General features: G+C 41.6%; 2 protein-coding genes across 2 annotated transcripts; both read right to left on the reverse strand.

Annotated features, from left to right (window-relative positions):
• Positions 1–16,374: 16,374 nt before the first annotated feature.
• On the reverse strand, positions 16,375–20,758 carry PHLDA1 (pleckstrin homology like domain family A member 1). The gene is made up of 2 exons (XM_084206194.1): positions 20,102–20,758; positions 16,375–19,992 (listed from the first exon to the last, which is right to left on the reverse strand). Exon 1 carries the CDS (start codon positions 20,566–20,568, stop codon positions 20,107–20,109), a length of 462 nt encoding a protein of 153 aa, XP_084062320.1. The 5' UTR covers positions 20,569–20,758; the 3' UTR covers positions 16,375–19,992; positions 20,102–20,106.
• Positions 20,759–25,408: 4,650 nt separating this feature from the next.
• On the reverse strand, positions 25,409–53,896 carry NAP1L1 (nucleosome assembly protein 1 like 1). Its single transcript, XM_084206193.1, has 15 exons — positions 53,773–53,896; positions 40,056–40,090; positions 39,270–39,358; positions 38,040–38,142; positions 36,842–36,983; positions 36,301–36,381; positions 35,941–36,069; positions 35,371–35,442; positions 34,612–34,751; positions 32,854–32,999; positions 32,749–32,768; positions 31,476–31,598; positions 30,565–30,597; positions 30,083–30,133; positions 25,409–28,342 (listed from the first exon to the last, which is right to left on the reverse strand). Exons 2-15 carry the CDS (start codon positions 40,070–40,072, stop codon positions 28,307–28,309), a joined length of 1,182 nt encoding a protein of 393 aa, XP_084062319.1. The 5' UTR covers positions 40,073–40,090; positions 53,773–53,896; the 3' UTR covers positions 25,409–28,306.
• Positions 53,897–72,089: the final 18,193 nt, after the last annotated feature.

Here is a 72,089-nt window from a genome sequence, read left to right on the forward strand (position 1 = left end):
CCAAGCCACCACAGCCAGGGGTTGAGCACCCTCCTTCAGGGGAATAACTCACACAGAATGGGGCTGACTTGGTGGCCCTACTCCTGTCACCAGGCAGTAGAATTTGTGCTGGAGAGGAGGAATTGCATAGAAAAAAAATCGTGCCCCAAGATTTGCAAAGCTCTGCTGATGAAGGCAGCAGTCCTTACATTCCTTCCTTGTGCCAGGGACTTGTTGCTGAGCCAACAAGACTAAGGATCTTGAATAACAAGTTAGAAGAATTTGGCACCGTGCAAGGAAGCCCCTCAAATTTTGTCAGTATTCCTCAGCAATGTCTCTGCTTGTTAAATATTTTCTGGGTGCAATGAGAGGGATAGGTTAATTACCACGTACATTTTTATGTGGACCAGCTGTCTACTCTGTCTGCTGTCAGAAATGAAAACTCCTCTGGGAATCCCTCTGAGAAAACACATTTTGTCTTCTAGGAATAGATGACAAAAATTACTTACTTTTAATATCCTCTTCAACTGTAACTCATTTAGCTTATAAATCTTGACAACAGATTCTGGCCACTGATGTACTGTTTTCTTATTTTGAGCCCTTTTTTCCTCTCCTTCCTCCTTGGATACCTTATATTCTGTGTTTAATGTGAAACACAGCTGTCTCTGCCAGCAGAAGTTCACATTCTGAAAATCACCGAGATTTATGCAACAGGTGTTCTACAAACCCACTGTAATAACATTTTCTTCTTGCAATGAAACAATACACTGGGATGGGATAAAAAAATAAATCAAAATAAGAGAAGAAAAGATTTGCTGGCTGGAAATAAGATTTGGCACAGCTTCAGCTTAAGAGCTGAGTTTTTCTTTCTGTCTTACAGGAAACCTAAACAGCTTCCAAATAAGTGGATGGGTGAAAATAGGCAGGTAGAATACAAGGATTGACAACCATGGGACAAGACTTAGTAGCAGGAGGATAATTGGGAAGAATCTTCTTTTAAATATATGCATCAGTTGCCCCAATGCCTTTTCTTTGAGTAGTCCAGGTACACTTACTAAGAAATTAAACAAGGTCACAGACCAATGCATTTCAACCTCTTGCAGCTGTCAGTCCCATAATATTTTTCCAGTCCATGATATATAGAGCACTGTTGTCTTGTAGTCCCATTTTCAAGATCCTTCAGCTACACACAGACCACAAGTTTAAAACCATTGCCTGAGTCCAACCTCATGGAGGATAGAAGCTCCTCGCATCCCCAAAAAGCTGAAAACAGCTACTAATGGTTTTAAAATTTATTCTGTGTGTGTATATGTATATATATGTAGAATGTCATTATATTTAGATATGTGATACACAATATTACAGCAGAAATGCCCCTGCCACCAGGCAGTTACAGAGAGAGGAGCACTTTAAATGCTTTATTCGGTGCACTGTAAAAAAGCATTCAAATTTCATTCAGAACGTATATAAGAGACAGAATGACACTTGGTACTCAAGCTTTCGAATGGGTCAGATTAACTGTCCCTCAGGAGACAGAGTTATGAGCTCAGGAAATACCTGAGCACTTATCTCTGGGCTCTCTTCTGACAGTGTGTTGGGAGGCAGAACGTGGGGACAGCAAGAAAAGCAACCATTTCACAGGGGAAATGCACACATAAGTGGGCACTTCATACAGTACAGAAAACGGCACTCGAGTTCTGGGACTAAGATCCTGCTCTTCACACCTAAAAGAAAGACAGAGTTAATAGCTCAGAACCCTTTGACTTTCAGGCTGGGCACATCTACCTATCTCCTGCCTCTCCCCAAGGCCAATGCCAAGTGTTTGAATGGCCTTAATTCACACTCAGCAGTAAGACCACATACCCCTGGGAGCTGTGTGGTTCTAAAAACAGGTGGAGCATTTCACCCTGCCTTCCCTAAATAGGTTTATGACAGGAAACTCCAAGAAAGAAAGACAATAAGCCAAAAAAGAAAGTTGAAAATCACCCTCTCATTGGCTTACACACACATGGGTGAGACAAACAGAGATGATACAGAACAGATAAGACAGGGCTGATCATGACCACACACGTCTCCTCAATGCTAGTAACATATTTGAAGTACCAAGTCTTGAATATTTTGTTTAAATCAGAGGATTGAATATCAAGGCATGTAAAGAAAAATGTGCCAAATAGCTGTGACTAGGGCAACAATGAAAGATTTTTGAAGTCCAGGCACTTCATGCTACTGTCTTGTGGATACCCAGTGGAAGACTGTAGTGCCAAGAAACTGAGCAGAGTCCAACCTGGAAAAGCTCTGTGCAACTTCAAAATTATCTCATATCCTTTCCTCGATTACAGCTGATCAGTCAGTAAGACAAACCTGCTGCCTTTCAGTAGGCACAAAGGAAGCAAAAACCTCCAAGGCTTACTGTGTACCTGAACAACAGTATCAATAAGCTCCTGAGGGAAATAAAAAGAGCCAGCCAAATGTTGACTGTGAGGATTTAAAACTCTGCTGGAACATGTGTTTCTCATTCAGGCCTTTCCTGTGAATTAGCTAGCTGTCCTGAAGGTACTGAAGATACTTGAGAAAGACTTCAAGTACTAAACTGAATGGAGGGATTATATTTGTTAATTCTGTTCCACAGTGCCCTGAATCCCTGAGGATGAACAATATACCTGCTTGCCTATGTGACAATTACTGTTGTGATTTGGGATTGACAATTGACAGTTACTGTGGCCCTTTGCTAATCATGGTGCAGCCATCAGCACTAAAAGCATTCACCATTGCTCTTGTTATTCATCCACTTGCAAACACTGCAGTTCTTATTTTTTTAATTTGTTTTACATAACTGAATTAAGCTTTGACCTAAGAGTCATTTTACCATGTGGAACGTACATCAATGAGTAGCAGACCTTCCAGAAGAAGCAATCTTCTGCATATTGGAGGGAAAACAATATAAGTCATTAAATATGTATATGTCCTTAAATATACATGTAAATACTAAAAAAAAATGTGCTGATAATGGTATTTGATAACCATCACCCCTAACAACCTCTCCCCCACTCCAACAAAAAACCCTTTTACTGAAAACCCTTTAAAAACAGAACAGAACCCCACAACAAAGAAAATTGAACCTTTGGGATGAGTTTACCCCCCTACAGATAAATCACAGGTGGTACTGTTAATTGGGTTGGAGGCAGGAAGTATACAAATACAGTTAACATTTTACAAGAACCAAGGAGAGTTTTTTGCTGTTGAAGATTGTCAGTAAATATCTTGAGGACAAATTGCCAATGTTAGAATCTTTCTCACTGTCATCTCTACTTTCTTACAAAGACAGCTAATTTAATGCTTGATTTTAAGATTGTCTTTGGTTTCTAATGTATCTGTGAGGTGTTTTCTGTGACTGACCCAGCCAATGCTATCTTGGAGAGCAAAGTAATCCATTTATTTGTTTCATTGCACTATTAAGACAACTATTGTGTTTCTGTGGTGATCAGAGGTGGCTATGGACTGCTTTCAGAGAAAATTACTACAGTGGCATTACTTGCAGGAGGCTAGAGGTGGGTACCTCATTTGTGCTTTCCATTCTTAAATAAAGCCTCCTTTCCCACTGTGTGGGCAGACTCTCTGGAGGCTGCCACAGGCAGGGTTGCAGTGCCAACAGCCCATCACCCAGCTGAGACTGCCAGCAGCCACGCTCCTCCTGTGGCCATGCTGTGTCCGTGGGCACTGTCCCTGCACAGGGATGTGCTGCAGGAGATGCCCAGCCAAGCCCTGCTGCAGTGGGAATGCCATAACGCACAGCACAACAGTTTCTTGGCAGCCTCCTGCCCCACCAGCTGACAAGGCAGGCAGGATCCCTAGGGAGGTCCAGCTCATGCCATCCCATCAGTAGCAGCACAGACCCTGAGCTGCCAGGGTCCTTCCCCTGCCTGAGAGCCCTCAAGACCACGGTAAATGGGAGCTCTTTGGCCAAAGATAAGTTATTCCTGCAAGGAATGCATTCCTACACAGTGCAAGGGCAGCCAGAGGTGCCAGAGGTTTCCCCTACGCTCAGTGCAGCAAGCACCATGCTTGGAAGCAGCTTGGCAGGAGGTCTGAGCCTCCCAGCCCTTGCACAGCTCAGCCCGAGCCCTCCCCTCGCCTGCCTTCTCTGCCTTCGGAGAGGGAGCACGCCATATGTTATCTCCTTGTAGCTCATCTCCCTTTTAATTAGATTTCCTGTCTTCAGCTAACAATTATTGCTGTAGGGCCATGGCCTTATGGTGGCAGTGAGAAAGGCCGAGCAGAAAGTCCTGTGTGGCTCCAGGATGATGTTCAGATGGATGCCCTGTCAGGGAAATGGCTGGGAATATGTTCACCCAGCTGACATGCTCCCCTTCTACTTTTAGCCCATCAAACCTCTGACCTCTGACTGGACAAGCAGGAAGATATTGACTCCAGCTTCTGCAGGAGCACTCCCACACCAGGGTGGGGATGGGATGGACATGCTTCCCTCTCAGGTGTCTGACAGCCAAGAGGGACCAGGCATCTGCAGCGGGGACAGTTCTAGGACTGGCCAGGCTCCGTTCCACCAAACGTGTCTGGACCCCGACGAACACTGGAGAAAACTCAGCCCTGCTCTCTGCACCTGTCCTGGCACTGCCAGCCCCCATGTGCCAAGACAAAAGGGCATGCTGGAAACCCCTAAAGGAGCTGATGAAGAAGGAGCCTGACTCACCACTGCAGCTCCAAATAGTCCTAATGGCAGCAATAGAGAGCATGGGGAAAACAGGGCAGTGAAAATAAATAGCTCTGCTCTGGAGGAAGTTCTGAACATTTCAGAGCTTGCAGCTGGGCAGCTCTCTGGAAAATATTTTAATACAAGGAACTAAATGTTTTCCCTGGAAGTCTGCACTAAAACTGGATCTCTTGAGTGAGAAGATGCATCCTTTGGCCAGTAATTTGCAGATGCTATTTAAAAAGTGTTGAGGTGGATCATGTACAACTTCTCTCAGCATCTCAGCCATTCTCGTTTTTATACTCTGCGTTGTGGGGATGGGCTTGTTCCAAGTTTTTGCAGCTCATAACACAGCAGTACTACACTGGCTTCTCAATGCTAATACAAAGATAAAACCCTGCAGCAAAATCACTTCTGCACTAACATGGAAATTTCCTTCCAAGTAGTAATCAATCCAGCCTCAACCACTCTGTTTCATCAGGTCACTTCCCTTTGGGAAACCTCTCCCTCTCCATAACAAAGGCATCTGAAACACAAGTCCACCTTTATAACAGAGGAATGCGTGATAGGCTTCCCTCTGTGTTTTTGCCATGTGATAATCAATTAGCCATCGGGCAGTCATATATTTCAGTCCTTGCAATACTTCTGGAAGAAGCAAAATTTCTCACAGACATGGTAGATGACAATTACAGAGCATTTTAAGTAACTAAAGGTATCTGTGACTGGGGATGTGAAATGAGGATGGTAACTTGGCTGCAATGTTCAAGGGTCACTAAGGAGCTGAAGGTCTTTTGCTTGGAGATCGTTGCCTCTCCAGGCTGCTCTTCCATGACTCACTCCACAAACCAACCTCATTGCCACAGCCAGGAGGAAATGATTCATAAATACTGACCTTTCCCCTTGCCACCCCTGCAAAATGAGGTCTGTGTATAAGCACTCGCAGAGCTGGAGCCATGGGAATTACAACTAGATAAACCATCCACTGACGGCAACATCACGCAACCACTTCCTTGCCTGTGCTAATGGTGGAGATGTTTGCTGTGAGCCAGGCACACTCACAGGAGAGCATAACTGGTGCAAAACAGACAAATTGGGCAAGGAGAAGGTGACTCAGAACAGGGGAGTTTGAAAAAGAAGGGTCTGAGGTGGATGAAATCCTTCAGTCTCCTCTTTGCAGATATGGGAAGTCAATGTCTCGTAGAAAAACAGACATACTCAATAAAAGTGATATCCTTCATGCCACACCCAGTCTATGGGATTCACTGTGCCAGGTCAGCAGTCATTAAAGAATAATATTGCTTTGTTATTATTTGCAACTTCCTCAGGACACAGGATGCCCAGCCTGGGGTGCAGCCTATCATCAACCTGCTGCACAATCATGAAGTGATGAGGGGTTGGGACCCAAAGCACTCTAAGCTCAAGCTCCTGTCTCAGGAGTGTGTGCAGCAGATGGGAGGCAAATGCAAAAGGGAAGGATGGATACCTCTTTGTCTCCCTTGTGGACCATTCTCATGACCTAGGAGCTCCTCCCACTTCTAGGCGGACCTCCCATTGAAACTTCCCGGTTTAAGCATCCCAGAATTTATTTCAGTCCAAATACAAAGACAGGCAAAAGGATCAAGACTTTGCATTTCTTTATCACACCATTCTGGGCTTCAACTCTGTTCAGCAGGGCATTATTCCAGGTCCTGCAGCATGCCTCATACAGCTGTCACCAGAAATGCCTAATTAAACTAGTAAGAATGTCACCAGAACCTGGCAAAAGAGACTTGTTTTTTTTGTTTTGAACCCATATTTCTGTGAGGCATTGCCACAGAGGAAGGCAGTCATGGCAAACTGTTCACTGTCCTTTAGTGAGAGCTGCCTCTAATGATATGGCATCTAGGTACAAGTTGCTCCCCATGCACCAGATATAACAGAGCCTCCACCCTGGGACACGGAGTGTGGATAGAGGGCATAACAGCCAATGTGGACTCACAGGGAAAGCTGCAGGCTTTACAGGTGGGACTTCTCTTCAAGCTGAAGCATTAGGGTGCCCTGAGCTGCAGCACAGAGCTGTGGCCAGCCTGCAGTGGGGTTGGCAGCCAGTCCCCAGTGTGGCAGGCTGCCATGGGCACTGCTGTGCTGCAGTTTGGGGCAGCAGCCCCCCAGCATTGCCCCCAGGCAGCCAGCTCCTGAGCACCCAGTCCTACGGGTGACAGCATGAGGGCACGGACTGCAGCTAGGGTGGGGCATGTAGGACCATGCAAAGGACCCGCTCCTGCTCCCAGCACGCTGCCACAAATTTGGACTTCCAACTTTTCCCCCCAGCCCTGGCGATGTTTTTGCAAAGGAGGCAGCAGCTGTGAATCCACCCCAAGTGTGGGGTGCTGGGGGTGCTGTCTGCCCAGGAGCAGGCAGCTGCCTGGCAGAGTATCCTCAGGCAGCCATGTGGGTGGGACAGTGCCACCTCCTCCTTGGCCCTCCTGGTGGCAGGCACAGCTTTCCTGCAGGCTGCGTGGGACAGCGTGTCAGGGCTTGCAGGCAGACTTAGCGATAGCATAAATACAGCTCTGGTTCCAAGGGCTGGCTCAGAGGCAGGGTGAGCAACAGAGGAGAAGACAGCTCAGTAATTATTTATGCTGCACAGAGAAAAGAACTATTAGGCAGCTGTTGGCAAGCAGGCAGAGGTACCAAGATAAGCCAGGCTTCGTGGGTTAAGAGTTCTGGGGAACCAGTGACCAAGAGCAGCATTCCAGCCTCTTGGTGCTGTATAGACCCATCTCTGACAGTATGACAGAGGTTTACCTTCCTCTTGATGGTCTCGAAGCACATCCTCAACTGCAGCATCCTGCGGAGAAATGTAAGATAAAGAGGAAGATAGCAACCTTTCATTATTATTGAACAATACCATTTTATTGCCACTGACAAATGCTGCGTTCCCAGAGACGGTTGGGAAACTGGAACTGTGTTGAAATGGCTGCTGAAGAACTGGACCCAGGCCAGTTGTCCCTTCAAGGGTGCACAGCCAGGTACCATGTGCCAATGAAGCTCTTTCTTCATTATCTAAACAAGCACTGGAGCTTCTTCTGGGACCAACAGGAGTCATTTCTCAGAAATCATCTTATCAGAGGGTGAATACTCAAATAGCTGGTACCTTTCCCTTTGGGTGCCTATATCTCCTCCCAACACCTGAGTAGCTAAAGCAAACTATGACAAATGCAACTGATTTTTTTTTTTTTAAACCATCTTTTTTCATATCAAAATCTTCCCAAGAAGCTTTTGATATGAAAAATCTCAAGCTTCCCATTTTGGTCGCAGATTTCCTAAAGAGGCAAGTCCTTCAGTGAAGTCAGTGAAATTCTGTCACAAATTTCAGCAGTGCCATAATTACACCTCTGGAGCTTTATTCTTTTTTTCCTGAATGCCCCGTTCACTTTAGCTGTTCTAAATTTTTGGAACAGTTTAATCACTGCTGTGCACCTGGGATTGAAGGGATCTCCATGGGTGGTGCCCACCTGAGGAAAGCCAGGTCTGGTCTCCACTGAAGCTTCCACCAGTGTGTTTGGAAGTCTCTTAGACAGACTGCCTCAGAAATGGGCCCTATCTGATTACGAGGCCAGCGTGGGGCAGGGAGAACCCTTGGTGTCCCATATCCTCCAGACATGGAGCCGCTGTGTTTGAGGTCCCTGCTTCTCGAGCCATTTCACTCATGTGTCGCTCCCACCAAAGGCCCGAGGCTCTCCCTGTTCCCCTGGGTAATGCTCAGGCTGAAGGGCAAATGTTAAAGCATGGTGTGTCCTTCCCCCTGGGCCAGCTGAGATCAAATTGCCAAGGAGGCCGAGCTGTAAGTGAGAGGAAGGAGGGCGAGTTATGCAGCCCCCTCCACCATCCACTTTCCATCAGCATGCCAGCAACAAGCCCATCCTCTGCAGAACAGCCTTGCAGGGTACCAGGAACCAGAGAGGAGAAATCCTGAGGTGTCTATCAGGGAGTCACCTCCTCTGTGGACACCCTCTGTGCTCCATCAGCCCACGAGCGACCCTGGGGGTGCAGGCATTGCCGCTCCTGTGCACGCCTCCATGCACACTGAAATGCAGGGGTTCATTTCTCCAGCAGAATAGACCCAAGAGCTTTGAAATCATCCAAATGAAAAATTCAAACATTTCCTATATCCTGAGCTGCAAGATGTGAGATCTTGTCAAGGGTGGGCAGCTACTGAACGTCTCTGGCTGCTGAATACACTAATTTTTCCTCATTCCTAGCACTTGCACTTGTTCTGTGAACATGAAGGAACTGAACACCATGAGTAGGTTGTGTGCAAACCTGGGGGCTGGAGATCTCTTTGAAGCTGCTGACAAACTTAAGAGCAAGGTTTCTTGGAGAAGGGAGGCAAAGTTTACAAAAACTGAGCTTTCCTCTTCAAAAAGCTGGTAAAGGATGTAAAGGGCTGGAGAAAATGAGGCAGGGTTTATAAAAGCTGAGGATTTCATGGGTTGAGAGTGGGCAGCAATTAATATAGCTGACTGCAGTTCTGAGCTATTTAGCCCACTGGCATTGTACCATCTATGGCAACATTGCTAAATAGACTGGCAGCAGTAAATTTAAGACACAGCTTTCCAGTGTCATGTAGTCAACATCTGGGAGCTGAAAACAGCTGTATCCTGGTATGCCTTTGTGCACAGGAACAGGGGTGGCCCTCATGAGTGGCCCTAAATCTGGGCTAACCCTGCCAGCTCCAGAGAATGCTATCAGTGCTATCACAAGTTGGGCACCTGCATAAGAATCATACTAAACAAGACCTGGCTTGCATTGCATCCCAAACTGGGAATTCTGTGCTATAAGAGCATTTTTCTTTTCCAAGTGGTACATACAAACCTTGCCACCCTGACCTCTCCCAGGCTGCAGGTCGGTGAGGTACTGGATTTTACAGCAGCTCTGGGAGGTCTGGGCTAGAGAAAGGCCACACACAGAGTATTGGAAGACCTGCTGAGAGTATCACATCAATGCCCTGTGCTTTCAGACCCTTCCTGCCTTTCAGGGCACCCTAACTCTTGCCTGCAGCACAAGGGCAGCGGTGACGGCGGCAAAGGCAAACCAGCTTTCACCTTCATCAATCACATGTGGAAAGCAACGCTGGCAGCTGGGAGAGGGGAGCACCATCCCATCTCCTTAATGTCTGTGAGTGCTTTTCAGTGACTGCAACAAAGGTGTGGCAATAAAAAGACCTTCCTGGAGGACACTGGTGCAGCAGTGCTGCTGTAGGGCTTTGCCCACCAGGCACCCCTGGGCCAGCTCGGTGCAGACTGTGACAGCTGAATTAAGAGCAAGCTCCAGCTACGCCGGAATTTCATTTTACAAGGGCAAATCTAATAGAGGATGTCTGCATGGAGACTGGGCAGAGGATGCAGCTGTGGCTGCTCCAGGGCTACCAGAGCTTTAGGAGACACTGGGCTCATCAGTAAGGCGCACAGAGTGGGTGGGGGAGCAGCCGCCATCATCACAGGCCCCACTAAACTCTGCACTCTCAACTCAGAGATGAGGAAAAGAAAAAAGAGGGCTGAAGAGAGCTGAGCAAAAGTAAATTGCTTCTCCCAAATTCAGCTTGATTTAAGGTTTGAACTTTGAGTGAAAAAAATCCTTAAGTGAATATTCTGAAAATTAACCATTAAATCCACTTAGATTCAGTTAAATTAAAACATTAGGAAATCAAAGGCAGAAAAATGATCTCTGTAGCCATGACAGATTTGCAAATACATATAATCTTTACTTTTATGCAAGCTTTGCATTGTGTTAGATCTCTGCCATTGCCCAGACAAAAATGAAACATTACAGTAAGGTTACCTGCATAAGCATTCACCCTTTTGCACCGTGTTTCAGCAGCAAAAGAGATTACTCAGGATTTTCTACTGTCAGGAAAATTGACCAAGTTATTTAGAATTTCCTTTGAGAAGAAAATACCCTTTGGTAGATGGCTCTGTGGCTGAAACTAGCAGAATTAGGGAAAAACTAGGAAGACCCCAACACTGCAAGGGAAGGTGCCACCAAGCAAGGATGCTACAGTCCCAGCCCTGGGACGACTAGTGCCCAGCCCACTGGGCTGGGGGACCTCTGTCCTCAAGATATGTTTGCCTTGCACCTTCAACTCAGAGCACCAACTTCCCAGCCCAATTCCAGACATATCACTGCAGCTCTTTCTGAGCTTATCAGCAGCAGAACTGCAGGGTTAAAGGTGCTCTGCAGAGCCCTGTGAAGCTTTCAGTCCTCATCCAGCTGCCCATCGCAGCATTAGAGCTCACAGAACCCTGGTGAGGAACGGCAGCACTGGTGGAGCTGCCAGCAAGCCAGTGGCATGACACAGCCCAGGGGGGCTAGTGAGTGCCCTCAATGTCACTGATGACAAAGCTTGTTTTGTGGGGCAGAAGCCTTTGGGGCGAGTGTGGCCCAGGAAGTCTTCTCTGATCAGATGTACCGGGCAGAAGGACAGAGGTGAGTCCAGAGCCCACCCCTCTGGCTGCCCCGAGTCGCCCTGGGAGCCCTCCTCAGCCTCCCTCCCAGATGACTAAGGACAACAGCCAGGGTGGCAGGCAGCTGATTGCCCCATGGCTGCAGTTTCACAACTCTAGCCATCCGTGGGCCAGGACTGCAAGCTTCTTAAGCCCTCAGGAAAACACATGGGAACACTTTCCAAATTGCTGGGGAGTGACTGTAGCAGCTTCCCTGGGGCAGCAGAAGCTTAGTGCTCCTTTGCAGCTGCTGCTCTCAACTGCCTGGGCTAAATCTTCAGCACAGGAACAGGCCCACCTGCCATCCTCTCCACTTATGCAAGCTACACTTTTCTCTTAATGAGGAGGGGGGTGGAGGGGGGAAATGGCTAATTGTTCACAATTTTCATTGTGTTATGGTGTCTTACTGCCATCTCTGCCATCGGATACCGCTCTCTCTTTGCACCCAACAACTCAGCTTGTGCCTGCAGAATCGCAGTGTTTGCTTTGGGTTCTGCAGATGCATAGGTCTGACCCTCCCTCTGACCAGAAAGAGGTCATCTGACCATCCCTCTCCATCTTCCTCAGTTCTGGAAGGACAGTCAGTTTATTTTAGAGGCCCAACCCCCACCCCCAAAACAGCAGCCTTTTCCCAGGCCAGCTGGGTGCCCCGGTGAGGAATGCTGACAATCTGCTGTCCTGGAGCAGAGCTGTCAGCATTACTTCCCTACTGCTGAGCCCTCAGTCAACACTCACATAAAGGATAAGTATGCAGCCCGCTGCCTTGTGACAAGAGCTGTGACTTTGTTTAGGAGCCAAGCACTAGGAAAGAGTACCAGGGAAACGTGGCTTAGTGGAACAGGAAATATTAACAATCTGTGATAAAAATGAAAAAAGCAGCCAGTACACATTTAACTCAGCTGGAGGCACAGCTCTACGACTGGCTGAGAGTAGCAGCAGCTTCTGAAAAAAACAATAGAGAATAGCTTTTCCAGTTCAAGCTGACTTTTAAAAGAACAGTAATTTTTCATGTGTTCATCTGCATACAAGAATAGCCCCTAAGCAAAGTCATCTGCATATTGCAGTAGTTGCTGGCACAGGAAAAGACATGGAGTTTTCAGGTCCACAGATGTTTGAAGGAGCTGTTGTGCAAGCCCACAAAGATACACTCACACAGCCCCATCATGCTCCAGCAGAAAGTTAGGATAAGTGGGTTGGCTACTACAGCTTTGTCTACCAGTCAGTTTAGGTTTTTCCTGCTAGAAAAACAAAATTAGGATAAGTGTCTCTGACTAAAAGGATTTCTCTAAAAGTTCCTTCTTTCTGAGTGAAATGGTTGAATGACAGCAGAACAGTAGAGAAAGAAAACTATTTCTCCCCCCTTTTATTTTGTGTGTTTTAGTCAAAGCAGGCATCAGGCTGGAAAAGCTGCGTTAACACTGGATTCATATCTACAGAGTCCTTTCAAGTTATTATGGGGCTGATAACCTCCCTTTGTCCTTGTAATCCACAGTAAATTAGAGGAGCTTAATCGCTCAGGAAATAGGGAACAACTCACAGGTCCCTTCGTTCCTAGCATGCTGTTTGCACAATGCCTAGTGCTGGGAATAGCCAGAAACTGATTTAATAATCTGAAGTCATCCAAGACTCTGCTAAATCCCAAGTGAAGCCCAAGTGTTTCTGCCTTGCTGTTGCCTCCAAGGAGCAAGTAACTGCAACATGATGGATCTTGAAGGCTGGAACTTAAATGGCAAGGCAGTCACACATTTAGGTCTCTATCCAAGGAGCTGGCACTGGCAGGGGGATTGGACACTGCACGTGCAGGTGATTGTCAGTAAGGTCTCTACCAAGCACAGAAAATGAAGCGGCCTCTGCTGTGAGAGGCAGCACTTCTCACACAGGGGCAGGAGCCCTGGCTATGGATGGAACACTGCTCCCTGGCTCCCAAGGCATGACCTTGGGCAGGCAGCATGGGCTCTTCGATCCCGAGTTTCCTCTTCTCCAAAGCAGAGATATGATATACAAGTGGGCTGAGAGCCTTGCAGAGAGGTGCTATCGCTGGCACAGAGAATTATCATCCCAGGCCCAGCTCCAGAGCACACAGCAACATGGAGAGCTATTCCCTCAAAGGACCCTGGCTCTGGCACCCAACCCAAGCACAGGCTGTATGTGCTCTCTGAGCTGCAGGTTCACTGCTATACTTTTACCTTTGTAAACGACAGTAGGTGCAAAAGGTCCTAAAGGCTGAGCCTCAAAACCCGACAAAAATTCCCAAAAATGAGATAATCTCCTCCTAGATGGTATATACAACCAAGCTCCTGAGCCTCCTGCAAGTTACAATCAAAGCCATATGTACAGTCATAAATATCAGAAATATTTACAAAACACAGACAAGATCTTAAAAACAAAAGCAGTGATTTCTTCATCTCACTGGACGCCTTACAAAACATGGGGCAAATTGTCTCAATTGAAATATTTTGCTGACCACAGAGGGCTGTATGCTTCATTGTAATGGTTAGTCATTCTATACATATTTTCTGGTTCAGTTAACCTACTATGGCTGCTCACAAACTATTGACAGGCAAAGATTAGGAAGCAGGGTTATTAGAAATGTTGTTTATGAAAAATCCACTGTGGTCATAGCCCAATACAACAAAAAAGGTAAATCTAGCCCCCATTCAAACAATCAATCCCCCTGCACTGGTGGCTGGCATAGGCAGAGACATCTGGGAGAAGACCAGGAAAGGCTGCGAGAGTGGCTAATTTAAATTTCCCGTGATGAGCCTGTACTGGGATACATATCTCTGCTTTGATGTTTTTTCTAAAAGCCTAAACAAAACCAAAAAACCCCAAACACTTAAGCACAGAAACCTCACCCCTGATTTTTCTACAAGTCTCCCAAGGAAAAATTGTAGGTGCTGCAATCCAACCAGGCTGTTGAGGCAGAGCACGAGCTTCATGCAGACGCCAGCTGGCAGTACAGCCTCACTTCCCAGCGCTTCAGAGAGGAGCTGCTGTCCCTTTTCTTGTAAATTCGGTGTGTGCCATTAGGCCAAGACTCCACAAGGAATTGAGCCTCATGCTGAGGTCCCAAGCAGCTCCCAGCTCCTTAGGGTGCCAGGACACCTTGAGGATGTCCAGCTCTTAGCAGGCCCAAAGCCACCTCTACACATCTTCAGCACAGAAGGCACAAAGCAACACTGTGAGAAGTGTGTACCAGGGTCCTTACCTTACACATCAAAAATCCCACACTGGAAAGACAGAAAAAAACATAACAAATACCCATGGTACTGTTCATAATTTATTTTTTTTTAACGCTTCTCTCAAATTTATAAAAGACTGAAGCTGAAAGTCTTTACCATGGTTGATTTTATTTTAAAAAAATATGGATAGGTGTGGAAAGGAACTTGGCACTTTCTTAAAAGGACTGAGATATTCCTGATAGAAACAAGCATTCAGAAGAGTAAAGGCTTTCATTAAATTCTGGTTTGGGTTCAATTACAAAGAAAATTGTTCAGTTTCAGCTGTGCTGTGAATTCAGTGAAATTGCATTCTGGTCTAGATTTCATCTGGGGGAAGGAGAACACACACACATTTAGATTGGTCTTCTTTTGTATTTTGTTTTGCTCAAAAAGCATAGGCATTATTTCATCTTCCTCCTCCTCTCCCCATCATTTAATTGGGAAATATGAAAGGACAGAATGTCAGTGTTACCCTAATCACACACCATCAATACTGACACAGATCATGGGCAAAGGTCTTCCTTCTGGGGTTTCATTCCTGGGGTTTCTGAATCAAAAAAGAAGCAGCCAACATTTGTGAAAAAGGCCAACATCTGTCCCAGTCTGGAAAAATTCTGGTTGATTTCAATGAACTTTGAATCAGATCCAGATTTTTTTCTCTGTACCCCCTACTGTACTTCAGATGAGAGAAAACTTAAGAGAAAACACCAACAAGACAACATTCCCTGTTAGGAAAATAATGGCCTCTTTCTAGGACCATTTCATATGGACCACAAATACATAAGCAGTCTTATTTCACATCCTCTTAATCAAAAGTTAAAGCAGAGAAGCATGTATTATGTACTTTTGTGAAGACATCACTATTGGTGCTGGAGCAGAAACAACCACAAATTATAAAACTCTTGTTCTACTATATGTCCTGACAAAGACACCACTGCTATTAAAAGCTTATAAGGGAGACCTCCTACAGCTGTAAGCAACAGTGGGTCCTTGAATAGATAATAAATTTAGAGATGCTTAACTGACTTTTCAAAGCTGCTGAGCACCAGCGCTTGTGAGAGGTCAGATCTTTAAGCTATAATTTGCATATCAATATTAAGTTCAAATGCCTATATTTTGGGGTATTTGCTATTGAAAAAGAACTTCCACTTGTTACAATAAAAGCCTTCTTATGGAAGAGGTTACTGACATCTCCCCAATGAAGGCAAACAGCACCAACATGTCTGGGTCAATGCACCCAGTGTCCCTGAAAGTAATACACCTTCAGCAGATGCTTGAAAATGAGGATCTGCTGCAATACAAATACATATCAGGGAGTCCAAGACATCTGAGCAGCTGCAGCACTACAGAGAGCCAGAGCAGCACATTTTTCTTGTTATACCTCATTTCTTTTCCCATGAAGCTAGAAAACAACAGGTCAGAGTTTATGCCAGATGGTGGAAGTGGTTTTTTTTGGATTAATTTCAGGTTACTTGAAATTCAACCATAGTGTTTAAGATCTATGAAAAAGAGAAACAAGGCACATTTAATGCTAGAGTTTAGACTCCTAACGTCACACAGAGCAAGGCATTTACAGGCAACAGTGATGAGCCTGAATTCTGTGCCCCAAAGACCTGCTGCACAAGAATTATGACAGTGAGTGTTACAGAAATCAGCTACACTTGGTGTGGGTGCTCATACATCACACACTGCAAGAAGCAAATCTGAGGACTCTGAGTCTCATAATGGTGCAATATATATAAAAATTAATTGGAGCATCTGAGTGGGTCTTCAGAGAGTACCTACCCAGGTTCAAAGTGTTCCTCTTAGGCTCTTAGACTGAGCTTAAGACATTGGAAAAGCTTAGACAGGCTTTAATCATCACAAATAGCTCACCAAACAACCATTCTTTCAACATATTGAGAGCTCTTTCAATAGATACCTCTTTATTTGAAATGGAATGTATCTTGAAAAATATGAAAAATAAATCACATCTCTCAGAAATCATTTATGAGTCATATTTACACACAAATTTTTTTTGACAACACTGGTATTTCTGCTCACAAGAGGATATGCTAGAAAACATTTCGTACATCACTGCAGCTATAATTCAGAAGCTGGCATCTGAATACCATGAACCTTAAAAAAGAGGAATTACTTCAGGATGTCAGAGAAACAGCATCCACTTGATCTTTCTTTTCCCCCCGTTCCTAAATTGTCTTGGTCACCACAACTAGGATTTTCTTGCCAAGTCCGCCCCTTGATTACTTTTTTTTTTTAATTACAAGTAATTTTGACCTTTTTATGAATACTGTCCCCACTTTTGCTATCTATACCAAGCATTTGCCAGTGTGTGTTTTACCAGCTTTTTTGTTTATTCTGTTATGAATTTACTTCAGCCATGTGCTGTCAGATTTCTTCTCAGGTTTTGTTTTTTTTGGAAGAGGAAAGACAATTCAATTTATGTATCTGCAAAGCTCCAGTAAGATGGAGCATGATGTGCTGAACCTATTTTCATAGCCATTGCTTACAGCGCAGTAGCACACAGTATTAAATCCAGATGTTCAAATGAAGTCTATGCAATAATAGAGAGGCAAGATGAAAAAAAACCCCAGAAGTACCTCTTATAACATCAAACAATTTCTTGGTCTAAAATTACTATCAGTAAAGAAAAAAACAAACCAAAACAAAACAAAAAACAAAAAACAAAGCCCTAAAAACCCCACATGCCATGGAATTCAGAGCGTGAGAAAGTTGTCAGACTGTCCCCATCAGACAATTTAGCCTTATTTATACTGACAGGGCATGAGCCACATGGTCCAACTGTCCCCAGGGGACCCCAGCCAATTTGCTCCCATTCAGTTTCCAGGAGACAGTTCGGAGAAAAGAGGGAAAAGTTTGATCCTTATACCCATCCCACCCACTCAGGCAGGAGCTATCAAGGTAGATTTTGTGATGTGACCACTTCTCACACTAGGAGGCTGGCTGACACCAAAGTTTCTAAACAGGTAACACAGCAGGCAATGACAAGCAACAAAAGTTTGTTGAACTACATCAGTCCAAAAGGTTTCCAGATCATCCTTCAGACCAGCTTAAAACAAGAAACATAAAAGTGGGGTATTGACCTTGAACCAGTGAAAAAGAACAGCAAATTTGAAATGAACATAGTTTCCTCATACCTTCATGTTAATTTTCTCACTAAAATGATCATCTTTAGCTTTCAAAATACAAGTACTTCCAGAAGAACACCAAAACTTCAGCTTTAGACTACATCCACAGACTTTTGTGGCATATAGAGGCTTGCATCCACGGAGGACAAGAATAACTGCCTCTCTCAGGGAAATACATGTGTCTCTGATCAAATAGGAATTAATTCTCATCAGTTACATTTATCCTTTAGTAGGCTAAAACGTATTTTAGTAGGTGAGATCAGCAATACATCTGTATACCTGAAAAGGTGGATTAGTTTCTCAGTAAACTGTAGTTAATCACTCTAAAGAGAGAAGCCAAATTACAAATTACAGTCCATTTTGTGAGTCTTTGACTAGCTCATTAGAGAATCCCCTTGCAGCTCTTACATCCAAGCGTTAGCAGAATGATAATGGCAGATGTACAGAGGAGTGGAAATTGAGTACTATGATTGCCAAGCCAGTGAACCTAATCCTAGAAGATGCAGGGCACATTCAATTTCAATTAATGGCCAAACAGCGACTTTGTTAGGACAGCTGTAATCCACCATCCCAAGTTCACCAAGCAGTCTTGGCGAGGGCCAGGTGAAAAGAAGCACTCAGGAGTAACTACAAAGGATGGTCAGGGCTTGGATTCTGCACCATACCATGCTTTACTTGTCTACATCTGTGACCCTGACACCTGGGGGAAGGAACAAAAGACGAGGGCTAACACAGACCTCAAGTTACTCCTTACAGGAGTGAACTTAATCTTAGAGTGCAGAGGAAGGGACCGATGTACACCGTAGGGAATTCTGAGATCTCCCTTTGAGTATCACTGCAGCTTTTTGCTTTAAACGCTTACAGAAATAAGCTTGCACTGAGAATGTAAGGCTCTTGCTGTCAAGCTACACCTCATTTACACAAAAAGCCTTGGATGTGTAGCTTTAAAAGATTTTGTTTATATTAATGTAAAGGGGCCAAAAGCCATTTTCCTCACCACACTAGCTAAAATAAATATCTCCATGGCTTTGACATTTTACCTTGGACCAGAGATAATGGGCCACATCGCTCTGTCCCACTTCAGCCTCCCCGTTTCATTTAAACCCGAGATCCTGGGCGGTAGCAGCACCCAAGGTGAAGCCAGCCACCGTCAGAGGGCCCTGTGCTAGAAAGCTCACTGCCCATGCCCGACTCCCTCCTCTGCACCGGGCAAGGAGCTCCGACCCTCTCCCGCCGGCATCGGCAGCACAACTCCCACTGACTTTTAAGAGGCAGAGAAAGACACGCCAGCTGTGCAATTAGCCCTTTGTTTTCCAACTTCATGGCTTCATCAACGTTTTTAGAGGCAAGATGGCACGCCTCTCTCAACATCTGACAGTGCTGAACACCAAAATTAATCTAGTTCATCTCAGCTAGAGAGCAACTTTCAGCTTATAAAAACTGTGACCAAAATAATCCACTTGCACATTAAAACATACAAAAAATTTTAAACTACAGACTGCTTTAATGCAAGACATTAAAAAACCGCCATGAAAATGCAACACAGGTTGAGAGTCCAAATCACTTGAAAACTGAGCGTGCAGAGGGAGCCCTGAACTTGGATGCTAGGAACCGTTCACGAACACTTCCCAGCTCTGGCCCACCAGCCTAGGAGCAAGCACACCACACACCTAGAATCCAACTCAGATTCCTGTATTACAAAATAAGTTGGTCAGATGTCTTCCACTCATACACTAAACAGATTGGTTTTAATCCCAGAATGACAAGCAACATTGCTTTTTTGAATAGCCAAGCATGAATAACTTTTTATCATCTTCCACCACGTTTAATATTTTTTAAAAAAATCAATTAAGCCCCACACTATAATTGTTTTTCTCGTTAGAGAAAAAAGGTTTCATATGCAGTACAGGTTTCAGCCAAATTTTGAAACACACATCACATTTTCCATGCTGGTGGAATATAGTGTATTTTCGGTAAAAAATGAATAACTTTTCTGTCAAATTGCACACAGTCAAAGTTCCCAGAACTTCTCCATTCTTTCAGGGAGCTAGCATGCATGATGCTTTTTTTCCTTTACTTTTTTGATACGGCCTACATTCAGAAATGTCTTGCAAATAAGCCTTAAAAAAATAAAAAGGAAAACAAAACCAAAAGAAAACAACCCTAATAAATAAAATAAAATACATTAAAATAAAGTTACAGTACATCATGTCTCCTAGAAGTCCCATCGCACCAAAGGATCCTTTCCAAGGTTCATAAATAATGGATTTGAAATGCTTCTCGGCACCGAGGGCGGCAAAGCAGCAGCAGCTGGCTGAGGTTCGGGCTCCTGAGCCGCTTCTCTCCGGTCTACCTGCACCTCCGGCGTTTGCCCAGTTTCTGAGCCCCTGGAGCAGGTCCGCCACGAACGCGCTCTGTCCCTCTCCTCGGAAGCGCTCCGTGACCGTAACCTGCAGTGAGACAGAGAGCACACAGGGCAGCCCGTCAGGCGAAGAGGCGGCGGCCGGGGCCGGCAGCCCCGCGGGTGCCGGTGCGGCGGGCGCGGCGCGGGGTCCGTACCTGCGCTAGGCGGAGTTGGAGGCGCCGCGGAGCCGCGACCCGTGGGGCGCCGCCAGGTGCTGCTGCTTCTGCCGGGTGGAGCGCACGGCCAGGATGGCCTGGCGGTTCTTGTACTGCACCATCTGCAGCGTGATCGCCGCGTTCCAGCCCTGCTCCTGCGCGCACCGAAAGTCGATCTCCTTCCCCTCGGCCATCACCACCGTGAAGTACACGTACTTGCCCTTCCGCTCCACGCAGTCCACCGTCTTCATGTTGGAGAAGTGAAGCTCCTTGATCTTGGCCGCCGGCTCGGCCGGCGGTGCCGGCTGCTGCTGCTGCTGCGGCGGCGGCGGGGGGTGCTTGGGGGGGATGAGGAGCAGCCCCTCCTCGGTGAGGATACAGCGCTTCTTCTTCCAGAGCTGCAGCAGCCCGTCGCTCCTCTTCTCCAGCATGCCCTCCTTCACCGCCTTACAGCCGCTCTCCAGCATCCTTCTGGAAGGGTTAGAGGGCCTCCGCCCGCAGGGGCTGGGCTCGGGGTGCAGGCGGCACCAGCCGAGCACTCTCCGCCGGGCGCCGGCTCCGAGGCGGAGGGCCGGGAGCGCCCCGGCCCGCAAGAAGCGGAGCGGCTGCCGCCCGTGCCGCGGCGTGGCGAGCGGCGGGCGCTGCCGGTGCGGGCGGCCGGGGTTGTCGGCGGGCTTTTCCCTCCCCTCACGCTTTTGAATGCGCCTCTCCCACCCCAGAGTGACACCCAGCGGAAACAGCGGCTCCTCCCGCCCGCCGGCCGCGGGGAAGCCCAGCGCGGTGAGAGGAGCGGAGCCGGAGGCGCGGCGGGGCCGCCCGCCGGGCGGGGCGGGGGCTGCGCTCCCCGGCGGCAGCGAGCCCGGCCCGGCTCCCCGCCCCGCGCCTAAGGCTACCGCACAGCAGGGCTGCGGAGGGAAGGGGTTCCCCGCCGTAGCTAACCAGCGCTAGACTAATAGAGAGAGATTACCAGGACGCGGCAAATGCCCGAAAGCGCTCCTTTGCCTTCCTCGGGGTGTTCCCGCACTATTTAGTTGAAATGTAGTTCCTCAGCCTGCCTCCTTGGGCAAGAGCGGTAAAGGGCCCTCTTCTGCATGTTTTCGATTCAAGCCCAGTAAGAGTGCCAGTTTCCAGCGGAACCCTGATATTTAAGCGATCATCGCTCCATTAAACAAAAGAAAGCCTGAAAGAACTTGAGCTTGTACAAGAGCTTGATTCCTACCCTGGCCTGGGGAGAAGCAGCTTCAACTGTATATATAAAATAAATCTTTACTTTCTGCAGCAGTTTGACTAACGTCTAAAGAATGACATCTGTACCACTGCCCTAAGGAAACAGCAGGACCTCAGTACATGGAAATTGCAAAAGCAGACTAGGGAAAAAAAAAAAAACAAACAAAATCAAACTGGCAAGCAACTAGGAGCGTTTTTTATCACTCTGCTTTGCTGCCACACATTTGCTTATTGTTTGGATTATCCCCCGAGGTTAGCTTTTGAATAAATTTGAGTAGAAAAGTGACCTAAGGTTAATATGAAACTATTTCATTCTTAATCCTCTGATGTATTAGATGTAAATCAAAATCCCACATAGCTGAATTTGGCTGACAAAGCCAATGTAAACTGAATGCTAGAAGTTTCATATTATGTCTGAGAGCACTGTTTTTAAACATACATTTATCATGGCCATAAAAAAAGCTCTCCTCACATCAGTCTTGGCAGCTAGGAAGCAGATCATGCTGCAGCGTGTGCTGTGTTCTAACAGATTAGAGAAAAAAAAATCAAGCATGATGACGGCTTCAATGGAGTTTATCTCTGATAACATTTTAAAAAGGATTTCCTCTTATCATCTTTTCCTCTTGAAGTTCAAAGGTAATTTTGATAAATTGCTGAAGGGTGAACAATTTAAGGCAATACAAGCAATTAAAATTTAGCTGGTTTACCCTTTTTGAGGTAACTGGAAAACACTCAGTAACAAAGGCAACTTGACTAGCCATAAATTAGAGGGAAAAGGAAATCAATATCCTAAACCATGCATTTATATAAAGAATAGTCCCTTCTCCTGTAAGATACAGGTCATTCTCACAACCATTTTATGCCATTTTAACAGAGGCACACGCTAAATTTCAAAAGATCTGAACACCATTTACCAATTGCCTCCACCAGCAGTTCACTGCCATTTGAACCTAAATTCCTTGCACAAACATCTGTATCTCCAGCTGATTGTGCAAATACAAGGTGTCTCAAAAACAGCTTGAGCAACGTTAAGAGAATTCCTTTCTTTTCACCTGTGTTTTGCACCTAGTTTTTTGCTCCTGATGAGGTCTCTGCTCATGTCACATACAATTTTGAAGCTCTCCTACTAAAGCAAAGTGGTTAAAATGCATTCACCTATATAGAGTGACTTAATAAAATACTGAGCTTATGTAAGGCTAGGCTAAACCTACAGGAGATCAATTTCTAACAATTCACCTTTTCAATTTTGGTTGCTGCTCCACTGCTGTAAGCGAACAGCCATTTGATCTGAGGTAAATGCACTAACCAGTAGTGAGGAAGCTCGTGTTAGGTTGGAGAGTGCCATATGTTACAGAATAACAGCCTTCAAAAAACTGTCCCTCCACCCCACAACACTGCACTGTAACACTTAAGGACATGAACACACAACCTGTATCTGTATAATTTAAGGTGAGCTTTTTCTCTTGTTCTCAGTACTGACAGTAAACTCTAATTAATCATATGAAAAAATGGAGACTTGTGTGGAAGGCCAAATATTTTCATCAAACATACAGGAGAAAGAGACTAAATTCATTCTACTTCACCTTTCCATGACAAAGCATTGAATGTCAGATTTTGAACCCAGCTCCAAACACTGATGGACGTACTCTAATATACAGACTCACAGCACTCTTTATTCCTGGTGAAATTCACCTAAGCATGTGGTCAGAAGCAAACACGCAAAACATCCATTTAAATTTGTACTCTATAAGCCAACAAATATTAACAGCCATTTAAAACACACTATGTTTGACCAAAAAATCCATATCAGTCAAAAGCTACAAGACTAGCGCAAGATGAAATACTGACAGTTCCACGATAAAAGAACAAAATATTGTGCAGAATTTGCCAGTAAAGAATAACAAACTTTGTTTTCCTAGATGCAAGTCAAAACTGAACTTCTGCAAATGTTTCTTACATTACTATTTTGAGAAATCACATTCAACAGTTAGGCACACTACAATATCACACTGAGATTTTACTTTACTTTTCTTGAAATACGTATTTAAAACACTGCATTTATATAAAATGCTTCACATCTGCTACCATTATTGAAGATTCAGCAAATACTAGGCAGGTTCTGCAGCCATTCCAGAAATAGCTGATGTGAAGATGCCTCCTACTGTCAAACCTGAAATACTACAGTCTGAAAATGTGACCTTGGGTGAAGACTTTTCCTGACAGCAGCTCCATCTCACAGATACCTGTATATACCCCTCAGTAAACGAAGCATAAATGCAACATTTACCGTAACAACCACACTGCCCCTAAAACCCCCGGAAGTACCAAATAAACAAACTGCATACAAGTCACCAGCTATTGGCATAGCAGCTTCTCCAGTCTGGCTTTTTCAAAGTCCTTTGCACTTCCAAGACAGCAGTTTTCCAAAAATATTCCAACTTAAGCTCACACATCATAGAGAAAAACTAGGCTGTGAAGGAGGTTTTAAGGTTCTCAGATTTGACCACTGCAGTAAAACATGCTATGAGTTCAGAACAGTTTCTCCACTACAGGGAAAATGTAAATCTGAGCAATTACTTGCCAACACTTGAGCACACAGAAGCAAAGCTCACTAGAGAAAGTTCAGGACTCAAGCCCCTCCTGCAGCTGCAGAGACAACTTGTGTTGACAATTCACAGACTTTAGTCACACACCTGTGAACACAAGAGCCCTTCTGCCATAGCCTCTCAAACCTTGTCTGCCTGTCCCTGGTATACATAGGCACAGAAAAATATGGAATAAAAAGCTTATCTGTACTTGGCATACCCTGTCTTGTCAGCTTTACTCTGATTTTCCTACAAAAGCTGAGACGCTGGCCACATGTGGAACACTACCAGGCCTGAGCAAAGGTCTGACGAGGATTTTAAGAGCAATGAGACAAATGCCACGTGGACAAACTTCTACCTCCTCTTGCTAGTGTATAGAAAACTGTATTATTTTCAGTAGATAATTTATGCTCAATTTAGGCAAGCATTAGCAATTAAAAGTCAATTATTTCAACATCCTCTTGAAATCTTGTGGGGAACCTCAAACAGGTTACTGAGCAGCAATTTAAAAATGAAAATGGAGATGTGGTTGCAACAACTTCTCTGACCTGTTAAAGTCTTGGATTAGAGAAGACCACATCTGTACAGCAAAAAGAAGAGCTGTAGAGCTGAGTCTACCTACTCCAACATCCATGTGGCTCTAAACCCAACCTAGCAGCCCATCAAGGCTGTTCATGCTTTTAGTATCAGGCTGTTCCTTCTGTACTGAGGGCTGTAGTATTTTGCTTCCTTAAGCTGCTGAGTGTCACAGCACAATCCTGTGCCCAACAGAAGGCATTTGATAAACAACTGCTGCACAGACACCTTTGGAAATAGGAAAACTTTAGCAGAAAAGTTAATCATTCATCTGCATATAAGTTTCCTATCAATTTCCAAATCAGGCTGACAACAATGGGCCCTGAAACACAGGGAAAGTTTTGAGTACCAGCTTGGAGAGGAACACATTATTTCTCTCCACTTTTCTACATTCTGCTGGTTTTTTCCACTTAAAAAGCAAAACACATCAGAATTACAGTATCAGCTATTAGTTTCATGAACACCTATTTCAATAACCCAGAAGAGAATCTAAGCTTATGAAGCTAGGAGACACTGGTAAGCAGTGTTGCTATGCCCAGTGTTCAAATAATCCAAGGTAAAACTTCTAACTGCACCTGACATCACTCTTCTCCAAAAAAACTTTGGAATGCTAAGGTTAAATGTGGGCTCCTTTATTTCAGGATGCTGTATTTTTTTTTTAACATGAACAAAGCTGTATCAGACAGCAAACTCTTCAAACTCTGATCTAATCTAGATTGCTAAAAGCAAATGAAAGAATTGCAAAGAAGCCTCCCTCTCCATCAAGCATAAGCCCTGAAAACCATTCCCTGTCATCCAAAGTCTCACTTAATTCTCCTCTTTCCTCCCACTTTTCCCCCCAAAATAATTCTCCTTTCAATACAGCAAACAGAACTGGACAGAAAACACTATTTACACAGGTTAAATTATGGTTCATTTCTGCAAATGCTGCCAAAGACAGCAGTTTTTATTTCAGTGACACATTTTCCCAGCCAGAGCCTGTTAACAAGGTAACTTACCCTCCTCAAATACTAAAGGAGGAGATTCTCTACACCTGGTTTAAATGAAAAGTGAAAAGAATGAGCCACAACACTCCAATCAATGTTGAAAGTTTAATGTTCCTGCTACATACTGCCTTTCAGAACTGCTAAACAAGAGTGTCATTAATAACAAAACTACAGTAAGCACCAGAACAGTTTTATTTTAACCAATGCCATAAGAACTGGCACCTCATTTATATTCTTCTTTTTGCTGCAGTCTGGAGAGCACAAGAACTGCTGATTTAGAACTAGCATGTCAATCTGGAGAGAAGCTTACCAAAATCTGTCAATAGGATGTATTCATGACCCTGGATCTTGCAGGCTGCAGGTGTGCATCCAACAACTCCTCTTTTCAAATATTGTATCCCATTGTATGTTATGAAGGTGTTAAATGAGAAAGGAATCAAAGAGCAAGCCAAATTTGTTAAGTAGTGAATTTTGAAACTTACAACTTTTTACAGTTAATTTTCTTTTAAAAATACAATTACCAGATGCTGTTAGCAAAAATGGGCTAGATCTAAGTAAGGACTTCAGAGACTTCCCATATCCAGACGTGTGAACTCCAAAGCCCCAACTTAATGACTTCTCAAGCTCGGAACATACTATCACAGTTTGGTCTCTACATGTCCTCAAGCTTAAATGTAATCTTGGGAGATGTTTAGAGAAGAGACCATGTGAAACCCAAACACCTGGCATGGTCAGGGATAAAGGATAAGCATAAGCATATTCTGATGCCACAAAAAACACAACCACATCTACTTTAACACAGCACTACTGAGAGTGTTTGTTAACCTTTCCTAACTGCTTTTTCTATGCTATGATCTGTGTTACCTAAAAAACACCCAAGATCACAGCTTCAATGGTCCTGCTTTACATACAGCTGTAGATAATGAGCTCCTTCTCCCAAATCCACAGATACACAGAGAGAAGACAGATGAAGCCTGGGATTCTGAAATGAAGCAGTGTGGTATTTAGGCCTTCAAGAAATTAAAAAGAAAAATCAGTAACAAAACTAAAACAGTTTAGTCAGAGGACACTAGACCTACATCTTGAGGGGGGGCTGAGGATTTAGAAGGGCACTTGGGATAAGCTTCATTCTGTATTACTTACCCTCCAGGCAAAAGACATGCTACAGAAACTCTTCCATCAGCCCTATCCTCACGTGGTCATTGCCTCCTCCTTGCCCTGCTCTTTTAAAACCTTTATGGCTAAGTGTGTAAGTGGGACAAAAAAACAGTAGCTACTGCAGAAATAAACCCATTTCCAACACTACAAGGACTCTTCCATCCCTGAAAAAGCTATCTACTCGCTTAGAAGATTAGAATATATATATATATATAGTTGTGTGAAGGACAAGACAGCATGGGGTATAGTAGCATGCTACTGACTGGGAAAACTCAGAATACAGTTCAGTTCATAGCCTCTTTCAGCTCAGTATGTTTAAATTTACATCTCACCAAGCACCTCCACTGCTAGGCTAGAGGCAAAGTAAGAACAAGATGAGAAAGATCTTCTAGCCCATGTGTTTCAACTGAGAAAATATCCAATATGGACAAAGTATGAACCAGAATGTGCAAATGCAAGCACAGTGAACAGAAGATTAAGTGAAGAAAGCAGAATTTCTTTGGGTTTGTTTCCTCCTAGATGCTTGATACAGTGAGGACAAACTAGAATACAGCCATGTGCTGCCAGCACTCCCTTCAGCTGCAGGGCATGCTTTGCTCAGGACCACCTAGCTCTGTCTACACAGACTGAAAATCCAAGGCACTTCGCTCCAGATTTCATACTAATAGGCAATGCCTTAGGGCCAGGCACAGCAATACCGAAGTCCTTTATCAGATCTAGCCCCACTTCTAAGAACTTGTCTTCTCTAAAATGGCAGTGTGGACCAATCACTGAAACATTGAGCTCAGATTCACAAGTATCACACTGCAAGTGCAAAGTATGGATCAAACTTTCCAAACTATTGTGTTTGTTTTTCAAATGCTATGTAATTTACTTTTCAGTAATTATCAGCTTTTGTTTCTAGTAAAACATGAACTGCAGCATGTAAGATATGCATTACCAGTTTACACATGCAGATACACAAGTAATAAAACAAGACTAGCTTCTGAAAATACTAGGTTTTATTCACACCCCTGTGGTAAACAATAACCTTAATATGATGACTAGGTTTCTTTCGTAGATCACTATGTCACATAAAATACAAAACCCATAGCATAAACAAGCTGACAGTTATGAATGTTTAATGTGGTCTCGTCAGGAAATTAAACAAGTTATACTAGTCTTCTCAAGTAGTCAAATTCAAAATGCATCATCATCTCTGAGTTAGTACAAGTCACTGCCATTTCTATAACAAAGTAATGAAGGCACAGCTAGTGCAAGCAGACTTAAACCCGTTCAGACTACTGGGCTGAAAAAATACTTTGGTTGGTTCTTCAGGAGAGAGTTTTCTCTAAACAAATATTGGTCTCAGTTAACAGTTCTGATCTTCTTCACAGCTGCAGTCTAATAGCTACATGACAAAGACTTCACAAGAACCAAACTATGTAGCAATGAATTAACATTCATGCTTTAGGGCATTTACTGCAATCTACATATTGGCAGAAAATTATACTGTTAAAATGCTAGGTAGATTGAACCTACATTTTAAACTGGTTCTTAAGTGTTCAATTTCTTTTTTTAACAAATTGGTTACTTAATTCTACCAAGATACAAAACATAAGGCTGTAAGTAACTAATAGTTGTGTTTAGGCTATTACAGTGCAGGTAATCCTCAAGGCCACAGACACACTGCTTCACTGCTGCTTGCATTCTGCTGGGTTTTGATCCTTCTGTTGAGAAAAAAGGAAATATAGTTTACAGAAACAGTATTTAAGAACTACCAATATTGCTAAGCATGCTTCCTCAAGCTGCAATATTCCAAAGTTCTTCCATCTTTTCCCTTGCATTAATTGTCTAGCATTTGCAACACTACTGTCTTTGGGTGCAGCAATATCCGCACTACATTTATTTTGGCTTTGTTGGCACATCAGGATACAATCCAGAATAAAAACCTGTTCAGAACTAAGTGTGGTGAAGTACTCTAAAAGACACTGTGACTGGAAAAAGGATAAGAGTGAGGTACAGTAACAAACAACCCAGCTCAGAAGCAGCATGCAGACCCTCTTCACAGTTTGAGACAAAAGAAACTTCCTATGGGCCCTAACAAGAGCATGGCCTTATGCCAGAAGACACTGTAGATCAATGCAATGAAATGCCAAATCACAGTCCCTAATACTCTGGAAGCATCTTTTCCAATACATTCCACTTGTTAAAAAATTCCATCATGGAAAACTTCTGTTCATGTAACAGACAGCCAGTAGTATGTCACAATAATATAGGAATTCAAGAAAGTTTTTGGAGGGGGCAGAGTTCAGTTGCAGGTTTTACTCCACCAGCTTCCTTGGTCTGGACAGCTATTCTAGGACCACAGCGCTTCAATAAATTCAGCTGGCTTACAGCCTGAGATCAGCTGGCACCACTATAGCACCACTACTATCTCTAGCCTTTGAGCAGCTCTCTGAAACTGAGCATAGTCTAGCCCTTTCTCAGTTCTGTTTCACTGAGAAAAGCAATCTGAAATGGTGGAAGTAAGTCCAACTTGCAGCTGTTTCATTTGGGTTTCAAAACTTTCTTGACTAGGAACCAATTTGAATACACTATAGCAGATCAAACATCACCAAGATGGCTGTACATTTTGATCACAAGTTTGTACCCTGCCTTTCTATGTACAATGCTAAGATTAATGTCATTTTCTCAACAGTACTTTGATAGCAGCCCCAACCATTCCTACTGAAAAACACTCATTTGAAATGACAAGCCCTTTTAACAGCAGGCGTTTTGGAGCACTTCACAGACTACATGACTGCAACTTTCACCTATCACGTCAGATGCTTTCACGTGGCCAGATGTACCCTTCCCTCAGCTATTAAAAAGCTATGAATTGAGTGGCTCACAATTGTTTTTCCAGCCTGATTAGTGATTTTTCCCTTCCCGTGGAATAAGGAAGCTCCCAGTTGCTCTTGGCTGTTCACATTTTAGGACTTGGCTGTAGATGCATTGCTGAACCTTGACTTCTGCTACCTCAAACAATGAAAGACTTGCCATTTACCTAACATGAAAGAGCCTATTTTGTATTCTGCTGAGAAAACCTGTGCCAGAGCCAACTTATAGCAAGTTCCCAAAAACTGAAGCTGGATGACACAGTTCTCTCCATGTCCTTACAACCATTTTGCAATTTTCATCATTAGGCAGCAAATTGGTGCAAGACAAGTTTATAGAAAACCAAGCCTGACTAACCTCAGTGCTCAAAATGAGCACTTTTACAAAATGACTCCTGGAGAAAGAACTTTTACGAAATTTCTCTACCAATTCTACTCTGTCAGAATTAGGCCCAAAACCTCAAATTAAAACATGCTCACCCATAGGAACGATTGGTTTAATACTTAAACTAAAATAAAGATTCAACATATATAAAATTTTAAATGTCTGTATGCATACACAAACTTTAAACATTCATTTTAATTCCTTACTTTTGGTTCATAATCAGGATCATTTTCTTCATCTGCTTCTTCTTCTCCCTCCTGAAAGAAAACACTTAATATTTCTCTAGCTTATCCACATTCAGCTTCCGGAACCATTTTCATGAAAATTAAGATTAAATTGTACTCAGAAATACATTCATTACCACTTTATGTTATACATATTGTATTAGTTTATCCTCCATAATGCCGATCTTTTGACATCAGTGGCAGCTTAATTTTTAAGATTACCTTAAAGGTTGTCTTAGCTTGGTTTGGGGTTTTTTTTTGTTGTTTTTGTTGTCTTGCTGGTTGTTTGTTTTGTTCTTTGGATTTTTTAAATTATTCATCTGAGATCCACCAAACAGTATGTTCTATCTTATTTCAGAAGTAATTCTTGGTGTCCACAGCACTCAAAAACTAAAGGAACTCTTATTCTAGATAAAAAACTACAACAGGTAAACTATTTGAATCAGGGGCATCTGTCATCTTACCTCATCATCTGCTTCTTCACCTTCTTCATCATACTAGAAAAGAAAATAAATAATCATAAATGCAGCCATCTACAGCTCAAGTAGATGTCAGAGACCACTCCATATTGTGATCTTAAGAGAATCATACAACGGTTTGGGTTGGACAGGGCCTTGAGGGTCATCTAGCTCTAACCACCCTGCCATGGGCAGGGAAACCTTCCACTAGACCAGGTTGCTCAGAGTCTCATCCAATCTGGCCTTGACTATCTGCAGGGATGAGACATCCACAGCTTTTCTGGGCAACCTATTCCAGTGTCTCATAACCCTCACAGTAAAGAATTTCTTCCTAATATCTAATCTAAACCTAGTCTCTTTTAATTTGAACCAAGAAGTTCCTGTGTCTGTCAGACATTTTAAAAACACTTTTTGTATCAGCATGAGCAATGTTCAACTTCCCCTCCTGAGCTCTGGCAGAGCAGACTGTCCCCATTCCGTGCAGCCCAGGAGGAGCTGATTACACTGCGGTACCACTTGGGGACAGCAGGGGACAGCGGAGCCCAAAGCAACCCATTCTGACAGTACCTCCCTCCTTCAGAGCCCCAGCCAAGCCTTTGCAACAAGGTCCAACAGTTTAGATTCTAAAAATTTACAGTTCCACAAAGTATTGGGTACACTTCTCTAGGAATGCCTTATATACAAAATGCTACTCTGACATCTTCTAGATTATCAGCTTCTACCACTGCTTTTGCCACAAAATTCTGAAGTCACTACTTCAAAGAAGAATTCTTTGTATGCTGCTTTTCCTGAATGATCTAGGAAGCTCTGCTGCAACTAACATCCCATTCTAAAGATACCAATGAAAGAAATTACCCAAAGTCCTTAAACAGCATTATTTCAAGGTTTTTAGTCCTCTGAAGGAACATTATACTTACGTCATCATCATCATCTTCAATAGCTTCTCCAGTGAAGTACAGTACTGACCGGGGGACTATACGTTCACGCAAGAAATGACCTATTTCAAAGTCTGCAGCAAGGATTGCCTCGGAATCATCATCCTGCATAAAACAATATTATTTCCTAAACTCTAAGATGGTAACTACTTTTGACACATACACACAAGTTACATGGTTCTGATGTGGTCAGATTTACACAAATCCCATTACTGATTTTTTTTTGTTCCACTGAGCTGCTTTACAGAACTGAACCTGAGGGGCCAAGTTTGACACTTGGAACAGCCCACCTACATTACACAGGGAGGAGTTGCTGCTTCAGTAAGCCAAATTATATACAATTATAGAGTTTCTTTTGTTCCAAGTATAAAGATTATTTAATATCTCCCATAGACTTTCAGTTCATACGCACAATACTCTTAAATAATTGAACAATAGCCAGGTGAGTCTATCACAATAGATTTTACAATCTACTTCTGATTCCTACAGTGCATCTCCTTGATTCCCATTAGACAAAGCCACTATTGAAGCACTTGAACACCTAAATGCTCTCTGATCCAGTCCCAGACTTTCACTCCTCTTCTTTTCATATGAAGTATTCCGCTGTCTCCCATCTGAGCATTAACTTTTTTTTGGGTTTTGTTTTTCCAAACATTATGAACATACAGCTTTTGGTGTCCATGCCAACTAGACCTCTAACAGCATGCTTCTGGAAGCTTTAATTTTGTGTTTCTCACTCAAACTGCATAATATATTTCCTACTGGTAAGTATTTTTGGTAGTTTTTCTCCTTACAAAAACATGGGTTATTGCCATAGCGAGCACACAAAAAAGCAGGCTCTTGCAGTTTTCTGTTCCTGTTTTATTACTATCAGGAGTTAACAGCTTCAGAAATTTTTAACAGAATAAAACACAAACTGGATACATTCAGCCATTAGATAAAAACATCCAAAGAACACCTGAAGGGAGAAACTTACACCTCCCATTAGATCGAAGACTAATAATGTAGATCACTATATTTCTACAACTGATAACAATCCACAAGGTGGCTTTCAGGAAGCATAAACTATTAAAGCTGACTAAACTAAACTCTATCATCCAACTCAAATACTCCTCCTGAAAAAGAAAACTCAAATACATACTAGTCTTCATAAGTATTTGCAGTTAAAGACAGAAGCAGTTAAAGCTGAGGCTGTTTAACAAATCCTAGAATTCCATAAACACTTCATCATCATTTTTTAAATAAGCCAACTTACCAGGTCTCCACTTTCAGGAACTGTAGGAAAAAAAACAGAAGAAACAAGTGAGTGAGATACATTCTACACCTAAAGTTAATACATGTAAACTAGTGTTCAGCTTACCTTCAGGAGGACTGAAGAAGTTGAAGAAAGAGTCATTGGAAACAGTTTTTGTCACTGTCCTGACTGTTCCGCGGCCCTTATGTTTTTGCTTCTTCTTAATTGTTTTCAAAGTAACATTCTTTCCTTTTTTCCAGTCTATTTGGCAACTAAAGAGTAAATTAAAAAAAAAAAATGACAGGGAAAAAACCCACAACCACTGGCAGTTTAATACCATTCGCCTTGTTACAAGTATCTACTGAGACTGTGCAAGAGACACAGGGAAGAAAAAATATAAAGCTAGTATTTATTCAGTCCTATCTTTTCATTAGTTTATCGGTTGAGAGCAGGAGTAACAGGTTATTTTTAGGATTATTTCCATCCAGAAGGTTTTCCTTCTCCACTCAATCTCTGAAATGCTAATTTTCAATAGCTATCAGATAGCGCCTAGTTTTCTATCAACAAACAGTACTGCACCATTTTTAGAGCCGCCCTGTCATTATAAAGCAACATATTAGTAATATTAGTGATATGCCAAAGTTCACCACACCTATCATTATAACCAGTAAGTCCTTAATGCATCAAGCAAGCATGTAGCTTTTGGCTGATTCTGAGTTGTTTGCGAGTGTTTTGCCTTCTTGTGTTATACGCATTTCTTTGGGTTTTGTTGTTTTGGGGTTTTTTAACTCTATCCTGCTTACAGAGCAAAATCATGCCTACAGGCTTCCCTAACAGTCAAAGCATTCTGGCGACAAGTAAATGAAAACCACACATCAATGAAACTAACTGCATTTGCAGAAGTTTCTGATTAGATTCTTATACAGACTCAAAGAAATTGAGTGAGTTGCTTTGGGACAAGAAGGGGCTATCCTAGCTACAAGAGAAAACAAGGACTAGGAGTTAATTTTTATAGAAGCAGTGGCATCTCACACCAAACTCTGTCAAGGTTCATGATTTTTTAATCAGTCCAAATTGGAGAAGACAAAACAATTTAATCAAAGCTACCGAAGCATTTAAAATTAAATTTTACAGGACTTTGCAAAATATGTGACATAAAGAGAAAAAAGGGAAATAAATGGGCAAATAAGTCAGTATGAGAACTGGAGATAAATTTAAGAGTAAAGACAACACTGACTATGCAGTGATAGGCTGTAACTTAGTTGTTATCACTCAGAAGAGTAGTCAGAACACTGGAGACTTGAACACATAAGTTATTGAACAGGCCCAAATGTACTCATAAGAATAATAATGCACAACATAGTTTTCTCTCATCCCTCTCTTCACAAAAAAGGGAAATGTAGAGGAAAAACTTACTTAACTAATTTAAAACAGAAGATTTCACTAAGAAAGGAGTGTGAAAGCCTTTTAAAAAGAGTAATCTGGAATTATGAGGACTGTTCTCCATTTCTCAAATAGACAGAAATTCAAAGGCAAACATTCAACGCTTGTAAAACAAAATGGACAACTGCAATACAAAAAATAAATCTGAAATAAACTCCCCAAAATGCTGTGTGTCAGAAATACAAATACTGACTATATTTTTCATTTATATGCTTATATAATATATATGCTTATAAATTATGCAATACAAATAATGTATTTTTCTATATTGTATTGATGTTATTGATAGCAACAAAAAAACTCATCTCAAACCTAGCAGTTCCAAAGTTACTAGGGGAAGTATCTTTTCCAGCACCTCACCAAGATGCTATAAAACTCTACAGCTGGATAATGCCAAGGAAAAACCTGCCACATTACTTAAAGGTATCTATTAGCACTTACCCTGTACAACCCATGATTTCTGGTCCATCAAAGGAAAAGGGATCAGAATCATCTGGCTCTGATCTCATTCTATACGTCTTTGTCAACACTTCATTTGTGAAGTAGTCGTTTGGTTCAAAATGAAATTCTAATGTAAAACTCTGAAAAAGAATTGCAGAACAGAAACTTTAGTTATTTACAAACACCTTTAACTTCTTAACACCTAAATCCAAGCAGTACCCACGCAACAGAATACACCTTTCTCCAATACATCCATAACTTATTCAAGAAATTGCCACCCAAGTTGTACAATAAATCTTCAAATCTTTTCATTTACTTGATCTTGCACTTTCTAATTATACTGCTTGCAGTAATGACAGACCATCCAGCACACAGATTTCCTGCTACTAATGTATAGGGAGAATTTTTCAATTTAAAAATATGATAATTTAGAAAATTGTCTAATTTCTGCCAGGGAAATATATGAAATTACAGCAGTTACACAAAAAGTACCCAAAGGCATAAAAATCCAGTGGTGAAACCTAAGTTATCAGCTATTAAGGCAAATCTCATCAGAAGCTGAAGGTTAAATTCAGTATACACTCATTCACAGGGTGATGCAACATTAGCACTAGACCTTGCATTGCTTTCTCAGAAGCAGCAGCTGTATATTTTCTCATGATTTCCACAAGACAATTGGCTATCACAGACCATGTTGCTAAAATACAAATAATTCTTAAGATAACATAAAAGTAATCTTGTTTAATAAGTCAAACTAACCATAGGTTGTCCAACTTCTGAAAATTTCACTTTTATATCTTTTAAGTATTTCAGGATAGGTTCATCATGTTCCTGTAGAGAAAATACAGTGTATTTAATTTTCATAACATTCAGTTACACACAGATTTAAGGCCTCACAGAGATAAAACCCCGTGTTTAGAACAAGTTTAACTTAGGAAAAAAGCCTTGTTACAACACTGAAATACTTCCACGAACATGACCAGCAGATGGCAACAATGGCTGTTACAGAGTCCCCAGTACAGTACACAACCAAAACCCACGCAAACACTACGTACAATTTTTAGTCATGTCTAATACACTTTTCACATGCACTTCTATAAGCACTGAAAATTTATTAGCATCATAGAATAGGTTCAAGAAATAAAACCACAGGGAGGTATTTCAGTGCTCTGTATTCTCACTTGAAAAGTTACCAGAGATGACATCCAAGATGGTCCCATTATTGCTCTCCAACAGACATATAAAGTATCAAAGTGTTTCCACTGCTTCCTCAAAGACACTTGGATTAATTACCAATGCAACTTTAAACAAAGCTAGACCACTACCTACCTGAACCATATCACTGAGCAAGTCCACATTCTTGAATACTGTCAGCCAAAACTCAGGGATTCCTTTAGGGTCTTCTTTTTCTTCATCTTTTTTTTCTTCTTCAAGCTTAGCTTTCTCTTTCATTTCATCCTTGAGAAAATAAAAATATTTGGTTTCCTTAATTTTAAGAGGTTCATCATAAGGTTCATCAGTTCTTTGTTGATACCAGTGTCATGTGGATGTTTAAGCAACCATTAAGAATTAGCATCATTATTAATAGCAAGCAATCATTACAAGCCTGTTTTTTTAAAACTTCAGCTTAATGAATCTTGTTTCATGCTAAAGCTTGAGATATTGATGAGAACTGATTAAGATACTCACTGAAATTTCTTCGTCAGCATCTGCTTTCCATTCACATTCTTCTTCTGTAGGCTCATAAATGGCATTGATGATTTCACTTCGCTGGAAGATTAAACCAAGAATATTTTCTAATTTCCTAGTCATTGCAATCAGCAATACCCTAACCAATAAATTCCTAATCCTAAATTACACAATTAGTAATACATTAACTATCTACCTTTTCTTCTGGCTCTGGAAGATTGATTCAGCAGTTAGGAGGTTTTCAACACACTAAAATAAACACCAGAGACCCAGAAAAGTTACAGTATCATCTCACATTTGCTCAATTAAAATGAGGTTTGATAACCTGAAGTCATTTTGGTAACTATGGAACAGACTTAACTTTTCACTCTCTTAATGTTAGTTGATATTCACTTGGATGGCAAAATTGTATCAATTGAATTGATGGGGCACATATGAGACCAAAGTAATTTGGAACATGAGTAAGTGTTCTGGTTTTTATATTCCCTTGCTGTATTTTAGATGAAGCTTTGAAGTAGAAATCAGAGTAGCACTAAAATACCTTGTCAAATAAGGGCTGATAGAGAGCAGCATACTTTCTTTCCAGCTCATGAACTTCCTCATAGAATTTTGCTTCTATCTGTGCGCACTGAACTTGAAGGTTCTTGAGAGCATTCACACGTCTTTTAACAACTTTGGGCAAGCTGAAAAATTCAGTGACAGAACTGTTACTAACACTGCATTTTAAGCACATATTGATCTCTCCTTAACCAGACCCCTTGCAAGTTAACCAACTTGTACCACAACACATTTTACACTGTTTTAAGCTTTAGAAAGTTTAAATCAAAGCTGCAACCACTTTCACCAATGACACTGAAATCCTTAGCACAAGCTCTTAAAACGAGGTTCAACCACAGTTAGAACCAGAGTATTCCAAACACCTGGGTAAATCATGAGAGAAATTTATGCAATAAATCTTCCTTCTAAAAACAAGTTCTACATTATTAATGAGTAACACAGTAAAATCATAGTATTGAGTACAACTAAGAAAGGTCTCACCATTAATTTGCTTGGTTTTATGAAAAAGGTCAAGACAGTTGAGTTATTCTTTGTTTAGAAATTTAATCTTCAAAGTTTGCTGCTTTGTTTCACTGAGTGCAGCAGCTAACAGCACTGTATTTAAACACACTGTCTGACCCAAAGTGAGCCAGAACTGGTTTGCTAAACGAGCTACTGTACTACAGATGTGCAAAAGGAAAGCAATTACTGCATGCCTCATAAATGCAGATCAACTACGGAAAATTTTGGCAAGAATTTATAGCAAGTTTTGATACTGAAAAACCATATGCTAATAATAGTACTGCTAATAACATTCCTGTATCAGCTAATGCTTACAGTCTAAGCATACAATTACTATGCTAGAGACACCAGGCCTCCAAGTATCTCTCCATAGTTTAAATAACTGATGCTTTATGACCAAGGCAAAGCTACAAAAGAGATCCCAAGGAGCAGGAAAGTATCCTAAGAAGTGTGCCATACTGTAACTGCAGAGGAAAACATCAGCCACTGCAAATATTAGCATTCTTCATGAAACTTCAAATAAAAACTCTTCAATTCTGAGATGCACTACAGACAGACTATATTAGTTTTTCTCTATCGGAGCAGCACAGTGGTTCATGACCACTATAGCCATAGACAACACTCTTCAGAAAACAAAAGAACAATTTTAATACTCTGCTTATACTAAACAAATTCTGTACCTTTCTACATATCCTGCAGATGTTCCTACCAGACCATCAAGTCTTTCCTGAAGGGCTGCAAGAATCTGAGGATTTTGCATCATCTGCACAGTCAACTGCCGAGCTGAATTAAAAAAGAAGATTAAGTAATCACAAAGTGCATCTCTTGGATCAATCTTGGAAGAAAGAATTGTGCATAAAAATAAACAAAATCAGACAAGCAAGAATTACAGATGCAGAAGAACTGTTTAAAACTGTGTGAAGTCTGCCTAATAGTAAAATGTTTTTTTGATTTATAAAATCTGATTTCTGTCCAGGATTTCTTGAGTATAATTTCCCCTCTGATTCTCACTTAAAATAGCTGGGAAATCACTGAAAATACACATTATTCATCTCTAGGTTCGTGTGGCACTAAGCACCTGAATACTTACCATTTAATTACTGTATGCCATTTAATTACTTCAGCTAATGAGTGTGTTCCCCTAAATTTTGCAATCCAGTTTTGAAAACACTTATTTCTATAGATTAGCAAAGCATAACATCTTGAGCAAAATATTCTATTTTAATGTTATTCTTCTGCTCAAGCAAACTTGAAATATGGCACTATCAGCAGTCCAAGTATTTTTATTGCAGAGATTATTAGTTATTTCTCTTTTGGCTAATTGCTCTTTAGATTCCATCTGTGCCCCCACACTTCAAATACAAAGCATGAGTAAGACTGTTCATGACTGACGAAACAAGTATTTTGATATGTGCTTATGTTTTTTTGTTGAGGGGGGAATAAAAAAGGATTTATTAACTTCAAGAGCGGTAACACTAAGCATGAATTGTTCTGTTCACTGCCAACTCAGCAGCAAATTATTAGCAACTAATCAAAAGTTAAGAGATGCACATACACACATATACACACATTCATTTCTTATATGCAAAGCTTCACATGTGTGAAGTTTTTAACTGTTTTCAGTTTTTAAATAATCCTGTTACATAGCCACAATAATCCTGTCTTCTCCAATTATACAGGTGGCCGGCACTGCCTGAACTTGGTATTAACCATGACTACAATGAGTAACTGCAAACAACTAATTAAAATCACTCAATTTGAAAAAAAAAGTCCTCGCTTCAGAACTTAAACACAATTGTCCATCTGAAATTGTCTTACCACTTCCCATTTTTTTGCAGTAAAAACTTTTAACACACTAACTAGAAAGCACATATGCTTAGAAGTTTAGAAACTCTTGGTTTCAACATTACCTTTGCTGTTGGCATCTTCACCAGTTTCTTCTTCTTCTACTTCTTCAACATCTTCCATATCCTGCTGATCAAGTTCAGACTGTTCTTTGCTATTAGAAATATTCAATAACAGCATCAAGAAGTTAATTTTATAACATACTATAAGGAGCTTAAAGAGTTCAAACTAGAGATTATGTGGGTAGAAACAAACTGTTGCATTTTTTGACCTATGCCAAGCAAGTCTTAACAGGCAAACAAAGCTGAATTTGTCTTCACAGAAGTTTCACATTTGACAATCCCAGAATATTTTAAAGAATTAGCAACTTTCCAGAATTACTGAGTTTCTTTCTATAAGAAACTCCATCTCCTGCTCTTATCAATCAGTCAAAGCCTCCTTCTGCTCCACATATCTTCCTTAAGATGTTCAGGCCTTGAGAACTGTGGGTAGGATCACCTACACCATACTTCAAATGCCACAGAATAAGAGCATTCGAAGTATAGAAAAAGCCCTACGTAGAGGGAAACAATAGGAATGGGCAATATTATCTGTTTTTCCCCTCCAGAATTCCAACTAACATAGGAAGTTGCCTCATGCCTTCTTCCACTTTTTTATTTACTTACAATTAAGATCACAAACACATTTATCATGAGCAACATAAGCTTTCCTCCCACATGCTATAAACCTCAGGTCCTGCCACAGTGCTCAAGTGTCAAGACCCTGCCTATCCAGTATCTGGAGAGCCCAGCCACATCAAGTACAGCACAGGACACAGAGCCTCAGTAAAATCATAGACAGATTTTACTTACTTGTCTACGTCTGCCATTCTGCTAGATTTCAAACACTAGGGAAAAAAAGAAAAAAAACACATAAGAACAGCAGCACTAGATTACAGTTATAAACTCTATGGCCACGTGCCATAATACTAAAACAAATCACATCAGTTTTATGAAACATGATAAATATATATTACAGTCTGAAGCACATCTCCCTTGCACATTTTGAACTACCAGTCTTTAAAACATACAAAAATTTTGAAAAACTTTGTTCTGGTTTAGAACCTATAGATCTACTCACATAAACTGAAGTACCAAGTACCAGCAAAACACCATGCTGAGTTTTGGATCTTAGGACTGTACTAATATCACTGACTGAAAATTAGTCTTAAGTATAAAACTGGACTATAACCTGAGAAAAACTGAAGCAAAAAGGGTGCTGGCAACTGTTTATCTGTGATTGCAGACAGAACATACTTATAGCTAAAACAATTTCAGAATGAAGATGCCTTTTTGTAGCTTTACTTTTAATACCAACTTTACAAAATCAATCCAAGTCATTCCTCAGAATAGCCAGAATATTGCAACATTTTATAAAAATAATGATGCCAGGCACCAGGCCATTTAATGTGACTAATTCCCATATTCAGAATGATCACAATTTTCCTAAATATCTTAGTGAAATCATAAACATATTCCCTACACAGTAACTAGATGCACTTAATATTGAGACTATTGCAAATCTTGCATACCATGAAGAACCTATGTTCTCGAATATATTATAAAATGAGTAACATTTTCTACCAGTAAAACAGTACTTGGGAGTCTATTCTCCAAAAAGATGTTTTAGGTAACTTGAAGTCTAACACAATACTATGCACAAGAAAACACCGTCCTGTTATTACCAACTGCCAGTAATTCAGAAGGCTCCAACTACCAGGAATAATTTGATGGCCCATAAAGCAAGGAAACCAATGCTTTAGAGTCTCCATTTTACCTGCTTTCCTGTAAGCTAAACAAATTCAAGTTGCCCTCAGGAATTTCAACTGCTTACAACGCACTCAAATGGGAATTTTAGCAAAGTGTTGGAGGGATGTGCTCCAGAAAGAGAGAAAACTGTGTTTATTCTGTCCAAAGTATAACACAAAAACACAATCCCAGTAAGATCAGGATATTAACAGTCAATATGAAGAAACATCTTAGAATCTTCAGAAATAAACACCCACATTTTATGTAAATATAATCTAAATATAGTTTTTCTGATGTCATAAGTACTTCCCAAAAATTACATGGAAAGAAGGTATCTGATGTCCTTATTTAGGACCACAATTTCATAGCACCAAATAAAGATCTAGAATGTAATCAAAAAGATTCAATTCCCTAATACGCAGAAAAACTAGAGGACCAAGTCTATTTCAGAAAAATAATACAGTATTTGCTAATAATACAGTATTTGCTAATAATACAGTATTTGCTAATAATACAGTATTTGCTAAACAGGATGGCAGCACTGCTATAAACCAAAGAGCATCTAACAATTTAGTAAGAGGAATTACAACAATATTCTTGACTCATTTTATTCAGATCACATTTGCTTGTCTTGTGATTTCAGTTTTACCCATGTAACAATTTCCTGTAACAACTCAAAAGACTCTCCTTTGAATACCATTCTCAAAGATAGCATACACTGAAGACCTACAGAAACAGCATACTACAATTACAACTTTCACATAGAGGTCCCTGTTTTACTTGAGCAATGTAACAATTAGCATTATTTTTGATGTACACAACATTGTATCCATGAAAAATATACTACTTTTTCCTTACACACCTCCTCTTAAATTGTTTTTAATGCAGGACCATTTCAAGAAGACTGATAGTATTGCTGTGCAAAAGAGCACAAGATGCACAGCTCACCTGCCTCTCATACATTTTTCTGCAAATGCAACACAGTGATGCTCCTTGCAGAGACCAGCAATTCCTTTCTCTGTTCTCCCTATCAAAAAACACTTTAAATTTCCATAAAACAGAAGGTAGTTCTTTCAACAAACATGTGACCAGTGGCAGCACAAACCCTGTGGTCCCTCCAAGTCAGTGGACTAGATGAAACAGCAGCTGAAACACCTTAGAGGTTTTCTGAAAGAGACTAACTTCCACAGTTCATTTAAACATTTTTTCCCAAATGAAGACAAGACTGGCTATGAACAAATGATGCCTAACAACTTTAAGAAGCACCTATCCCACCTCCAACAAGGGCATTAGCCAACACCTTGGAAAAACGCTATGACGTGGTAAGAATGCTCCCAGAAACACTCGTAGCTTTCAATTACATTCAGAAAAAACACACTGGATCAGAAGCGCAGGTGTCTGACAATGTCATAACAAATTTTTATTTCAGAAACTAGTTCTCATTTTCCCCAAAACCATACAGGTAAATGGATGATATCGCTCACGTTTCTCAGTCGCAATATTCAGCTCAGAGATCAGTTTAAAGATTTTTCTACACTATACAACTGGGTAGCAGAGAAAGTTTCACCAGCAGTCTCCTGTTACTGAATTCCTCACTGGGCTCTTGTTTTTGCCTCTGAACAACTACTTGTCATCGCAAACTTTCATCCATGCTTTCACTGTTCATCCTCTTTCCAAGATCATTTCTGACCATGCTAAAGGCATTCATCTCGCTACAGCACCCTGTGGGATTCCAGCATCTGCCTCTCTCTCCTCATTGCAAAGGGCAGTTATCACCCTCTTCTTTCTGGCTCTTAAACAATCCCTGCAAGCACTGTATGATTTCAAATTATGGCCCAGTTTACTCAAAGACTTTGAATAACATTCTTCAAAGATTTTTTTGAAATTAAAATAGACTGTATCAAGTAGCTGTCAGCTTCAGAGCCTCCCTCTAGTGTGCTTCTCTCTCTCTCATCCAATTTTTCCTATTCTCCTTGCAGCAGTCTTTTTCATGCCCCATCCTTTAATCTTTCCTCCATTTTTTATACAACTCAGTATCAGAATGTACACAGTTGGAAGAGTTCTTCTGCAAACTGAGGAGATACTAGTGTCTGTCATGACAATTATCTGCCAGCTCTAGACAACTGTTCTTGAGTAAGGAGACTACAAGGCACTGCCAAGAAAACTATGCTGGCAGACATTTAGGCTAATCTGTGCAACCCACTAGCATGGAAGAGATGTAGTTGCATCACATTTTGTTTACTGTCATTTACTTAAACAATCATAAGTTTCTCTGCAAACACAGCTCTACTGGCTAAAAAAAAACCCAAACAGAAACAAAAACACTGCATAAAAGTGCTGAGAAAATGCATTCCCTTAAGAGCAAACAACTTCCACTATCTCTGCCCAATGCCCAGTTCAAGGTCCTGGTCTAGTCTTCAGAGTTTTAAATAGACTACTTAACACAATCAATAACATTCTAATAGATCACTGCAGTATTTATTTTGCAGTATCTCCCCAGCACTAAATATTTAAATATAGAACTTGTATCACTCCACTTTCCATAAGACACAGCTGTCCTTCCCAGTTCATTCATAGGTGCATTTACTTTCATAAACAGCAGCTACACCTTGGCATGTGAGCAACATAACCACTGGCATCACTCTCTGAAGTAGTGCCAGGGAGAGATCAGTTCACCAGTTGTCAATGCAGGATTATAACAAACCTGGATAAACCTGGTGTATTAGTTCAAGATGAGTGTCTAGGTAACTGTTTTGGACTAAGATACTGCTTGGAATATAGGCCTTCTGACTGCATGAAGAGGCTTAAAAGCACAGATAAAGGGTAGTCTACTTCCCTGTATAAAGCCAGCATGCAAAAAACCTTACTAGTAAAATATTTTGTTTCCCTCTTACTTGAACAGCTACAGCCACTGTTTGAATGCAGTAGACTCCATTATCATCAAATACAGAGGCACCCACAGGCTTTACTTACAATGTTTTGCTGCTCATTGTAAAAATATGCAGAAGAAAAGCAACAGCTATCTTTTTAGGGCTTGAAAGAGAATGTGTAGGAAGTTCATGCTACAAAAAGAAAGAAAAAGTACAGAAAAGCAAGCTACAGCACAAGCTTCCTATAGGTTTAAATTTAAGGTACCTTAAAAGCCTGCCTGCCATCACAAGAAAGCACATTCTTTATCAAAATCAAAAGGTTGGAGACTTAATCCAGCACTAGCTTACCCACTGTTTTGAGTGTATCTTCCAGAATTACTAAAAATTAGCAAAACTCCCCTAAAATTTAAAGCTTATCAAAACTGTGACAATTTGCTATTTTCATTAGGCTTAAAGGACATGATCTTGTTTAACTGTCATGTTTTCAAAAATGGAGTTTGATACAAGCAGATTGTTCACATGTTCATCTTTAAGTAAGTCATTAGTGAGCTTTCAGTTTTCAAGGGTTTTTGTTTCTTCACTGAGTGATTTTGCATAAATGAAGATAGAAATACAAACTCCAAGTGTTCAGTGCTTCCTAATCTTTCCTTTCTCCATGCAGAAACTAACCCAAACTTGCACAGAGGCACCAGCCATGTTACAGCCAGGACACAGGCTTTGGTGAGAAGCCTTTTCTTGTTCAGATCAGCTTTACATGTCCCAAGTAAGCACACCACTATTAGATTACCCGGACATCCGCTCGCCCTCAGGAAGACAGGTCACAGTGAGGTGAACTACAAGTCAGCTGAGGCAGCAAGACATTCCTGAGACACAGTTCCTCCAGCAAAACAACGGCATTTTTGCACAAGCCTCACGGCTGGCAGGCTGACAACACATCTCAGCTGTTCAGCAGCTCTGAGCACACCACACCACAAACAGTACCCATTACCCTCCCCCTTTCAGGAAACACCTCTTCCCCTTCCCTAGACAAATTGCTCACAAAGGAGGACAGCTAGTTGCATTAAAAAAATCATCAGGATTAAGTCTGGTAAACTATTTGCAATGTGTGCAGAAACGAAAGGTGCCAGACAAATTACATCATACCAGCCAAGTTCAACTCTCACTAAAGACTTGGAAACTCAAGAGCAATACATTCACTAGAAGTTACTTTTAACTGATGTTCTTGCCTAGAATTCCAGGACAACTTGTAAGATTTCTCCTTACATCATCATCAACAGGAAAAAAAATTAAAATATTGTAGAGATCAATTAGAAATCACTCTTTGACTGCACATGTCCAAAACAATTGTCTGGGGTATTTTGCTCAAAACTTTTAACAGAGGTTTGTAACTTAAAAGAGCTCAGATGCTCTGCATAGTGATCTTAAAGGTCTTTTCCAACCTAAACAATTCTGTGAGAACTGAGTGACTGTTTAAAAAGTGCACAGTACACTGTATAGAGTTTCACACTTCAAATGTCTTGGGACTACTACCCAAAAAAATGCATCACTCATTCCAAAACTGTTAGCAGAAGCTATGATAGCAATCATGGGGTAGGGAAATCGTTATGACAGAGAAGATTATACAGTTCAATAGTAACTAGGAGAAAATTTAGCTCTTCTTCAAAAGAAGCAATTGAATAATGCATCAAGTTAAAAATGTCATTTTAAGAGGGAATAAAGCAGAAGACCGAGTGTTTCCTTTATGCTTGTGAGATGAAATTCATGCATCCATTACCACTAGCATGAAAACTGGTCATGAAACAAGGGAATACTGTATCTATTACTGTCCTGAGGGGAGACCTATCACTCCCTGCTACAAACCAAAAGCAGGCTGTAGCTGGGGGGGGAGTGGTCTCTTCTCCCAGGTCAACAAGCAACAGGATGAGAGGAAATGGCCTCAAGTTATGCCAGGGCATGTTTAGATAAGATATTAGGAAAACTTTCTTCACTGAAAAGGTTGTCAGGCATTGAAACAAGTAGCCTAGGGAAGTGCTGCAATCACCATTCCTGGAAGCACTCAAAAGATGTATTGATGAGGCACTTGGGGACACGGTTAAGCAGTGAACACAGCAGTGCCGGGTAAACAGCTGGACTCAGTCTTAGAGAGGCCTTTTTCAATCTAAACAATTCCATGTTTCTCAGCAGATAAACATGTTAAACAGATTATATCATTCATCTTAAGGAAAAAATATGCCCTCTTAGGTAAGCTGAAGGTCCAAAAAAGAAAATCAATATCAATCAAATGAGCAGAATAGTGCAGTGCTAGAACATGAACATACCACATCTGTGTATTGAAAGACTTTATCAGCCACTGAACTCTCCAGAGACAATTCTTTTATTAGTGCAACAAAGTCATTCTGTTAACAAAAGATTTCTAACTGTTAATGCAGAACAGAAATTGACAAAATTTATTTAAAATTGCAAATCTAGAATAGATAATTAAAACTGTCTGCCCAAATACAGGAGTATGATATAATAAAGAACACAATACTAATATAAAACTATTAAGTTCTGCATAAAGAGACTAAGGAGCTAATGGTCAGTGGAAGCAAAGAATCCAGGTGCCTCAATACAGTAACAAGGTGGTGACACTGGACCCTTGCAGTAACTCAAATCCCTTCATTTAGACACAACTTACTGTGCTAGCACCAACTCATCCACTATGTACAAAAGACATGCACAGTTAACAGCAGAAATGCTAACTGGCATGGCAATATACAGGAATGATTAGCAGAAGCTGAAGTAAGGTGTCCTGACAAAGCAGAAAAGGGTAAGAAATTTGGACAAGAAGCGGCGTTTCACGAAACGCACTCAGAACAACTTCTAGCTATGCACATGAGCTTAAATATCCGAGATGGGAAGCACTCATATCATCATGTGAGAGATACATTCCTTTCATAAAGGGAACAGCCAGTTTCTCTTCTGAATGATCTTCAAGTCAGAGAAAGTAAACCTTGCTGGAAAAGTTTATTGTAGTTCTTCCTTAGCTATGCATAACCCTATACCCCCTTCCTTCATCAATGTCTGAATGACAGTAAAGTTAAAAAATGTTGAAAGGATTTCTTTGTACAGTGTTAGACCTTCAGTATGAGCAGGGTCAAGAGACAGAGGCTGTCACAGGCAAGTACCTTTTATAACAACTCATGAAAAGGGTTAGGCAAGTTTGAAGTTACTGTGACACTGTACTGATACATCTCGATTATAGTAATGTGGCAAAATCCATATTCTGACTGCAGAGAACAAATAAACATGACAAAAACAGAATGCTGAACCAAGTAACACAACACAATTGAAACTGCTCTTTCCCCTTCAAGTAGTATTTTTTTGCACTCCCTAGTAACTCCTGAGGTAAAGGCATCAACTTCATTTGCCAATGCAACTATTTCATTACTGCTGCAGGCGTTGGCACAATACACATATACATGTTACAGCATGAAAACACGTTCTCCATATTTCAATTCAGAAGTGCTCTATACTTGTATGAGAATGCCAGTTGATGGGAAAAAAAAATCAAATTCTGCAAAACAAAGCAGAGGGATCATATATATAAGTAATAGTATTACTCAGCTATTAGTAACCTCAGGATTTGTTTTCATTCATGTAGAACCCCACTGTAAGCTTTCCCCTGAATTTCTATCAGGAAATGAGGATTCAGTCAACAAATACTGAACTCCTCTCTCTGTAGTATTTTTACTGCATTTTAGATAGTGCCTGTTTACTCTTTCAGCAGAAAAGAGCTTTCATACCAAGAAGGAGATGGACTACCAAATTACAAATTAAAATCAGGACTAAACTACATCTGCATGCTTGTCTATGCTACTGACCTGAGCTCCGTTACCATGTTCTAAGAATAGGGTAATTAGCACACAATGTTGCCTTTGTTCTGAATGCCAAGATTCTGCAGCAGAAAACCTAACAATTTCTATTAAGAACAATCTTTCGTTATTAGAGAAATAACAAGTTTAAATCCAAACCTGGAAAAATTAACACGGATCCTTATTTTTTTTAAGCAAACTCCTTACTATAGCTTTTTATGGTTTTACTTTCCATCATGGATAATGGGAAGAACAGCAGCCATCTCAGAGGGTTGAAATCAAAGTCTTTATACATAAATAAATATTTGAAATTTCCTAAGACAGTATTTCCCAATACAGTTCATGTTGGTGCAGGTATTCAGCTTGTTACAGAATAGCAAAGTAATAAAAAAAAAAAGTGTTTTAACAAAGTTCTTCAGGTAGCAGGTGCACTGTAAGAGCTTAATAAAAACCAAACTTGTGCATGCCACAACATCAAACAATGGCAAAGAGCATTAACTGGCTGCCTAGATCACCACATAATCAAACACAACCATATTGGCAATTACATTGCTATCTGAAAAACTCACACACTGCAGCATTTAAGTTTTTTTCCAATTTGACTTCAAAAACATCTAAGCATCCTTCTGTGAAAAGAAAGTTACAAAATACTGAAAAAAAATGTACATGCTTCAGAACTGTGCTTTTTGCTAGAACATCTGATGAACGTAATTTTAAATTCATTCACTAACCAAGAAGCCACTGAAATTCCTAAAATGTATTTAGCAACTTCTTTGCTAGCTTCTGTTCAGTATTTTTTCCATGGAAGCCAGGCCACTACTAGACTACCAACTTTAAAGACACAGTTTTCAATTAACAAGTTAGTGTGCACTAAGAAAAGAACACAACCCCAACTTAAACACATTTTGGACACTATTGGGATGCGATGTTACAACTGGCAGTAAAGACTCAACAGAAGAATGCCCATGGTTATGGTTTCAGCCAGTCACTTTCAAATGAATACAGGTAAAAAGCAATTGGAAATATGTAGTAGGGCTACAGAGAACTTGAACCATGGAACTTGAGCACTGTTTACAAAGATTTCTTCAGAAATACTATCTTGTGAATTTCGCTCAATCTTGCCTTTGGCACCAATATAGAAGTATGTGATCCCTCCAAAACACTGAAGATGGTGGTAAAAGACTCAAGAGGCTGTCATGAAGATCTCGCCAGTTCAAACATAGCAAGCACGTTTCTGATAAAGCCACCTTGCACATATAAGAAACAGCATAAAGCACTATACCAGCTCACACTTCAACATTCAAAGATGAGTTCTTTCCAAAACTGTAGTATCACGATTTAACAACTGCTTAAAAGGGTGACCCAAGTGAGGCAAAATCAATAGTACTTAAATCTAAAGTAACAAATAAAAAAATGCAATTCCAACTACTTTTGAATTCAAAAGGTCAAAAATCTGCTATGTAAAGACATATATAATGGCACACAGTCCACTGAAGACTTCTCAACATGCACAAGTGGCAAGATCTGAAATGAATGCATGATGACTAAAACACACAATTACAAAACATCACCATCCTGCACTTCAGTAATGTATCCCTCATGAAAATACTGTATCCACTGCTCAACACAGAAGAGAGGAACTAGCTCAGTTAAAGGCCTAGCAACATGAATACCTGAGCAACAGAAGCAGTTCACATTTTGTATTAATAGCATTTGAGTGAAGAGCAACAGGAAATAACACAAAAATACATACATAAACAAGATTCAAGCTTGGTTTCAATATGAACAATTTCTTTTCATGTACCCTCCCTGGGTTCCTCAACTTGACTTTTCAATGTCTATCAGGTTTTTAATGAGGGCCTGAACTAAACCAAAGCTTTCCCTCAAGGGCAAGTCATCCCACAAGAAATCTGAAAGAACTGCTTCTCCACCCTTTGAAACACTGCATATTGAACAATACCTAAATAAAGTAGTGGATTGAACCAATCCTAGTGCAGATGGTCAGAAAAGATAACAAGCATTTATGTTTCTATCCTGGGTCTTAGAAGTCTGGAGGTTTGTCCATTCCAGATTTCAGGCACCCACTTTGTAAAACCTCATAACAAGAATCTCCAACACTTGGCTAATTCTAGTATCTCTCATGTTTTGGGTGAAGGTTTCTTCATTGCTTGTTTGTTATTTAGCAGTGGTAGTGATAGTTTTTAAAGGAATAAATTTTAAATCATCAACTGAATGCTTCAAAGCTACAGGTACGTCCAAAACCTAGTTTTTGTATCTAAAATTGGCTTTCACCTTTTGAACATAAACATCTACCAAGAAGCAACTGGTAGTACTTTCTTCTATAGTCCTCAATGGCAAGGTGAAACAGTTGATGTGCAAACTGTCTATTCATTATGGCATGTTAAGATTTTAACTGAGACATCACCGTTGCCAGTCATGTCTGCGCAGATGTACTTTTAAGCACACAGCCCCCAAATGCATTTTCCAGTACTAAAAATTTAAACAGCTTTCTATCTAGGAAAGACCTGAAGTTTAATCTTTGACAAGTAGTTACGATGCAGACAATGTCTTCATTTAAGCGGATGATGCAAATTCATTTAAAAGATTAATCTTTCAGGAAGGTCATATCTTAAATTATTTATATTTTTAAGTAATTCTAGAGTATCAAAGGTAAATTAGCAAACTTTTTAATTGACTGCAACTGAAGCTTTAATCTGCAATATGTGAAGTCTTCCTGAAAACTTAAGGTCAAAAGTTATGACTAAATACACAAGTACATCAATAATTAGGATTTTTACTTTTGCATTAACTTTGCTGATTCAGAAAATAATATAATCATTTAGTGTATGAAGCCCTCAAAGCCCTCACACGTTGCTTCTAAATAGCTTAATTTTTCAGAAGGTCATCAAATGAATCCCCAAGCTACTTCTGTGATGCCTTCCAGGCATGTCTGGTTTTCTAGACAAATGCATTATGACACCAGACCTACTCTCCAGATTAACAATGTTGGGTGATGAGGAAATGCACTAACCTCTGAGCTGAGTGAGGATCAGCTAGATTGAATTAGCTTTAATTATAATCACTTTTGAACACCAAGTAATTTACAAATGAAAACTGACCTATAAGCATTAAACCCATCATCACAACCCCTCCTTGGATTAAACACGTACTATGAAGTTCCACTCTATTATTTACTAGCCACCTCCCTAAGGAGAAGCTTGAAGGAATGCAGTTGCCCAGAGCAGTTGAGAAGACTCCTCAGCTGTACTAAAATAAAACCATTAAAAAATCTCATTTCTGTTTGCAAAGTTCTGTCTTCTGTGTAAATGGCTATCTGTACCTCACAAATACCAAAGTATTCCCAGCTCATGGAAAATCACAGAGCTTAAGTTGCACTGAATGTATATATGGATGCAGAAAAACAAACAGGCATTGAAAGAACACCTGCATCTCAATTTTCTGTAACCTGTCCAATTCCTACAGTTTCCTTTAGAATCAGATCCTTAGTTAGAGATATGCCATGTTTGCAGCTGTTTCATAAGAACCTGAATATTAACTGCATTACAGCTACATTAGCAAAAGGTGAAGACACCAAAGACATGTTCATTATACCTGTTGTTCTACTGGAATAAACTGTCTTTCGCAAGAGAATTGAACCAAAACTCAAAACAGAAGATTCTTGTCTTATTCCCCCCCTAAAATTTTTCACTATTGAAATTAATATCCTCAAGCTATTTTACTCCCTGAAGGAATACAATTTCTGCCATGATAAGTCGAGCTCTTCATGTTATCATTGCTTTAACTTTTAGGAGCCTAGTGAATAAACAGGTTTTTATCAAATGTACAAGGTAAGGCAAAGTTTCCTCACAGATGTGGAGTTCTGTATTAGAGGACAGGCCTCAGCCTGGAAGATCCAGGTCTCACTCAGGGCCTTGAAAAGTCTATTAACAGAGGTTCCTAATACCATACCCACACCACCTTGGTTTCAGTTTCGCTTGTGCACACATGCTCAAAGCTAAGAAAAAAACCACATCATCCCTTTCCAGGGTGTTTAGTAAGCAGGTCACCATAACAAGCCCCCACCTGCTCCCAGGAATAGTTTCTGAGTGAGGCAGGGGGTAGATGATGCACCAGGATGGTGGGAGCAGTACTGTGTATATGTAAACAGGCAGCGCTGCAGCAGATCCGGCACTTCTTGCAACACTGGGCTGGCAGCACAGCTGCAGCACGGTAATTTGTGCTTCCAACACTCACTTCCTAGGCTGTGAAAGTCGGAGAAAGACCAGGAGCTCTGAAAGACACCAATCTACCACCTGTGCACAGGACCAACGTTCCATCCTCCGAAACCAAGAGCACACGATTTTCAAGACTTGTCACAAAGCACAGAAAAAGTGGAGGGTGGTAATATTGCTAACATGTATCATGCTCACAGGACTAAGTGGGCCGCACACACATAAGCTCAGGTGTCAGTGGCTTGTTCTAAGCACTTTTATCAATGTTTCAGGTACTCAAAGCCTGAGAGGCCTCAACTTTTATCTGTACAGAAGCATCCAAATCACTTACATTTCCATGTATGTGTATTTTAAATGTTTTCTTCCTCGAAGGATTAATATAACTTCTGGATTTACAAGAGACTGGAAACCACTCAGCTTGCTTCAAAGTACAGTACTTCTCTCATTTAAAGAGTACCATCGTAAAATGGGCTCAGCAGGAAGGCTGCTAAAAAGCTACTAACATGTTTGTCAAAAACTACCTTCAGCAGTTCACAGCCTTAGGCCTTAACTCTTCCCTCAAGTTTCACTTCATGACTGTAATTAAAATTATCAGGCACTATCTCCTGCCTGATTAATGTAGCATCTACCAGCAGATGTTAAAATCCCAAGAGGCGCTGAGCAGAAGGGAATATTTGTCATACCTTGCAGACACCGTGCCTACTTCTCTTACCCTCCACAAATGAGTTAGAACAGGAAATGTTCTCACTAGAGCGAGATACACTGTGAGTGTATCTCAACAGGACTTCAAAACATATACCTAACTGCAGAGAGTTTGGAGATAAAATGTGGAAGGTGCTGCTGTATTATTACTACACCAGCTGCTTGAAAAAAGGTGGTTTTTTCTGCAAGCAGATGAGGTCGGTTTTTTAGTCAGTATTGAAAGTCTCACAAGTACTAGCAGTGTAAGGCCCCTAAACATTCAATATGGAACAGAATATGTTTTATACATCTATATGATAGGCTGAACACAAGATAATAGTTCCACTTTTAATTACTAAATCCTCCAGGTAGTTTCTCGGCCTTCCTTGGGGACACTGTCTAGGGTGATACCAGCTAACAGGCACCCGGAGAAGCGACATGTTGAACTCCCGGACACCACTCTACCCTGAGGCAGGACGCGGGAGCTGCTCGTCCGCTGGCTGAATCTCTGGGTCCCCCTGCCAGCAGCACGGCACAACACACCCGCGCCGCGGCTCCGCACGGAGCGGGAACAAGGCGCGGGAGGCGGCACAAGGCCACGGCGCGCTGCCATCCGCCGCTCCCCGCTCCGCCATGTGCGCACACACCGCGCGGGGCCCCGCGCCGGACCGGCACCGAGCCCCTCCCGCGCCCGGCCGGACGCTCACCCGCTCCTCCCCGCGCCGCTTTCCGGCCCCGCCGCCCTCCCGGTCCCCGGCCGCGCCGGGCGCGGCCCCGCTCGGGCGCCCACGTGTTGCGGGGCCGACCCGCCTCCCCCCAGCGCCGGCCGCGCCACGGGCCCCGGCCTAGCGCGGCCCGGGAGCTCCGCGGGGCGCAGCGGAGGGACGCGCGGGAGGCGGCGAGCAGCGCTGCTCGCTGCGGGCCCGGGGGGCGAGCAGCGGCGCAGCCGCCCCGCGGGCCGATACCCGGTGTGGCAGGGGCACCGCCGGCCCCCCGCGTCCCGCCATCCCAGGGGCTCCGCTAGGCCGGGCCGGCATCCACGGCCTCCCCGCGAGAGAGCGGGGGCCCAGCGCTCCCCGCCCGCCCCCCGTGCCCCCCACACCCCCGGCCCGGGGCGGCGGCGGCGGCCGCGCTCCGGCGGTACCTGCGCGGCCGGCGGGCGGCGGTGACTCAGGAGCAGCGAGGCGGAGGCGCCGCGCGGCCGGCGGTGAAAGGACCCGCGCTCCCGCCGCTCGCGCTCATATAGAATTAACGTCACCACGTAACCCCCCTCCCCCGCCGCCCGCGTCTCATGGCAACGCGTGCGCGCGCCCTCGCGCCGCCCGCCCGCCCCGGGAGCGCGCGCCGGCCGTTGGCCGAGGGCGGTTGGGCCCCAGCGGCGGCGCGCGCGGAGCCGGCCGCGCTGGCACCCCCGGGCACGCGCCCCTGTCACCCCCCGGGCACGCGCCCGCTCACGCACCGCCCGCCCGCGGGCCCGCCGAACGTGTCCCACAGCGCGGGGCGCCCCGCCGGCCAGCCCGGCTGGAGCGGGGCGAGGGCGGACCCGCCCGCCGGTCAGGCTGTGATGCTACCCCGACTGCCTCGGTGCTGCCTTTAGCCTGAACTCGGGGGGTTCTGAAGGCACCTGAGCATAAATAGAAGTTACTCGGGCAGGTAAACTCTATCCACACAGGCCGCGGTACCACAAAACCACAGTCGGTACTAGCTTACCTTGAAAAACCAAGCTGAGCGCCGTGGTGGTTCATCAGTTTCGACCATTTCTGCCTTGGCTGGGGTGAGCGGCCAAAGGCAGCAACAGCTCCAGCCCTCCCATTTTGCCTTGCCCTACTCGCCTGCCAGAGACTTGGTTTCCTGCAAATGCCTGTCATGCCTGACTCCAAACAAAGCCGTTCCTAAAACGGATTCTTTTCTAGAGTTTCACTCCCATGCTCATGGTCTTGAGTAATAGCATGGAGCACACTTGGAGAAGACATCTACACTAAACGTACCAAAATATAAATGTCTTTGAGACTTCTAGCTCCCCTTGGCTGGAAGGAGCCAATGATTCCAAATACAATTAGGTGGGATGGCCAGACACATGGTGTGGTGGCATAAGAGCTGTTTGCTGAGGATATTCTGCCAAATACTTAATGTGTGTTCTTTGGAATTTACCAAATTCTTCCATCTACTTGTCTAAGCAATCGGCAGCCTGAATATATCTATTTAAATAATGAAAATGACAACAGAAAGCAAAAGAAGGAAAAGTGGTGGAACTGCCAAATATCTGCAACACATTCTATATTAAGAACAAGGAAACTGTAAAGGATTCTATTCCGTATGGTGCCACACCAGCTTTGTTCCAGTGTTTGGCAGTAAAATCTCAGCCCCCAAAAGCAGATGTCTTTGTGGCAAATAAATCCCATCTGCAAGACAGAAGTTTATGGAGAGAACTTAAGGATGCCCTCCTATTCCCCAGCACACTGAATTTTTGAAGGTGGGCTTCTTTATATCATTCAATTTTAAATAGTTTGAAACCACAAAACTGTAAGGAGGAAAAAGAAAGATCCAGGACAAGGATTGCACAGCACAGTCCAAGTGACCGGAATTAGGGAGAAACAGAGATGGAGATGCCACATGATTCTAAAATTAAAATACCAGTACTCCCACTTGCAACCCTTTTAAAATTGTCCTTATTGTTATTTTAAAATAAGGTCTTATTTATCCAAGGTGTTTGGTGCTTGGGACTATGAAGAGGGCAGAGACATACAGAAGGCATGTGGTAAAAATGAGCAGTCGATTGCTATTACTGCAACAACAATTATGTGCCATTGCAGGCGTTCCCTTTATTCAATCAGCTAAAGTGGCAATCGGCTGTAAATAAGTGAGTCACAAGCCAGTGGCTCGCCTTGCTTGTCTTTCTGAGATCTACCACCTCGTGACATGCCGAACCCTGAGGTGACACCCAGTGACCCCTGTGAAGGGGCACAGGAGAAATGAGACAGGCAGAAGCCAGCAGTGTGGGGTAGAAAGCACAAGGTAAACAGCCGCAGTTAAAGACTAGGCACAAGTCTAAGCATGTCTAAGCTGGAAATGTACCTCTAGGATGGAGGGAAATGCTTTTCAACCAGAATTCAGAAATGTCTTTTGGGGGTTGGAACTAGTCAAGTAAGTCAGCCCCTTCTCATAAGACAAAATAAAACCAAAGTCCTTAACTGAGGGCTTTTTAGCAGTTTTTGAAGAACAGGTATGGAAACATTTTTCAGTAAGAATCAGTTTCTGTGAACAGCTGGAAAGGGAAGAGTGGCAGGATATAAGGACACAGCTCTTGCTTCTGCATGGCACCTGCCATCACAGACGTGTGGAAAGAGGAAAAGACAAACTTCTTACCGAAATTGTATGCACATTCAAGCTTTATAGTTTCAGTTGTTTTGTGCTGTCAAATGATTCAACTTATCCTAACATTTGTACAGTCATGAAAATTACATAAAGAAACTTTAGTCAAACTTGAGTTTTAATGGCTGATATATTTTTCTTTGCTTTTTGTGAGTTTCCCATGTGCATGCTCTGTAACTTGTAGTTTCAGTCTGTCTGGATAGTTGAAGTACTGCCTTGGAATTGCACAGAACATCAAACTAATGCCATTTTTTGAATAATGGAAATAAAATCACTGGAGGATACCTTAGACATTGACATAGATATATTTTCCTTATAAATGTGTTTTTGGTTTTGTTTGTTTGTTTGTTTTTAATATTACATCTTGAACCTTTCTTAAAAGACCCAGAACATGTGTGTAAGAAACATTCAGGTGTGGTCACTGAGTGCACAGAGACACGCCATCTTCTCCCAGCTGGGACAAAGAACCTTGATCAAGACACTTAGTGGAACTGCCCTATGTCATAGAAGCTGGGATGTGTCTTCTGGGGACAGTGACTTGAGGTCAAATTGCTGCTCCAAATCAGCAGGAGAGTTTGAACCAGGTCCCTCACATGCTAGTTGAGTGTCTTACACATGGAGCTACACAATAGCAGGGAATCTGACCTCTGCCTCAGTGCCTAGCACTCATCAGGAATGTCCCCTTCTGCATCCGGCCCCCCAGAGCTTGCATCACTGACTCAGTCCTTGCTTGTGGAGGGGGGCTCCAGCAGAAGCTGTCTCCAGAAGCCTGGAGGGCACTCAGGGACAGAGCACAGCTCTGGGTTTGTACGTGGAGGGCCCTAAAGAAGGTCAAGCACTGGTTCTATTGCAGGAGGCTAAACCAGTATTTCTGTAACAGCCTGTTGCAACAGATGGGTTTGGCACTGGGATCCAGGCTCAGTCTTGCTAAGCACAGCATTCAGCGTGCTTGTGCTGCATTCAGGCTACGGCCAAGCTAAAGCAGCACTGCCTTAGCTTAGAAAAATGTGTGGTCATGAAGCTTAGTACGCTTACTTGGGATCAAGAACTTCACTGTGGCAGGTGACTTATTGAGCATTAAAGCTGCTTTCATTCTCTTTTCTACTGCTTGAAAAATGCAGAAGGTCCTTAGTACAAACCTGGATGTGATTACCTGAACACCTAGACACCCCTTCAGACTTGTAGGCACAGACTTGGCACCTAACAAAGGCTCAGTTTTACAGGATTCATGTCCTGCTCAGCACTGCAAACATGCAATGTATGAAAAACTACAACTACACATTCTCTTCTGATCAGATTTCAGAACAGCTCGCCCTGAGTGCTTTCCAAAGGACCAATTGCCCAAGGTTACCCTCTCCTGAAATCTGTTGGCAGATGTGAGCACTGAGTTACAGCAATGGATGATATGAGTGCTCCTTGTGTACTTGTGTCTCTGATAGCTGGCTGAACTACAATCACCATGGAAGTTATCATCAGTCACTGGAAATGAGAACACTCAAAAACTCCACGTGTCACAAAGAGATGCCTTTTCCTCGGTACAGTTTCAAACAGCACTGCAACCCTGTGTGGAACTACTAGGTTTATCAATACACAGTGAAAACAGAGAATCCAGAGTATTCCTTTAAAAAGATGAGATTGCTTTCTTGTGGCTAAAAGCAATTTTTTCAACTCTCACTGGATGATTATTCCCAATTACATGGCTAGACAATGAATGACACACCACAGAGCTGGTTAGTTTTTCCATGTATTGTTTACTTTTTGAGGAGCTACTTGTTTTATAAAGGAAAACACATCATCCCAGAAAGCAAGTCATAGTTTAGAAACAGTGCCACAGGCAGCATAGAAAGTTCTGCTGAGCTAACACATGGCAAATCATGCAAATCTCTCTGCAGAGCTGAGTGAACAGCTCTCACAGGTTTCTGGTTTGTACTTACTTCTGCTTTTGTGAGATGAGTGCAAATTTTCCCTCAGGGAACACAGGGGTAGCATCAAACTAAAGAAACACAGTGTGTGTAACCTTTGACATACTGTAATAAAAGACAATGAAAAATTACATGGTTTGAAAAAAAGTGAAATGCTTTACATAAGACTATACACTTTTTGATATAATAAACCTTTAACATCTTTCATTTTTCAATATTTTTTACTGTCCAGGGACTAAATTATGACTTTTCCTTACATTAGAGGGATCGCTCATAGATGCAGAAGGTATAAATGAAAACTAACAGAAAGAAAACAAAAAAAACCAACCCAGACCTAGAGGAGAGATAGAGAAAATAGGGCTATGGTGCCTAGTGATAAACTGGAGCAAAAAACTAAATTGTTTGGGTGTATTGAAAACAATGAAGAAATGTATGTGCAATTACTTTAGAGGTAGTACAGAAGTTAAAATCTCAAGTACAGCACACTTGATGTTTTTAGGGTTATTTCTGGGGGCTAGCACTTATTGCAGGTTTGGATTTTTTAAAATATTGTACTTATTGGGAAATAATTTTATTGGGAAAAAATCAACAGTGCTAACTGAAATGTCACTGTAGAATAAACTTTTTAAAGAACCTATATGTGAAAAGTGATGAATTATTAAATTATTACATTAGAAAAATATTTTTATAATATATGTAAATTAGTTAAATAATAAGAGGAAAATCAGCTGTATCTCCTGTAGTGTCTGTGATTGGTGCTAATGTATCTAAAACTAAGACAGTATCTAAGGCTAACATATCTAACACTAACAGTAAAACTATGTCCAGAGGGGTTCTTGGGGTTCTTGTTTCTAGTATTATTGGTCACTTCACCTGCTAAGATAAATGCCATGAAAATGGATAGTTATAGTCAAAGAGTTTGCTTTGGTCTCCTAAGGATGTAAGTAATATATTGCATAAAGGGTGTCCAATTCTTAAACTTCTCTGATTCTTTGACCTTCCCAGGTTTAATGGTTTGGAGTTGGGTTTGATTTGGTTTGGTTTTTTCATAGTAAGACAGTAAACTAGCAATACCAGAGCTCTCTGTTGTTAATAAAGTGCCCACAGTAGCACCCCTGGATATATATTCAGCCTCACAGGGAGGGAGGAAATGGTTTGGAGCCATGTGAAAAAAAAATAGCATCCCACATAAGGGGGAAAAAATAATAACCTGTTCTTGTGGGCAGAATTCCCTCCCCGCTTTTTCCACCTCTAAAAATTCAGAGATAGAGCAATTACAAACATTCCATTCAGATAATCTTCAATTATTTAGCTTTATTCTTACTATTTCACTATTTCTTTATTAGCATTAATTACAATGTTTGCAATTAAAAATCCTAATAAAGCTGTGTCTTACATTTATTATTTTAAAATATCAAAATAAAACTTTGACAATTTTAGCACTTTTGCCCCATACATCAAGTTGAAACATTTGCTTAGAATTTGCTTATCCTTTTTGACAAGCCATTTATTTCCAATGAATTGACAATTACAAATTTTATCTATGACCTTGACCTTTAAAATAAAAATTCTCAGCAGCTGTAGTCAGAGCATGACCTGGCACAGGAGAGCTACTTCCTTCCCCTCTTGTAGCCTAATTTCTCAGAAGATGATGAACCTTCAATGAGCACAGACACAGACACTACTTGCTTTGCTCGATGCAGTTTTCTAAATCTTTGTTTCCTTCAGCAACATGAGCAGAGCAGGTGTCTTGGCACCACAGAGCAGCAGAGAATACATGTGGAAAGAATTGTACTTACCAGTCAGCAGAAAAATTAAGGATGCCTCAAAATTGCCGTTCAAAACACAGCACTTCAAGTAGATGACATTCAAAGGCTGATCAGCTGCATGGCAAAAGCCACCTGAAGCAAGTCAACTCAAGGATATGAACAAGCTTTATTAAGTAAATTTGTAGGAAAGGTGCATATTTAAAACTTTTGTATAAGGCTCATTTTCTCTCTTTGCTCCTGTACTGCTTCCTCGGTAGTTTTGGCTTGGGACTAGAGCTGGGAGGAGTGGGAAGGGAAGGGAAGGGAAGGGAAGGGAAGGGAAGGGAAGGGAAGGGAAGGGAAGGGAAGGGAAGGGAAGGGAAGGGAAGGGAAGGGAAGGGAAGGGAAGGGAAGGGAAGGGAAGGGAAGGGAAGGGAAGGGAAGGGAAGGGAAGGGAAGGGAAGGGAAGGGAAGGGAAGGGAAGGGAAGGGAAGGGAAGGGAAGGGAAGGGAAGGGAAGGGAAGGGAAGGGAAGGGAAGGGAAGGGAAGGGAAGGATATTGTGTTGAAAATCTTTGAGTCTGGGTCAATGGCTGCAGTATCTTGTGTACAGATTCTTAGGACAGTCTGTCAGGGGCTGACACCAGTTCTGTCCAGAGGGTGTCTGGAAGAGTTTGTACCAATGGGGTTCTCAGATGCTTAAATCCTGTTTACTGCAATAGCCAAAGCACACTTTTGATGGAAACCAGCAGTGCAGGATTGAAGGGGACCTTGAGCATATACCCCCAAATAAGAAAGTGCTAAGATAACAACATTATGAGGGAAGCTCTCACACTTTTTGTAATAAAAGGCCTGCTCAGGGACCTACTTAGATGAATCCCATAGAAGATGGACCTGCAGAGAAGAGAAGTCCAGGTGAGTTTACTAATTTTTCAAGGATTCCATCCTCGAAGCTTAAGAGCAGTCCATCCTGATTTGCAGAAAGCCAAACAAAGGTGGCAGGAGGTCTTCATGGACAATGAGCTCCTCAAAAAACATTGTTATATAAAGGAAGCATCACAAGAGGTGGCAGTAGGGATAGGTAACCTGTGAGGAATATAGAGATGCTGTCTGAGCATGCAAGAATAGCGTTAGTAAAGGCAAAGCCTACCAGGACTTGAATCTCTTAAGGCACATGAAAGGCCACGAGACAGGCTCCTACAAGTGTCCCAGCAGGAAGGGCCCTGTGTTCAATAGGACAAACAAATGGCACAAAAATGGCCAAGATGCACAATGCCGCCTTTGCCTCAATTTACACAGATGAGGTTTGCCTTCAGGAGTTCCAGGTCCCTGAAGACAGGGTGAAAGTTTGGACCAAACAGCCTCCTGGGTTTCATCAGATCTAGGGAGGTGTTCCTTCCCCTCTGGTCTGCCCTGGTGGGATGTATCTGTAGTGCTGAGTCCTGTCCTGGGCTCTTCAGTAAGACAGGGATATACACACCAGCTCTAGAAAAGAGCTGTCCTGCTTAGGGGCCTGGGGCATCTCTCCTATGAGAAAAGGCTGAGAGAGCTGAGACTGTTTAGTCTTGGGAAGGCTAAGGGCAATTTTATCCATATTTATGCACACCTGCCAGGGGGTGAGAAAGGGGACAGAGCCAGACTCTTCTCAGTGATGCCCAGTGAAAAGACAACAGGCAACAGACACAAATTGAAATATTGTAAATCTCATTTAAACATATGAGAAAACTTATTCACTCTGAAAGTGAATGGCACAGGACACCAGTTTGAATCCTTGGAGATACTCAAACCCCAATTGAGTATAGCCCTCAGCAACCTGCTCTAGCTGTTCCTGCTTTGAGCAGGAGTTTAGACCAGATGACTGTTCCCTTACTCTATGATATTTACATAAAAGCCTTGTTGACATTTGATGTTCAAGGATGTTAGATGGAAAAGCTGGAAAAACACTCTCAGCTACAGTTTTCGTTATGAAAAATGCAGTGTAATACCTTTAGTTTAAAACCACTAGAACAGTAGCACAGCATGCCTGACATACACAGTGCTCACATGTCATCTGATTAATTCCAAAATGTCCATGAAGAAGGCAAATCAAAATTGTTTTCTATGGCTCGCATGACAGATTTGCCTAGGGAAAGAAAGCATTCATACTTGGGGAAGTGGAAGTTGGCTGTATTCTGTTATTTATTAGGTCACTTTCTAGAAAGCCACGCTGAGTCCCAGTTATAAATATAACATTTTAGTGTTCTGCAGGAGACCAGACTGCTTCTGCATCATTTGGCCTTATAATCTCTATACATTTCAAATCATATCTGTAGCCTAATTTAGGCTGTTTTCTTATAAAATATACCAGTATTTAAAAGCTGATGGTACTGCTAAAACTGCTTTGACTTTTTTGCTTGTCATTCTGTTTTGTTGCTTTATTTTGATGCTTTTGCTTTTCATCTTTCTCTATCTCCCACTGCAATAAGCAGACTTGAGATTCTTAAAAATTCTGTGGTATTGCTGCATCAGCTGAAAAAGGATGCAGGGCAGAAACTAGGCAGAAAAATAAAGGGAAGTTGCAAAGTATGAGAGAAGAGCAAAGGAGAGGAAGTTTGGTGAGTGAAGTAACCAAAGCCTTTAAAAATAAGGTGGAATTAATTCCACCTGACTTCAGATGTTCTCAACTTCAATATCTCCACTTTCCTGTGTTACATTAATAATGGAAAAAGATGAGCCTTCGTACAGTATAATTCACCTGGGCTGTTTTAATTGTTGCAGGGTGGGAAGACGTATGCTCTAGAAATGCCTCGTTTTGTCTGGCGACAATACAAGGTCTGAAGGATGATCTCAAATATAAATGTGTGCAGTTAATGAATCCACATAAATTCTCCAGCACTATTTTCAACACCCAAAGTGAAGAACAGAAAGCTGAACATTAGAAGCAGTCTGGGCAGCTTGTACTGCCAAAGTGGAGTGCCCTAGAACACCTGGAACACAAATTGCCCAGGATATTTATTTTGCAATATTAGTGTTGTTTTTCCTTTCTTTTTTGCACAGTGGTGTCTGGGTCTCAAATGCAGAGAGTATACATACAGTCAGTAGGTTGTTTGACTTGTCTTTGGATCTGGAAGCATAACATCTCTGCCCAATTTCACCTGGCTCCCTAGGTCCCTTTTCCTCAGGTGCTCCAGAATTATTCTACTTTATGATGGTTGCAAAATTCCAGGTATGGGCAGATGTGCAAATATTATATGATGTGTTTCTCCTTTCCCTTAGCACAGCCTTGTTGTTTTGGGGCAGATGTGGTGTTTGTCCTCAAGATACCTTTTCTTATATATGTTGCTGCACCAGGAAGCAACATATCTTAGTATTGTTGCTGATGCCAGAAGGACACTAAAGATGGTCAAGATTTCTGGAAGCTCTAGATGATAGCCTAGAACTGCTATGTGTATTTGTCCCTTGGGTGAACAAATCTGCCTTGAGGTAGAAATACCTGGTTATGAAGCAGTATTTAAGCCTGGGGAATTCATCCAAACAAGACACCATACAGGTAAAGAGGTAAACTGATACAACAGTGAAGCTATGCAGAGAGAAAAGACAGAAAGCAGACTTGTTAATCCAAAAGTGCATCTCTTATGTAAACAACTTCTTGAAAAACATCATCATGGAATAGATTTTTCTCTTTTTCTCAGCTCAAAAGGAATAATAAATGATAGATAAAATAACAAGGAACTCAGAAGACGTGGTGAAAAGAGCCTTCCTGCAAAATCCCTTAAGGGATTCTGAAAAAAAAGTTTCTCCACATGTCAAAGGCCAGATTCTTCGATTTCTTCTTAATAGCTGATCATCCAGTCATTAATTCACTGCTAATGCACAATGAAAAATAATATGATTACAACATAAATAATTTATAAGGATTAGCCATCACTGGAAATATAGACTTAAAAAAGAAAAAAATAATCTTAAAAAATATTCCCACCTTTTATTTAGGAATGGAGAAGCATAATTACGTTTGTTCTGTAAAAATCAGGTGTCCTATGTAAATTCAAGAGTATACAATTAAATTTCATGACAATGGTGACAACAAGTCTTCAGTAAATTCCAGAATTCAGAAATTTCTAGGGAAGGTTTGTCTGCTCACAAAATAAATTTTACCTTGGAGCTCTTGTGATTTCTCTACCAAACCAGTTTTATATTTAGGGTAACATATGGGTTTTAAATTATCCATAGCTACCCAAATAGTGGCATTTCACATATCAATATATTATGTACCATAAAATACTAATATAAATATTTACTACTATAAACTAGTACATTTTATTGTGTGGTCCATCAGTAAAGCATTTTTTTAAAATATTGTTTCCTATTAGATATTCAGACATTAATATATTCATTAAAATGTCATGGTATTTAAAATACCTTACATCTTACGTGGCATTTTATAACATTAAAGTGGAATTACTTGTATTTGAGGAATAGGAATACAATAATTAAGTAATCTGTAAAGGGGATATAAATTCATAGGCAAGCAGTGCTCCAAATATTTATGAATGTCTAGCATGCTCAATGCTCTAGTTTTTTTAAATGGCAAAATATGAATTGATGAAATACTGCTTTGCAAATATATGCTCTTGACAGTCAATGAACTGGAGGAATCCTGCTTCATTAAATTGATTGCTTACTCCAAAAATATCTCCATCCACAGCTCTTCCTCCCAAATCCCATGAGGCAGACGGCAGCAGCAGCCACCCGAATGCTTTTCAGTCTCGCAGGATCTCATTAGATGCTGAGTATTCCAGCCATTCTTCTGTAACTGCTGCCCTCCTTCCTGCTGCCAAACAATCAGTCTAATCCCAGTCCTACTGACTCCCTGTCCTGTCCCAAAATGGGCAGTATTGCAGTGCTGCCCCCTGATCTCAGCCTCCTGCCTTACTCTTCATTCTGCTGCGTGTGGCCTGAGGCAGCTCAAGCCTCCCTCCTGTGTGGTTCCCCTTGGTGCTGTACTGCAGCTCAGTGGGGTTTCTACCCTGGCTCCTGGCTCCAGTTTTAGCCTTCAGTTCCTGTAATCAATAACTGTGACCGATCATTGTTATCTAAGGTCTCGCAAGCATTACACCTATTTGTTTCTGTACTCCTACCAAGAACTGAAAACATCTCCTAGGTGGTGGCTGGGGAAGCAGGTACAACAAAGTGCAACTTGAGGGTTCTGTAAGGAAAGAAGTACAAGTTTTTCAAACCATTAAAACAACAACTATTTTCTGTTTGAACTTTGGCACCTTAATAAAAGGCTCATTTTGACATAGCTAAAATAAAAGAAGAGCTTCAAAGGAAATAAGAATGTGTGGCCTCTTGAATTTTAACTCATTTGCTTCAGCTAATTAACAATTCGCACTGTCTGGGGGTAACAATATGCTCTTTACTCTCACTAGTTTACTTACCACCATGGATTTTGAGGGTTTTGTTTGTTGTTTTTGTTGTGGAGTTTTCTGGGGGTTTTTTGCTGTCAGAGTGTTCTGGAAAAAAAAATTGAAGCAGATGCTGATAGGTGATAGGTGATTGCAGGCCTAATTCTTCTTCATGCATTACTCAGCAACAAATTGTCTGTGAAATGCTCACTTGTTGCTTTGGACTTAGATGGATATTGTCAAGACTGGTTGAAGTGTTTGAATAAGAGTCTGCACACGGCAGGAAATCTGTGGAAAAAAGCAAGTATTGAAAGTCCTGCATAGCCATTGGAAAAGGATTAAAAGTCCCCCAGGATTAGCTAGCAGGCAGGGCATGCATCAGCAAAGGAGAGGGCTACACATCTTTACTTGGTCCTTGGAAGCCCTCCTGCATGGATCCCAACCTGAACAGCTCGGCGTCTTTCAGCCATACCTACGATTGCTCCTTGCTTTGATTTTTCATCCTCTTGGTGTGCAACTTTTGTTTAATGGGATTATTGCACTGGAACAATATAATTGAAGCTCTTTTCTTCCTTAGTATGAGCATGTGCATTCCATCTGCCTCATCTGCATTAGTCACGTTGGCTGGGAATATGCAGCCATTAAGTGGGTCACTTGGAGCTGGGTGGCATGCCATCAACCATACGCAGTCCTTCCCAGCTCCCTCCCACATGCTGCTTTGATGCATTTGCCCTCATGGGTATGACAGAGCACTTACTACTCTGTTCCAGCGCTCCTGAGAATAGAGAGACATTATTCTGTACTGTTTCTTATCTTGACAAATTAGTTTCTTCCTTCTGGAAACAGAAATTTCTGCTTGCAGCCCCACAAACTACAGCTTGATGCTCCTTCTCTTTCTGTTCCCCCATCCCTTCCACAGGAGCCCAGAGCACTTCAGAAGTTCCTCCAGTAGGCACATGGCTGCTAATGGCCACTGTGTGATTTTAGGGGAAAGATCTTAGATTTGCAGGCTGTGTATCCCTTTCTTAACTTCATGCTTATGGCATACATTTAGAACACTTTTCAGGGCTCTAGAGGTTCCATTTGATCTGTGTGTTGCATTCAGAACCACCCTGTCAAGCACAGGTGGCATTTTGCAGGTGCCAAAAATGAAATGTAGATTTGCAAAAACCAAAAAACAATGTACATTCTAATTTAAAGTATCCCTGATAAAGCCCCAAAGACATTTTATGTAGGAAGAATGTAATTTTGAAATGATTTTGCAAAGGGAAGAGATGAGGCAGCTGTGAAAATGAGGCTGATTGTTCTTGCTTTTCCTTTGCCCTATCATTCCTTATCCTGCAGTTAACCAACAAGAGGTGACCCCAAGGGCAGGCCTTTTCTGTTCCCCACAGAGTCAGTCTGAGAGGCTGGAGCTCCCCTGTGCAGCACAGTCATTTCATTAAGACACCATCCAGCACAGAGCTTTCAGCAGCGCAAAACCATTAAGAGCATCAGCCTGAGCATCTAGCAAGGATTTCCTGGATTACAGCTCAAGCTGATTTTACATCAAAGATGGCAGATGAATTTAGAGGTTAAGATTTTCCTCTGTTTCTCGTGGACCTTACTAGAGGCCATGCAAGCACTGTAAAGGGCCTAACCAGGTAGGGTTGCTCATCCTGAAGGGTGATGACAGACAGACGTACAGGGAATGTGCAGTCACCACCCCTCTTTGGTGACCTGCATATTTGACAGATAAAGTAATACACAGAACAAAGACAATCTCAGGTCCCTAAATTAATGGACTACATGGAACTTCAAAAGATAAGCAGAGATTGCAGGATTTTAATGGCTAGGAATCTACTTGCAGTCATAGTATCATCAAAGAGAATTCCATTTATAAAGGATGGTCAGGCCTTATAAGGAGACAAACTCCATTCTTTGCTCAGCACATGGTGTAAAAGGATCAAAATGAGGCAAAAATACTATGAGTAAGAAATGAGTAAGAAATTTCTGACTCTGCTGACATCACCAATGCGCTCATTAACGCCTTTTCAATTATTAATTGCTCTGGCTGCTGCCCTTATTACTGATCCATATTAATCCTCCAAGGAAGACGAGATGACAACACCGAGTCACGATGACCTTGTCTTTCCATATGCTACTGCTGGTCAGGAATTTTCCAGTGAAACAGCTGTTCACTGGAAAGCGTAAATTTTCAAAAAATATTTGTTTTTGTTGGAAATAAACATATTTCATTGATTTCTGTTGGGAAGGTGGTTTCTGGTCTGGCACGGCCTTTCTATAGCTGGTATTTATGAAGAGGGTTTTTCCTGAGGACGTTTGATAAATAGGCTCTCTTTCTTCCTGGCTATTCATAAAGTGAATGAGAGGAGGCTGAAGAACACCTAACACAGACTGCAGTCTAGGCTGAGCCACCTTCAAGACCAATTTTGCCTACACAGGCCTCACACAATGTAGCACATAAAAAAATAATCCCAAACCTTAACAAAACAATAGGGAAGTGACATAAACCTTTGTTATTTCTCTCATGAGTGCTTCAAACATTTTGTAAGAGTCACAGCTGTGTGAGAAGGAAACATCAGAGATTAACCTTCAAACACCATCAGTTCAACCAAATATTGAATTAAATCTATTGTATTCTGAAAGAAATAGATTCTTCTTTTTTAACATACTTTACAATGATTCAAGTTATTTTTTAATGTATTTTAAAATACAGCTGTGTCATTTGGCTCAATATCTTCTTTCCAAAGTCCAACCAAGCTCCAGTAAACCTAGGAACAATATGTAGCTCTGTGTGCATTGAAGTGCTTTATAGTGTTTTAGTATAATTATAGGATTTTTGCCTTTCCTTTTCTTTTTCCATGCTCCTGTATGGTTCAGTGCTCTTTCTGCATATTCAGCTGGGTAGTGGTTCTGAGCAACAAAGAATTCTAAGTATGTGATTAATGGTTATATTGAAATGAACACATTTATCCAGTAGGGAAAGTCTGCTGAAGCAAACAGATTCAAGAAGATATTAACTCAGGCTTTGTTATGATCAAAGTTTTTATTCCTCTTTGCATGTGAGATGAGTAGTGGTCTTTAGAAGGCTCCAGAGGAATCAAAGAGTTGTTCTTTTTAGTGTGAGAAACAAAGATCAGGAACAGCAAGTAAATGGCCAGCGTGCGAGTTACAGGGCCAGAGCAGAGTGAGGCAAAAACTTGCTAGAAAGGGGAACAAATGGGATAGTATATTCATGAAAGAGGAAGAAGACAGAAGGAAAACCAGAATAGAAAATCAGTGAAGATAAAAAGAGAAGACTGAAATCTGGTTTTATAGACTGAAAGATGTAAGACATCATAATTTTTTATTAATTATTATTGCTTTGATTATTATTACAATTAGTATAATTGCTATTGTTTCCTTTTCTTTTGCAATAATAGTACTAACAGAAATGTGAGGAGTTAGGACAAAAATCCCATAAAAATTGCAAAAGGCTCTTAAAGAGGGACAGAAGTCTGCATAAGTGTTAATCAGTTTGATTGTTGGGTAAAATTTCTCACACTTTCTATTCAAAAATTAGTGGAAAGTTAATATTTGTGCAGTGACCTGCAGGCAGGTGTTGTCTTGAATTAAATAGAACTAGGGCTGATCAAATGAATGTGAGAATTCTTCAAAAAAGAGTTACCTGCTCAGAGAAGGAAGCCACTGAAGGTGTTTATTTTCCTGGATGCCGGAAATGTTTAATTTCCATTCCCAAGTCAGCAGCAGAGATGCTCAGGAGAGGATGCTTACATGCCAAAACTCTCCCTTGGCTCTCCAGAGCAGCATGGTCCTTAGGGAAAGGGTGTTCATGGCCTGAAAGATCTCCCAGCCCAAAGCCACAGAGATGTTTGCAGGCTGGTCTGGAGTGGAGTACCTCCCAGGCACATCAGGAGACAGTGAAAGGACTGAGCTCAAGGCAAAAACTTGTACTTTGTGTTTTTTGGAGGAGGAGAAGACAAGTTGTCCTCATTTTGAATTTAGATATTTTTTTAGAATGTCATTTTAATTTAATTTTATTTAAGCAGCTCCTAAATCCCTTAAAAAAATCAAATTTGAATGAAATAGACAATGACAGGAACAAGGGTGGTAGGAAGGAAACATGCTACCTACTTCTTTTCAGAGGAGCATCCTTTTTCATGGGAAGGAAAAAGGAGTCAGAATCCCTCTAAGAATGCTATTGAGCTCATAGCAGCTTAGAAGATCTTAAAAAAAAATAAAAATAATTTGCAGTAGAGCTGTGTAAGAAAAAATATGGAGCAGCTGAAATAAGATGTGTACTTAGTCCTTAAAATCAGAATATCGTCACATTGAGCATCTCCTTCATTTCAACTCTCACAGGACACTGCTTTTGCTATTCACTTATGTTTTTTCAAATCTCTTTTATTCCAAATCAATGCAATTTAACAAAGCTGCATTGCCTGATAGGGCACCACTGTGTTTTCTGAACATTAAGTACAACAATGTTGTACTTAATGTACAAACTTAATACAAAAACTTCCAGGTTTGTTTACGTTCCTTTTTCTACAGCTTTATATCCACATGGGTAAGCACTTCAGTGCTGGAATTCACATTGCAAGTGTCCTGTACAAATGATCCCTCCTTATAAGAGAAAACTTAGCAAAGTGAGTCCATTCAGTAATAATTTTGCTTCTCTGGAGAAGCACCAAATAATCCTAAGCAATAAAGAATTTTGCCTTTAGGTCTTTTCACCCTCATGTTTCGTATAGGAAGAAGAAAGGAAGGAAAAGTGTGTTTTTCCCTTATTTGTGAGAGTTTCAGCTCATGCTAAATGAGCAGAGATAGTGCGCAGGTAGAGTGGAATTTTAGCAGTCAAGCAATTTGTCTGGGTAAGGTTTTTCCTCCTTAATGCCATTTAGCACCATTATTTTTGGATGAGACACGTTAAAGAGAGAAGAAATGGGCTGTGTGAAAATATGCAATGCCATGCCTAGATGCAGTTTCCATGTGAATTATTTTAAATCTTCACTTCCAGGTTGTCAAGCATTAGGGAACAAATGCAGACAATCCCAGTTTCTTCTCTGAAGGAGATTGTAAGTACAAGCTCACACTTTCTGGAAGGTCAGATGATGCATTAAAATCCCATAATTCCAACTTTGAGTAGGCAGTCCTTGCAGCATCTGTAGAGATCATTCTGTGCTTGTTCCCTTTTATGTTGTTGTTTCTGTATCCACTCTTGGAAAGGAAAAAGATGTTCACAATACCTTGATCTATTTATTTATAAATTGCCAGATCTTTGGCTGGAAGCTTCCGAAGCACAAGGAAAAAAAAACACAACAAGCTTAATATGGAATGCTACAGTTTAATTAAATGGGTTTATGTTATCCTAGAATTTCTTTGCCAGTTTATTTTCTTTCCTGATTAAAAAAAACTTCCATTAGCAGCAACATGCTTGTCTCTCACAGTTGAAATTAATCTTCAAAAGAAGGGAAGTTCTTACTAAAATTGATTTAGTTTTATAAATTTGATGCAAAAAAATGACACCACTTTTGCATTTAGCTCTCATCCTCACCATCTCCATTTACATTTTCAGGAGAATTTGGAGCTCAGAAAGGTGCCAGACTGTCAGTGCTGGAAGCCAAGGCCATTTCTTGCTGTTTTCATATTGCCATGCTGGTGAGGAGACTGAGGATCACTGGGAGGCTGGGAGGAGACACAGCCAAGACAGGTGACCCCAGCAGACCAAAGGGATACTCCAGACCACCTGACATCATGCTCAGTTACATAAAATGGGAGGAAGGAGGAAGGGAGGGACATTTGGAGTTGTGGCTTTTGTCTTCCCAAGCCACTGTTATACCTGATGGGACTCCTGGAAATGGTGAACACCTGCCTGCCCATGGGAAGCAGTGAATTAATTCCTTGTTGTGCTTTGCTTCTGTGTGGGGATTTTGCTTTCTCTATTAAACTTTCTTCATCTCAACCCACAAGATCTCCAGTTTTTACCCTTCTGATTCTCTCCCCAGTCCCGCTGGTGGGGGAGTGAATGAGTGGCTGTGTGGGGCTTGGCTGCTGGCTGGGCTAAACCACAACAGCTGACAAGACCAGCAAGTTACTGGGCTTGAAACTGTTCCTGCAGGTGTGAGGAAGAGGGCTGTCTTCCATCGGGGAGTTGCTATGTAATCTGACATTGCTGGAGTGCATCTCAAATTAAAGGTCCTCTTGCAAAATCTCTGACTAGCAGTACCAAAGGGGCATACTGGGGAGGAGGGAAAGAAACTAATAAACCCATCCTGAAACTCCACCCAGAGACTGAATGAGGCTACCTGAGATGTGGAAAGGGGCTTCCAAAGTCAGAGGATATTCAGAGCCATTCATTTTTGCCATGTCTTGGCACTATATATAGAGGATGCTTCTCAGCAGAGCAAATGAATCTGTGCCAAGTTCCCTGTTGCAGTGGTGAAATTGCATCCTGCACCCTTGGTCAGCAGGAGTTCACTGCACCCCTCTGCTCTTCCCTGGGGCCTGCAGGGGGGACACCTGATGAGCAACTCTGAAAATGGTGGAATTTTGTTTTCTTCCCAGCAGCTGGGTTTTCAGAGGGACAAAATTGTCAAAACCAATGGTGTTGTTTCTTGTTCTGCATGTGTACAAGAACTGAATCTGGGGCATTGGTAGGTGAGAATGAAAAAAATGAAATGCTCAACCTGCAGTTTGAGGAGAGGAGCACACTGAGGGGCACAGGGACATCAGCATGTGCATATCTCACTGGATTATTTGGCATGTTTGTATCGGTTTAACATGGCAGGGTCTTGCTGTGAACTGACTAAAACCCCCATTCCCCATGTCCCTGCACTGCTGAAGGGGAGAAGGAATCAGGAGTGAAGTTAAGCCTGGGAAGAAGGGGGAAATGTGATTTACGAATTGGTTTTAATTCTCATTGTCCTACTCTGATCTGATTGGCAATAAATTCAATCAATTTCCCCAAGACAAGTCTGTTTTGCCTGTGACAGTAACAGGTGAATGGTCTCTCTCCATGTCCTTATCTTTTGCCA

Source organism: Fringilla coelebs (assembly GCF_963513975.1).
Source record: "Fringilla coelebs genome assembly, chromosome: 5".
Classification (NCBI taxonomy): Eukaryota; Metazoa; Chordata; class Aves; order Passeriformes; family Fringillidae; genus Fringilla; species Fringilla coelebs.

What these genes read in the sequence shown, in the direction of transcription:
- PHLDA1 (XM_084206194.1), bottom strand. Translation starts at nt 20,568, where the DNA reads ATGCTGGAGAGCGGCTGTAAGGCGGTGAAGGAGGGCATGCTGGAGAAG.
- NAP1L1 (XM_084206193.1), bottom strand. An exon ending in CTTCTTCAGTCCTCCTGAAG is followed by an intron (nt 32,769 to 32,853) that starts GTAAGCTGAACA and finishes TTTTTCCTACAG; the next exon opens with TTCCTGAAAGTGGAGACCTG. An exon ending in TTCCTGAAAGTGGAGACCTG is followed by an intron (nt 31,599 to 32,748) that starts GTAAGTTGGCTT and finishes TGTTTTATGCAG; the next exon opens with GATGATGATTCCGAGGCAAT.